Below are 72,089 nucleotides of genomic sequence, written 5' to 3' on the forward strand. Positions count from 1 at the left end.
AAGCTCTTATCCAACCCACAGAGCCACCAGCAAAGTCCACAGAGAAAAATGATCCCCACATTCACATCAACAACAAGGTGCTAGACTAGTGGCGGTGGTGTGTTTTGTGGTATGAACGGTGCTGGCCGTGTGCTCTGGTAGACAGGTCAAAGGGCATCAGGATTTCAGATTGGGCAAGGGTAACCAAGGTCTGGTGAGAAATGGAAAAATATGCAGGGCTCCTGCAACCAGTTGCTTTTGCATGCAGAAGCACCCCATTGTCGAGAAATTGCGGCTGCCGTTCGCAATAACACGAAAAGGAGCTGAATAAAAGTGCAAATGAGCTATCGTGACCACTTTCTGGTCCATTTTGGCGCCTGCGATTGTGAATGTCTCATCTTGCCGTGATCACACTGGCAGACAGAGAGACAGGTCAGCTCGACTAAGATGTGTGCCTGCCATTTATCTCAACGACGCCTCCCGCCAGCGCTCGCTCACTCCCCCCATTCATCTCCTGACTGGAGAACGAACGCGCCGAGGTGTTCTTCGTGCAGCAGCAAGAGAAGATCTCCAGAGGAACATTTCTAAACAAGTAGTCATTTGCATAATGATTGCACTTTGAATGGCGTTGCGGAGGCTCCGTGCACAAAGGACAATATGAAGCTGTTCATTTGACGCCCGTTGCGTTGAACAATCCCCAAAGGCACCCCCCCCCCCAATATTTTTTTTATATAAATGAATACATGAAACAACAACACCAATCTTTTCAGGTTTACACAGGTGCTTTCAGCAGGAAACAGATTACAGGGACACCGCAACTATTTATAGGTACATCTTCACAGAGAATGGAGGAGCAATGAATAGAATCTCTGTTCTGTTCTGTCGTGTAATAGGCCTACGGATAGCGCTTCCGAATCTTCCGAAAACGAGGACACCCCTTTTGTCAAATACATAATTGATATCCATGGCAACAGCTTGGCTTGGATTGTATCAAGACTGTTACAAAGCGCACAATATTAGAAGACGTTCACTCATGTGCGGTACACACTCGAGCTAAATGCTTGAAAACGCCTCAATGCAGTCCATACACAGAGTGCTCCCATGTGGTGTGACATTCTCAAGGAAAGGAACTGACAGTCACACCGGTTTTAAACGTTAGTAAAGGTGTCGTCCAGGTGTGACAAAGCCAATTAACGACAAACACGTCCCCCCGGGATTGGAGCTGTTGGGGGAATAACCTGAGTCATCGAGATACTAGTAGTCTGGCTGCTGCTAGGCTACCGGAAGAGTCTCTGACAGACTGTCACATCGCATCGTATATCGTATCACTGTGTGTCTGACCGAGATCTCGATCGTTTGCGACTCATCCCCAGGTGGAGGAAGACTCAGGTGCCATGTCCTTACCCCCCCTCTTTCAATGAGGTGCACTTGATAGAGCCACAGGGGACAGGGGGTTTTCATTGCCACTTGATTTGTGGGGGAAACCTCTTCAGAACCACTCTACTCCACTTGTTTCCAACGGTGCCAATCTACCCCCCCGCACACACACACACACACACCGGCCTCCAGATCGTGAGAGACAGGCCTCATCTGCTGGGCTCCATCTTGTCAGACAGGTTGTTTGTTTGTCCGTCCCCTATAGCACGACTCTGCTCAGTCACTTGCTGCCTCCCTGTTTCTCACAGCCTCTCCATGATGGGTGCATTTCCTGGCAAACATTTCGAAGCATATGATTGGTTCTGAGTGCATGTTTTCACCAATCATATGTCTGTGACTCTGTGAAGGATAATGCACAGGCACCTGCAGTATGTCATGCAGGTGCATCATCAAAGGTGCATCACGATAAAGACACGCAAAACAAAGATACGACTGGATTCTTCTTATTTTTATTATTCAAAGACTGAAAATGTCATTTTCTCTACAGTGTAAAAGGTCACAGAAAGAAGAAAGAACGAGAACATGGTAGAAAAAAACTCAGAAGCAGAAACTACAGTACCATCCAAAATGATTCACTAATGCAATAACACTCACACCAAAAGAATTGCATCCTAATCTTTTTCTTGCCTGTAAAACTTTAACAAGTTCTGAAAGACAACTGGTATGAAATACGTGTACATACCACCATCTGTTAATAATAATGACAAGAATAGGGTTGAATATTGACACTATTCACAAAACACAGTATAAAAACATAATTATGAGTAGGCTACCAAACAATAAGTGAAACAATGTGATCAAGAATGACAAGAAGCAATTATAGATTGAAATTACCATTTAACATGTAAACATTTTGTGAATAGGGGGACACACACAGCGCACAGCCATAAGAAAATAGACAGCAATGTCTGACGAAAGGATATCAACTCACTGTGTGTACACATATTTTACAGATACTTTTCTTCTTTTTTTTCCTCAGTTCATATGAATATAATACTGGAACAGATATGTCTTGCAATGCACATTTGGAGCTAATTTTACAAATCCTGAATATCGTGGATGCAGAATACTGATGTTTCTAAGGAGCAGTTGTAGCTTTACGGTTCAGCCATTTTTTGTTAGCGGCAATTCATATTTCTACCTGTTCTTATTTAAGTACTGCCATTCTTCAGTTTCAATGGAGGGGCCGTGACGATTATTTTAAGTGCTTTTAGTGATTTTTACAAAAATATAGATTTGAGGGGAGAAAACTGCATTTGGATGGTCTGTTTTTATAAACTCCGGGGACAGAAAATGATAAGTTATTGCTACTCAAGAGAAGGTTTTCACAAAGGCGTTAATAACTGGATCAATGATAAGAAGCCAGATGATATCACACTGATCACTCTACACTGCTCCTTCTGTGCATATTTCTTTTTTTCTCTCTCTCTCTCTGGGGAATAAACCTGTGATGTGGAGACACATACTGTAACATTGAGCCTCATCTTCTCTTCTAAAAACCACCAGACATAAAGAAAACTTTCAACCAAAAGATTTCCCAACCCCAATAACATTGAACTCTGAGACACCGTCACACTGCAGTCGATAGAGGCATCTCAGAATATCCTACGGATACATGAATCTCAATACTGGCCTGTGAGTCAGGGAGACAGTCTTCCGCCTGGGATTTCTGCCACACAAGTCAAATCATATTCAAATGAACAGTACCACAGTCAGCTCTATTTCACCGAATTAAAAGGTAAAAATGTGTCTATCGAGACTTTCTTATCCTATCAAAGAAGAAGAGGACAGAAACAATATCAAATGTTTCTTTTTTCCACGAGCGCGTGTCATGGGAAGCATTCACTCCTGGCCCCGGTGTCTATTTTCCACAACGCGACTGTGAAAGACCTGCTGAACAAACACCATATTTACATCTCGAGCCACAGTTATTACCCACGGGTCATCTGAAGACAGATATAGAGAGGGGGAATGGGAAATACAGTTGGGGAGAGGGAAACAGGAGGAAGGGATAGAGAGACAGAGAGAGAGATGGTGATTGTCTTGTGCAGCTTATCCACCCTTCACGGATTGGTGACTGTGGCAGACGGACGCACATAGCAGGAGGATATTGGGTTCCATTGGCTGGCTCAAGGCTTTAGCTCGCACACACATGCAACTAAACCCTCCTGGACCCCAATACAAGAATAGCATCAATCTGTCAATCTAGGAGTTAAATGGCGTCTACCTGAATATGGTTACGTTACCCTTTTTAATGTACCTGAATATATAAATTCAGCATTAATACAAAGTACATCACAAACAATAAAATGCACTTTCTTTCCCAGTTGTTTGGATGATTCTAGTTAAAAGGACATACAATGTACAATTTATAAAGTGAAACATAACATAAAGCAGAATAACTAAGATTGGTAACACTTTATATTTAGGTGATTGTAATAAATGTTAGTTAATAGGTAATAATGCCTTAGTAAGTTAGTAAGTCTTCTTAACACATATTAATGTTGATAAGCATTTTATAGGGACCTTATTAACGATTAACATTTCCCATCTCTTGATTACCCTAACCCTCACTAATATTATTAACACATATAATCTTAACTCATGTTAATAAGCAACTTACAAGGGCATCATTATCTATGAACTAACCCTTAAAACAAGCACTTGGATCTAAAGTGTTACCCATAGTTTTAACCAATAAGGAGTTGGGATCTCTTTTTCCAGCCAATGCCTTCTCTTCTTTACAACATGTCTGTTGGTGTGTGCTAAACATCAGTACTTAACATTTCAAGCTTCTTTTTTTTGTAGACATAAATTCAATAACATCAGGTCGGAAAAAGAAGTGCTGTAAAACCCAGGAAGTGCAAGCCTTTGTCCCCAAGCTGACAGGAAGTGGTTTTCTATAGGACAGCAGCCGTGGGGAGGGACACAGGAACTGGACGGACGAGCAACACGGACGAGACAGATAGACGGACGGGATGAGCTAGCGTTCGACTCTCTCTACCGCGACTGGACCGTGAAGAGCGTCGATGTCCAATGGGTCTGCCATACAGCCGACTCAAGGTCATGTGACGTCAGCGAAGGCGATGTGGTTCTACAGAGAAGAGGAGACAAAAAGGAAATCAGACAACTGGCAGTGAAACAATCTTTTAGGTGACGTTCCAACTGTATGATCTACAAATGCTTCAACTTCCAAACCAACTGTCAACATTTTCAAATTTAACTCGAAAGTAGTTTAGCAAAATGGTTACGGTTAGTTGACGGCAAGTCAGTTAGCAATATTGATCAACGGTTTGTGTTGGTTAAGCATTTGTAGGTCATTGATAAAGAAAGGCACCAAATGAACGACTAACAAAGGTATAGCAGAAGAAACAAGCTAACAAACTAAAAGCTGAGGAGAGGAGATGCTCTAAACACACCAAGAAGCAGGTGTTGCCGGCCCATGTTTCTCCTGTCTCCAATGCAGGCACAGGCAACAAACATGTCCTCAGCATGTAGATATCTCTCTAATGTGGCACACTAAGATAGATACTTCCCCCGTGGCTCCGAGTGCCCAGAGGGGGAAGTGGTCTAGTAGTAGCGGGGGAGAGCAGTTCAGATAGAGAGAGAGGATGGGGGGTGGGCGATTCCCAGAGACAGAAAGAGAGGGATTAACAGTGAAGCAGGGGGAAATAAGTGAAGAGAAGAGGGTGGACGTACATATTTTAGTGCTGTGTGTTTTTATTAGCAGTCCTGTGTTTTCGGAAAGGGGGCAAAAGCAGAGACTTGGATACGGAACGGCCTATTCTGCCGTGGGATGGGGGCGGGTTGGAATAATCCATTCGAACGTAGGATGGGTCAGACGGGGGGGATTGAGGGGAGGCAAGGGGGGTGGGGCAGGAGCCATGCACAGCAGTTGTAGGTGGGGCGGTTAGGGGTGGCGTTCTGGGGGGCGGATTGAGAGAATGAACTGTAGCTGGACGCTACAGTACCTTGGAAGTCTGCTTCAACAGCCATATAACCCCTGTCGGCTCCCCACATCTGAAACCAAACGAGGCTCGGTCACGTACACATACACACGCAGTCACGTATCGCTACATACGTCCAGTACAGGGAAGATAAAGCACCACTCGATGACGTCGGCGCTCGCACAAACACATATAGACACCTGCATCGGAAGCTGTTTATTAAGAGCTCTCTTATCATTTGTTTTAGTATGCCGGGCTGACAAGTATGTGCCTGTGGAGAACTAATGGCCAAGGGCACCTGACTCTCCTACCCACTCCAGGGAAATAATAAAGTGAGAGATCCCCAGGTCAATACTATGGCTGTGGCTGATAAGAGGAGAAGTATCCACAGCAAGAGTAAGGGAGAGAGCGAAACAGAGAGGCTGGAGAGGGAGAGAGAGAGAGATGGAGAGAGATGGGAGAGAGACAAAAAGTAAATTCAGTGTTTCCTGTGGAGAAAGTCATTGAGGAGCTATTAGACAAGGAGCAGCCTGGTTTATTGGATCCTGTGTGTTCACACTGGCTTCCATCCAAATGCACCCGCCACTTTTAAATGTGGGCGTGGGTCATTGAGAAGCCCAGAGTGAAATACAACAGGTACAAGACACAGTATATTGGCTACCTGTGAACGCACACATGTTCAGACACACACTTGCACGCACGCACACACATGCTCACATGCATAGAGCATCAAACGTATGGCTTTGTGCAAAGGAGTGGTGTGAAGTCAAAAGACAAATGTAATAAGATAGAGATCTCTTGGTTCCTTGAAACGGTGAAGTTTGAAAAGGAGAACATTTGCATTTTTATTGGAGGAAATATCTTTCGCATCTGAAGAATTTCCCCTCATGCATTTCCAAACAGCCAGCCCTAAACCTAAATCAAACCACGAACGTGATTTTAGTTTAGTTTTTAACGTGAACAAGTCCACTTTTCAATCTTCCCTCCAAGCAAATCTGCAAAGCAATCTGAGATTAAATGATTTTCACTTGTTTGTTTGACGTACTTGATGAATGGATACTTTCCAATTACAACTTCTTAAACTGCGTTCGGCGGGTGGGGTGAGTTGATGTTTATCTCAGTATGATTGGTGCTGCTCAGCTCTGATGTCAGAGCAAGAACATGAAATGGAGGAATTCATGTTTTCTTTTTGGTGATTTATTTATTTATTGCTTTGGCATCTGTGCTGTCTGCTTTTCACATGTCTATAGGGGTTATTTTTAGAACAGCAATTTGCCACAGAAGGTGCCATTGCCGGCAAGCTATTTCTGCTCTTTGTGACACCTAAAATTGAGTTTGGTAGGTTGTGAATTCAATCAACACCGTTTGACTTCTACAAGTGTGACTTTTTCAAGCGTGACTTTCAAGACTGTGAACTCTTTAGAAGTGATTCTTTTTTTTTTTGTTTATCAAAAAGGAAAGGAAAACAAAGCCAGTAGGTGTGAACTGCTCCAAAGTTTAAAAGTGAATACAGAAGAAAATCACTTCAAAGCCAACTTCGTGACCTCAAAACACTCTGGACCGTAAAACGTGGCTCAAAAATAACATGTGCTCCATGTTAAATCTGAACATATTGGATAGTTAATTGGTCAACTCTGACTGGCTGGTCTGTGTCTGTGTGGCCCCTCCCTCTGACAGCGGTCCAGAGCATTGGCAGGCTCAGAAAACACACACACACACACAGGCACATATGTTGAATTGCCTTGTTATGTGCAGCCGCTTGAACAGTCCCTGTAGCCAGACATACACGCTACGGAGAAAGCTCAGGATGTACTCGGTGATGGACCAAGGCTCCTCGTCGTCTGTCTCCTGTACAGATGTGTGTTTGTGCGTGTGTGTGCAATGTTGGAGAGTGAGTACCTCAAACTGCTCATTACCAGAGTACAGTAATTACTGCATCTTCCTCCATTCCTTTGAACATGATCACACATTAACACATGTTGTTTGTGCTATAGAACATCTGGGATATAATGTCATAATATCATGTGTATATACTGTATATAAATATGATTTGTTCATGTGTCTTGTAATTCATTCTTATGTTTTCCTACTGTGACCTATATTCTGTTCTGATCATCACGTGTCTATGATGTAATGAACAACTGAATAACAAACATGTTGGCTGTATGTTGTTATATCAGCTTTTCCCTTTCTACTTTAAATTCTGTCCTCCATACACCATTATGCCTCATAGAGACATTTGCTAGTACTGCTGTGTGCCTGAACTGGTCATGTTTATATTGGGGGTGTTTGTTAAACTCTCTCTCCATTCAGCGGGTTGTCTAAAACGATATAAACCCAGAACCTAAACGAACTTCCTTCCACAAGCAGAATCCTAGCAGAAAGATTCCGACCAAAGCAGTCCTTCCAGTGTGTTGGGTTTACAGGAGGCGGGCGTACCTGTGAAGCGATGTATTTCTCCAAGGGGCTTTCTACTCTACCAGGCATGTTCATCATGGCAGGGTTGGCCATGCTCTCCTGTGGGGGGTCTTCATTCAGCAACAGCTTCCCTTTGAAGTTATGCACCACACACACCACCTAGAACACAGCAGGGGAGGTCGTTAGACAGAGACCGGGGAGACAGAGAGTGTGTGTGTGTGTGGGTGGGTGCGCGCATGCATGCGTGCGTGCCTAGGCCGCATCTATACAAAACCCATCGCCGAGCAGTGATGCACAATGTGCAATGAAGGACAAATGTTCCCCTCACTCGCGATGGGGTGGCGTGGCTTAGCGAGCGAAAAGGAATCCCTTTAATCTGTCTGTGTGTTTACATGTACATGTGCACTCCTGAGTACAGTCAAACAGACAGATGCACGGGCGTGTGCGCGATGTCTGATGTGGAGATGCTAGTGAACAGCGTGTGTGGCCCGTGTTCTGGTCCTCTCCAAACGGTGGGTGTTAGCACTGGGGCTGTGACGAGACTTCCTAATACGGGACCAGAAACGAAGAAGTTCAACAAGAGGCGATCGATCTAAAGTTCGAGTCGTCAGACCCCAGGGGGAGAGGGGGGGCAGGGGCAGAGAGAAAGAGGAGAGGAGAGAGGGGAAGTGTGTGTGTGTCAGAGTACGCCGAAGCTTGTGTGTACGACGAGTATGCGAACGACCGCCCCCTCCCTCCCTCTTTCCGCTAAGCTGCATCCCTTTGCCCCGCGGCACAGCAGGATATAATACATATCCGAGCCTCTTTGTTGTCGTAAATTAGAGTCTCTCTATCTCTCTCTCTCCTCTTTTCTTTCTGCCACAGAAACCATTCTGTTACGCAATTCACTTTTGCCAAAGCCCTTTTACGGGGCTAAAGTCATGGCTTATTGCTCCTGATGCATTATCTTGCTTTCAGGACGTGAATACACTCCAAGATAACCGGGATGAGGAAGGCCGCACCTGCCGAGAGGTGAGTCTGGCGACAACCATTCTCTCCCGGTGAGATGGTGGCCTGACTTTGTTGACAGTTGGTGACGTCGCAGGCCAACGCTGGAATGTGCGATCAGTGAAAATGTACGCAAGCCGGTACTGGAATAGGATACAATTGCTCGAGAATGCTTTGATAGTGCCATTCATAAAATTCCCTGCAGTGTTTCCTGTTGTGTGTTTATATAACTGTGTACCCCAAGGCTTCCGTGAAGCCAAAATGAGTCGGCTTTCTCTTGAGCAGTAAAGCGTAACACATCTAATAGAAGTTCTGCCCTAGATTCATTGTTTAATCTGGCCTCATGATCACTGATCAACAGAACTGGTCCATGGCTCATTAGACAAGCCATAACCCCATTTTATGCTCATCAACCAAACTGCTGTCCTGACATGTTCAGCAAATCAACAAAGTTGGTTTGGTAGTTTGATAAAACTTGTCCATTTAGTGCAGCGGCAATAGCCTGAGCAAATCTCACTTTGCTTTCCACGCACTGTTAACCAAACGCATTCAGCATAAAATTGAACTAATTAAATATCCTAAACATTTTCTTCTTAAGTAAAAAATAATATAGAAACTCAGTTTACTGATTAAATTGTTTATTTTTATGTTGTATTATTATTTACTTGAGAGATTAGACTACTTAAATAATTTTATATCAGTTTCCACAAAAGCTTTCTTGGAAATGTCCAGTGTGTGTAATATGATTGTGTTGTGACCCTGTCCTCATCTCTTGTCCGAGGTGAATGGGATTTCTAAAGCTAATGGAGCTGACCCCTAGAGAAGGGATGCATGAGGGCAGCTCATCTCCCGTCACTGACAACGACCAGGTGTCCAAACTAGGATGCCGTTTCATGTATTTCCAGATAGCGAACTCGCTAATAGCACTCCCGATGGTTGGACCAAGGTTGGCTCTAATGGAGCCCTCTCTATAGAGACGGACACATACCACTCTCTCTTCTATAGATACTGTTATCCACAGTCCCTGATATGGGGGATGGAGGGAGAGGAGAAGAAAGCAGAGGAGAAGAGACACGGGGGGGAGGGGGCAGGGAGGGCACGGATAACTCCATCTCTCTGGATTCCAATCCATCTCCTTCATCCAGGACATCGCGTCTCAACGGCGTGGAGGGCTCGTCAGCGTCTCTGTCGCGGCGCTCGGCCGACACGCGAGGGCAGCGCGCGACGGCAACCGTGAGCAGCAACGCGCCTGCGGGTTCGCACGACGGCACGGCACACGCGTGAGAGACAACATGCTGTGCACACGGATTCGTCGAAAACAGCAGGCAGGCTGAAGGGACTTGAGAGGAACAGGAACATGTGGCCCAGGAGACTGGGCCCTGGTTGATCACTGTTTGTGCCCTCTTCATAGAGCTGGGACACGTCCACCTGGCACATTTACATTTAGTCATTTAGCAGACGCTCTTATCCAGAGCGACTTACAGTAAGTACAGGGACATTCCCCCCCGAGGCAAGTAGGGTGAAGTGCCTTGCCCAAGGACACAACGTCAGTTGGCATGACCGGGAATCGAACTGGCAACCTTCGGATTACTAGCCCAATTCCCTCACCGCTCAGCCACCTGACTCCCTACTCCCCACATGAAAGCAGGACCCACATGACATGTACATATTATATATACAAAACACACCCAAGCACATTACCCCACAGACACCGGGTCACTTTGTACAGTACTGTGTAGTTCAATTTGTTTATTTGAAGGAGAGTTTGTTTAAAGGAATTTGGAAGAAAAAAAAACGATCCCAGAGTAACTGATATAGAGGACAATGGTAGGAAGAGACGGTTGGTGTTGAGACCCAGAGGTAGAGCATGGCAAAACCATGGGCCAGTGGCTGGTGTCCCTGTATGAGCAGAACCATGGATGATATGATCCAGACATGTGGAACCCCCAAGGGGGTAAGGCTGCTCTCAAAGCCCAACACGATGAACCTCCACTGGAATACTTAGCTCAGGCACTGGCCTGGTTACTTCCAGAGAGAAAAAGCAAGACCTCCGGGAGAAAGATGACTGGATATCCATAGAGATGAACTGTTGGGTGACAGTAGAACTTCTGCCCCCAGTGTGAACGCTGTTGGCACTGTGTGTGTTTGTATGCGTTTGCATGTGTGTGCGTGCGTGCGTGTATTTGTGCTGTAAGTCACAAAAAAAGGTGCCTTTTCTGATCCTTTATCAGCCCTGCCACATTTCCATCTCAGTCAAGCCCTCTCTCTCTCACACACACACACACACACAAACACACACGCACACAGCCCTCTAATCCTCAACAGTGTGTGAGAATGTCTGCAAGCTCGGCTTTGCCTCCTGTCCGTGATGGATTCAGGCTGAGGAGAGAGTCTCCTTTATGAGGATTGGCGGCTTGAAAGACACAATTGGCCTTGCAGCATTTCAGAGGATGATACCCTGGTAAAGGGGTGGGGCTAAGCAGGGAAGGAGCTGGAGAGAAAATGGACCAGGGCCAAGAAGGTGGAGGAGAATAAGACGGAAAACTGAATTGGGCCCTGACAAACCGGGAGTTGATACTCCAAGCCATTCAGCAGACATGAAGGTATGCGCGTGTCTCTTTGCATACGTGTGTGCGTGAGACTGTCAAATGACATGATTATGTATGTTGCATGGCCGCCCACATTAAATGCATCCGCACGGAACACGCTACTGAAAACCTATCAGCTCTTCTTCGGTGGTTTCTGAGAACACACACGCTGAGGCTCCATTGAATGTACTTATGGACATCATGTCCATGCATTAGAAGAGTAGTCCGCCACGCTCAGGCACCCTTTACCCGTCCACTCAGAACGAGAGATGTGACGTTTATGGGTTGTAGCTACCGCCATTATCGGTGTTAGCCAATTAAGAGAGCTCTCGGTTTTATGACTTCCTGTTAAAGTGTCCATTAGACTCATGCAGCCTGAGAGCCGATGAGGGAGGCTATCTGAAATGTGTTCTGTTGGCTCCTATCATTTACACTGCATGTCAATATGTGGCACAGAGACACTGAGAGGGAGAGAGGACGAGAGAGAGAGACGATATATAAAGAGGGGAAAGATCGACAAAGATACTGTAGATGTAAAGTGTGTAAAGACAGAGAGATACAGGATGGATACAGAAAATGAGTTTGCCAGCCAGCCAGTCAACCAGCCAACCAGCCGGCCAGCCAGCCAGCCAGTCAACCAACCAGCCAGCCAGCCAGCCACTCAACCAGCCAGCCAGTCAACCAGCCAGTCAGCCAGTCAACCAGCCAGCCAGCCAGCCAGCCAGCCATTCAGCACACTATAACATCCGTTCTATTACCAGAAAGGCAGCTATTGACACTCCGATGATGAAGCCGGCGATGACGTCAGACCAGTGGTTCCGGTACTCGGCCACCCTGTTGAGGCCCGTGAGGAAGGCCAGACACATGAGACCCAGAGACAGGACGGGTTTGGCCAGGCGAGTCCCCTTGGCTCGCACAGTACACGTTATGTACATCTGCAGAGAGAGAGAGAGAGAGAGAGAGAGAGAGAGAGAGAGAGAGAGAGAGAGAGAGAGAGAGAGAGAGAGAGAGAGAGAGAGAGAGAGAGAGAGAGAGAGAGAGAGAGAGAGAGAGAGAGAGAGAGAGAGAGAGAGAGAGAGAGAGAGAGAGAGAGAGAGAGAGAGAGAGAGAGAGAGAGAGAGTGAGAGAGAGAGAGAGAGAGAGAGAGAGAGGGAGGGAGATGGAGAGGGGGATGGCGAGAGAGAGAGCACCACTTTAGTTATTATTCCTACTTGACTTTAGCAAGGAAGCCGCTCTCTCGGCCTGAGGCTGAAACTGTTGTTGTCTGAGTCTGAAAGAAAGAGAAAGAGAGATATACTGCGCTAAGCTGACAGAGAGGAAAGTGGGAAATAGTGGCGAGAGAGACAGAAAAAGCGACGAAGACAGAGTGGGAGGGAGAAAGAAAGAAATGAAGATAGAGAAACATAATGAAGCACGGCGAGAGAGAAAGAGAGAGAAAGACAGAGAGAGACCCACAGCTGGCCTCGCCTCAGTCCTAATGCAGCCAGCCAAAGTGAAAGAAGCAGGGAGGAACACCCTGAAGCACCCTGATCCTCCAGCCAGCTGAGACACACACACACACACATATACAGACAGATGGACACACACACCCCCACACATACCAGCTGAGACCCAGGTACAGGGGGACAGAGATAGACCAGCTTTGCGAGTAGGGCCCAGACACACCCTCACAATGACAAACACAGGCTCCTAAACCCAGCTCCTTCTTCCTCGGTTCCAACTCCGAACCAGAGGCAAGCGACGCACGCATTCTGCATCCCAAACCACCAGATGTTGAGAATACAATTGGAAAACGGAGGAGAGGATCCCTCACCAGACCCATAGACTGGCCTCAAGTCGTCCATTTTGGCTCCATCTCGCTCCATCGTCCTTAAATTGCATCCAAAGCTCAATTAACTGGGGAGAGAAGTGAAGCATGCAACTTTGTGCCAGTTAAGGGAGGGAAACCTTCACAGAGGAGAGGGAGAGGGAAGCGTGATGGAGCGTTTTGTTGTGCCTCATCGGGAGGCCGGGCCTTGTAACAAATCCCTCATGTCGCCACAGAAGAAGGACTTGAAGGAGATAATTGTATTTTTCATTCGAACCGAACGCCTCCTCTAAGGACATGTTATCTCACATCCCTATCCATCTTCCGATTATTTGCCGGCTCTTTTCTCTGCTCCACCTCACCTTCCCCTGTCTCTCTCGCTCTGTCTCTCTCTGTCTCTCATCCCCCTCTCTCTTTTTCGAGCTCTTTCTCTCTCCCTTCCTCCCGCGAAAGGTTGTTACTGTTATGAACTCAAAGGTCGGCTGCACTCTGACCCAATTTTCTTTCTCCTCTGGGGGCATAAACAGATAAACCATATTTTATTTTTGTTCTCTCTCTCTCTCTCTCACTCTCTCATTCTCTCCCTCCATCTCTGGCCATGTGTTCAAGGAGGATTGCAGTGTTTATACATCCTCAAACCCACAAACTCACAGACTCTTCAGCGAAAACCTTTTCCTGGTACAGACCATGGGAAGGCATTCCATATAGATTTCCAAAAGTATTATAAATTGATATAGTGAACCATCATGGCTAATGACCCATTTATCCTCATGGAAGCTTTAACAAGGATAACAATAACAAGGCATGATCAATTCCACCGGTCTCTGCCTCTGCACCTGTTAGTACGATGGAAGGATCTGTTTCAAACATTTAGCTTAAATATCAAATATAGTTTGGTCTCTGTTTGACCTTCACCCGCCATCCTTTAACTCCCCTGTGGCCTGCAGCAAGTGGTCTGTTCCGCAACTACCTCTCACACTGTCTCACTCATTAACCTTACCCTTTGGTAAATGGTCTCTTCCATCATTTGGTCGATGATTCACCTCACCGGATGCACGCTTCGAGAATCTGTGTGCGTGCCTGTGAGAATGGGTGTTTACGAGTGCGCATGGGTATGTGTCAAATGTTCCCTTTTCAGGTCAAGGGCAACCCTGCTAGTCCTTCTGGGGGCAGTAAGTTGTGAGTTGTCAAAAATCTATCAGTTTTACACTTGGATGAACATCCCCCCCACCCCCAAACCATCTCACAAAAAGTCCTTGCAATCTACCAAGAGTGGCTGAACTTGATTCCAAGCATTTAATAGTCTTGCAGAAGAACGTTTCACAGATGGGTGGAGGCTAGAGTCCACATTTTCATCTTAACGTCAAGCATTAGAAGTAAGACTTGTATTTATATAGCACATTTCATACAATAATTGTAGATCAATTGCTTTACATAAAATCAATAAAAACAATAATACAAGTGATAAAAGTAATAATTAAAAAAGCAAATCAATAAAAACAATAATGTAAATAATAAAAGTAGTAAAACCCTTCTGAGATAAAATTACTTAAATGCTTCGGTAAAAGGTAGGTTTTAAGCTGTCTTTTAAAAATGTCTAGCGTGTTTGCTTCCCTAATATTTATGGGTAATTTGTTCCATAGTTTTGGGGCGTAATTGACAAAGGCCGAATCACCAATCTTCTTATGACTGCTTCTGGTGACCTCTAATAGGCCAGCATTTGATGATCGCAGTGTTCTAGCTGGTGTGTAGTTTATAAGGGAGTTAGCAATGTAGCTAGGTCCTTGTCCGTGTAGAGCTTTGTATGTGAGGAAAAGGACCTTAAAGTCAATTCTGAAGGTAACAGGGAGCCAGTGTAAAGTAGCTAGGACAGGACTAATGTGTTCTCTCCTTTTAGTTTTGGTTAATAATCTAGCTGCAGAATTTTGAATGAGCTGTCGTCTTTCAGTGGTTTTCTTGGGAAGACCAGTGAAAAGTGCGTTACAGTAGTCCAGCCGGCTGGATATAAAAGCATGAATTAACTTCTCTGCATCATTTTGGTTTATGAATGGTCGTACCTTTGCTATATTCCTCAGGTGAAAGAAAGCTGTTTTGGTCACTTTATTAATGCGAGAGTTGAAATTCAAATCTGAGTCCAGGATTACACCGAGACTCGTCACCTCTGGTTTAAGACAGGGGGTTAAGCCTCTTAGATTCTTAGTAAGCATCTCTCTTTTGGATTTGGGGCCACATAGTAGGACTTCGGTTTTGTCTTCATTTAATTTAAGAAAGTTATCATTCATCCATTTGTTTATTGCTATTAGAAGACGTTTGCAGCGTCCCTATATCAAGGCGTGTCAGCGAAATGAGCCAGTGACACTATAAATCCAATCCGCTGAAAACCAATAAGAGGGCCAGGGCCGTTTATCAACGCTATATTCAACATCAGTCTCTGTCCCAGCGTAAGTTCTGATGACGTCACCCAGGATGCTCTCCTGTCTCTCTAAATTTAGGAAGTCAAACAGTCAAACAGCGCTGCAGAGAAGACAAACATTCAGTCAAGCGCTCCATAAAAAGCTGCACTGGAGCAGAGTGTAGCAGAGGTGGCTCAGTTAACCAAGCTGGCAGAATGATGTCAGAAGCCTCCAAACCAAACCAAAAGATTCCATGTCTGAAGGAAGACAAAGTCTGGGGACAACATGACCCGGGTTCAAAACAAATGTCTCTTTGAGAAAGTACTGGAAGTGGTTCAGTAATCATGTGTGATGAGCCAAGAGAAACTTTGTTTCGTCCACTGTGTTATTGACAGAGCCCTATCTATGCTGCTTCAGCACACTGCTAGCCGCTGAAAAATGGCTCCGTTAACTGACCTAGATTAACTCACATAGCCAATCTGCTGTGTAGACTGCGGGGGAATGGTACCCAAGTATACGCATAACGACAGCCATTAGCCTACAGTTAGCAGCTGATAGAGGAATTAAGAGATGAACCGCAGAGACACGGGAGGGGAAACAGAGGTCACTCTTAGCCTAAATGCAGTCTCTGTTGTCGACTAACCGTCTCTCTCCTTAGAGACATTGTTGAATAAACTTTAAGCAGACACCGACGATAACATCTGACTAAGCTGTAAACAGTGGGGACTCCTCTTTGATTTCCCCGGAAAATGCTGGAAGGGAGGACCTTTATTTGTGTCCTTCCCCTAAACCTTCCCTTTCAACGTGCTGAGGAGAAGGAGGAGGCAAGGACAGAGGACCAGCAGGGCAAGGAACTTCTGAGATACGCCCGAAAGAACCTCGTGAGAGCCATCAGCCTGTCTGAATCTGGCTGTGTTCCCCGTGTTCCTAACAGACGTGTGTTCCCTAACAGGGATGGGAGTGAGGAGTACCGCCGGGGGTCACTTCAGAGAGGGAGAGAAGAGGTCGGCATGAACGACATCGACTCTCACAAATTGATTTGAAAGATATTTTCTCTCACAGAGAGAATGATAGATCACGTAATCCTATTCCGTAAACCCCTAAATTAATTTGAACGCTAAATAAGATAATTGTGCTAGACAGAGACGAGACAAAATCACACTCGATGCACCAATGACTCATTGCTGAATAAACCAAACAAGATTTATGTGGACTGTTAATTGAAATTGGCAGCACATGTATGGCGGAAAGGTATTTAGTGCCTAACCATGCTTTTAACCAACATGTGCTTCTGCAACACGTGTAAACAGCTTGTGAGAAAACACATCCGTAAAAACAGCATGATCTCACTTGAGCTTATCTCAGCGTTGAATCATACAACCACCAAGCTTTTCAGGAAGGGATGCGAATCATCTGGATAATCTTAAAATAAAGTAGCAGGCTTATTAGACGAGCAGGAGGAGGAGGAGGATTTGCAAAGCTACATTAACCTATTTCTCACATCTACAGCCAGCCAAACAGACGGGTTTTGGCTAAAGCTTTGCTCATGAAAGCCAAGAAGAGAAATCCCCCCGAATCAGCCAAGACTGTTTAGACAAACAGGCAAAAAACGAACAGAGTGGAATAGAAGAGATTCTACAGCACTTGTGCAGACACACACAGACAAACTCACACACACGTACACACACACACAAACACACACACATTACAATCGGTCTCAGAGGTGCTGTGGACTTGACCGCATGGACCCGAGGGCCGGCTAGCTACCTAGCTGCAACGCATCTCTCAGCCCTGTCTGCCTGCAGTGTGTCTGCAGGCTGATGGAGCCGGCTGGATGCTAATGAGAGAGCTGAAAACCCGCCTTGGTTGCTGTGCTTGGGTCTCAGCTTGCCTGAAGATCTGCATTTCCACAGCCTCCAGCAGTGATGTCATCCCTACCGAGGGGCCAGACGGATGAGCATCGTCCAATAGCAGAGCACGGAGGGACTCGGGGACGACGATTTGCTCGCGTGTCGGATTCAGGGAAGGAGAGCACATCGACACCAACACGGCAAGACTAACAGTGGAGAGATGGGGATCATCTGCATGAGGAATGAAGGACGGATTGAATAGACTCTGTGTAACGTCGAATTAGAGAAGCTGTTAGCACCAGCTGGAGGACCAGACTTACCCATCACGTACCTCCGGACACTCCCCCGTCATCATCATCATCATTACCATCATCGTCAACATCCCCACCATCATTGTCCTCATGAACTCTGTCGCCGCCGTTCTCGTTGCTGTCGCCATGGCTTCCATGATTAGAACCCTACGTTTATGGTGTCTGTCTGTGTGTGTCGTCTACCGTCTCGCTTGTCTCTACAATGTGCGTCACGACAGACGACTCATCGTGCCGCAAAACCAAATCTACCGTCGAGCGCAAACGAAAGACCCTGAACCATCATTTTCAACACCATCACCATCATTTTCATCACCATCATTTTCAACACCATCATTTTCATCACCATCATTTTCAACACCATCACCATCATTTTCATCACCATCATTTTCAACACCACCATCATTTTCATCACCATCATTTTCAACACCATCATTTTCAACACCATCACCATCATTTTCATCACCATCATTTTCATCACTATCATCACTATCATCACCACCACCATCATCCCAATTATCACTATCACCACCATCACCATCATCATCACCACTCACCGCCAGGTACAGCGCCGCGTACACGCTGAGCGCCGCCTCTTTGGAGGGGAAGGTCTTGCGGGCGCGCAGGATGTCCTCCTTGTCGCCTGTGCACGCCTCCTGGTGGCTGATGTAGCGCAGCGCCTGCTGGCAGCCCAGCGCCGTGTAGTTGGGCTTGCACACCGTCAGGAAGTAGGGCGCCAGGTTCCCCGTCACCACCTGGCCCGCGTTGACGAAGATGTCCACGGTGAAAAGGCCGAACGTGTAAACACCTGAGGGGGAGGGGGAGGGGGGGAGGCCAGCATTAGTAGGGAGTCCCGCGGAACGCGTGGAGAGGGAGGAAGTCTTTGCGTGCGTTCGGCCGTCGAATTCTCCTGCCCAAGCGTGAGCTGGATTGTGTTTCTTTCGCCGCTGATAGGCTGGGTCAAACTTCAGGGAAGCCTCAGCTTAGAGCCTTGGGGAAGGAAGCGGGAGGGGAGTCAGAGCTTATACCCAAGTTATGGTTAGCCACCCACACACACACCACACACACCCACATGTAATAGGCCTCGAGAAGATAGGTGTGTCTGTCTCCATAAGTTTACAACAGCGCAGACAAGAGCACACACACACACTTGTTGTGGTGTTGTGATAGAGAGGCCTTATCAAAAATGATTGGTTTCCCCTGAGGAGGAGGTCTGGCCTTGTCACACTAAATCTCCAAACAAGCCTTTGGCAGACACAGATGCGCACACACACACACAGGACAGCCAGAACGCATTATTTGTTGGAGCAACAATGGGAGCTTTAGCAATCACTGTCAAGAGTTTGTGTCCCTGCATCCTAATATGGCTCTGGCTTTGAAGTCCATTTGGCTGAGAGACATTGACAAAAATAGGAACCAAGGCGCTGTTACAGACAGCCTGTATGGATATGCACTTGTGTGTCTCTGTGTGTGTGTGTGTGTGTCTGTGTTTTACATCCTTCCCTCCTTGTCTCAAAATGTCACTTTCCAAACCAGTGCGTCTTCCTTTATTATTCTTGCCTAAAAAAACTCAAAACTGGGGTGAGCCAGAGGCTGCTGTCGGTTAGGTTTTAACGGCCGTCAAACGCATTCTGTCAAGAGTGAGTCACACAACAAGTCTCTGGCACGAGCATCCACAGCCCGCTGGTCTGACCAAAATACGCTGGACGATGCTGTGGGAAACTGTGCTGATGGTTCTAGAGACGGAGGATCTAGGCTAGGTGGAAGGTTCTAGGTTAGGTTGGGGGTTCTAGGCTGGGTTTAAGGTTGTAGGCCCGGTTGGTGGTTTGAGGTAAGATGAGTGGTTCTAGGTTAGTATGGTGGTTCTAGGCTAGGATGGTGGTTCTAGGTTAGTATGGTGGTTCTAGGCTAGGATGGTGGTTCTAGGCTAGAATGGTAGTTCTAAGTTAGTATGGTGGTTCTAGGTTAGAATGGTGGTTCTAGACTAGTATGGTGGTTCTAGGTTAGTATGGTGGTTCTAGGCTAGGATGGTGGTTCTAGGCTAGGATGGTGGTTCTAGGCTAGGATTGTGGTTCTAGGTTAGGATGGTGGTTCTAGGTTAGTATGGTGGTTCTATAGAATGGTGGTTCTAGGCTAGGATGGTAGTTCTAGGTTAGTATGGTGGTTCTAGGCTAGGATGGTGGTTCTAGGCTAGGATTGTGGTTCTAGGTTAGGATGGTGGTTCTAGGTTAGTATGGTGGTTCTATAGAATGGTGGTTCTAGGCTAGGATAGTGGTTCTAGGTTAGTATGGTGGTTCTAGGCTCGGATGGTGGTTCTAGGCTAGGATGGTGGTTCTAGGCTAGGATGGTGGTTCTGGGTTAGTATGGTGGTTCTAGGCTAGGATGGTGGTTCTAGGCTAGGATGCTGGTTCTAGGCTAGGATGCTGGTTCTACGCTAGGATGGTGGTTCTAGGCTAGGATGGTGGTTCTAGGCTAGGATGGTGGTTCTGGGTTAGTATGGTGGTTCTAGGCTAGGATGGTGGTTCTAGGCTAGGATGCTGGTTCTAGGCTAGGATGCTGGTTCTACGCTAGGATGGTGGTTCTAGGCTAGGATGGTTCTGGCTAGAGAGAGTATCCACTCCGGCTTCCGCAGTGAGGGGAGGGGAATGTTTTACTTGGGCATACAAATGTAATTCAATTAGCCTTGGTTGAGAATCGTCAGGGGAACTTCAAAGGCTATCTCTTTCAATGAGCATTGATCACATTTCTTGTGTCATCTGGGGAATGTGTGTGTTTCTGTGTGCGCGTGTGTGTGTATGTGTGTGTGTGTGTGTGTGTGTGTGTGTGTGTGTGTGCTGGGGCAGCCGGGGTGGCCTTGATAAGTTGAATGCTGACTGGGTCTACTCTGCATTTGACTACAGAAAAGAGAAGCTCTGGCACTGGATCAAAGGTTCAGTAGCAATGATACACACACATACACACACACACACAAACACACACACACAGGCACACGCACACGCACAGACCAGACAGGGATGCTGTGGATTAGTCTTACAAAAGGACTGGTCTCTAGGGTTGAACTTGAGGACACACGCACTGACCAGACAGGTGTGCTGTGGATTAGTCCCACTTTAGAACTGGTCTTCAGGGTTGAACTTGGACACACACACACGCAAACACACACACACACACGAGCATGAATGCTGGTAGACCCAAGGGCAGAATAAGCTCACACAGACATAGGACCGAGCAGGATACTCATTCTGACTGTGATAGGAAGAGACTGGGATCTCACAGTAGAATCACGGTTCAGGTTAAAAAGGGTTGCCATGTGTGTCCTGCAGTAGATCTTATAGGGCTGGTGAGTGTGTGTGTGTGTGTGTGTGTATGTGCCTGTCATGCCCCCATTTGTAATCTGATCGATGAGGTCAGAATCATGATTGGAAAAGTCAAATGTTTAGAACTGGGACTGGAACAAAGCTAAAACTTCCATTCGCTCTAAGGACCCAATGTGCCTTTCCATTTGGAACTGCAGAAAAATAACCAAAGCAAAGACAGTTCAAATGATTCAACATACACGCCTATTAAAAGGAGGGGATGCTTGAGACTGTCATAACTTTCAAGATACATGCACGTGGAATGATTTCCTTTTTGTGACTTGAAGGAGGCTTCTGACAAGTGCACGTCATTGCTTCTCTTTCAACCTTTGAGAAACCAGCTCATAAACAGCACTCTCTCACTCTCCGCCATGCCTTTTATCTCTCTGAGAATTTATTTGTAACACCTTCATTTACCTCCTTACTCAGGGGTGTGTGTTAGAGCAACTGTCTTCAAATCAAGGACCAAGAGAGGGTGGCTGTTAAGCAGAGAAAGGCCCCTCAGACAAACGGAACTTTCCCAGAGTTAATTTGAGTGTTTAAATTCACAACACAGGCAAAGTGAACATGACGTGTGTAATTGCATCTGCATCTGGAGTCAGATGGCTGAGCGGTTAGGGAATCGGGCTATTACAGTTTTTTACAGTCGCTAGGACACATTTCTCAATACTTAAGTCACATTTTCAAAACTCTTCACACAGTGAGCACAACAGAAGTATATGTGGGCTACAATGCATTCAATGACTACATCTTTCAAATTACATTCATTCTTTTCTCACTTCGACACAACAACTGCCAAAACTCTATGTACCTAGAGGCCAATTTGCACATGCTAACATACTGTTTTCAAAACTGTTAAACTTCAGTTCAAAACAATAACATAATACAAAACTGAATAAGACATAAATTTGCTACATTTCTACAATAACATTGTAATGAAATATATTTTGAATAAATAAATAAAATGCTATAAAATTATCTCTACGGAAGGGTTGTGCTAGGTGAGGAAAGGGATGCAGAGAGAAGAAATCAGCCAACATTTGTATGGGACAATGTGGCATTTCACCACTCCCGTGCAGTCACCGAGTGGTTTGCAGCCCTTCCCAGAATGGTGTCACTTTTCTTCCCACCTTACTCTCCATTCCTCAACCCCGTAGAATAATTATTTTCCTCATGGAGGTGGAAGGTTTACTGTATGACCACCATCCACATGATCAAATGTACTTCCTGGACGCTGGAATTACTGGAATGAATGCTGGATGCCTGGACATTGCCAGGAATGGATCAGGCATGCCAGAAGATTCCTTCCTAGGTGTATTGCCCTAGATGACATAAGGACACAACGCAAATTGCGTTGTGTCCTTGGGCAAGGCACTTCACCCTACTTGCTTCGGGGGAATGTCCCTGTACTTACTGTAAGTCGCTCTGGATAAGAGTGTCTGCAAAAAAAAATCTGCTTGTGTGTGGCTTAACATACTAACAGACTTGCAGTGTGCTGGAGTCATGCTCCTTGGTCAAAGGTGAAAAGTCAGCTAATCCCACTGACTCTAATCAATGGCTAATGTCTTGAAATCCCTGTACCGCTGATCCTCTCCTGTGGCGAACTCTGGTTCCCACTAGCACTGGTGGGCAGGTTAGCGACCACTGAGCCTGTCAACACAACCATAACTAGAGAGGGTACAATTTCTGGGGAAATTGTAGGGTGTGCTTGCTTGCGTTGGTTGCACAGGGGTCCGTTTTTGGATGACATTTTTACAACTGATATTTCTGTATATTTTATATAAAAATGCATACTTATTATTCATAAAGATTACATAGATTTAAAAGATTTTTTTTGCTGCTCATTTACAACTGAAAATACGAGTGAAGTGTAGAATGAAATAGATGTCTTCTCATTTCCCCTGCAAGAGGCAGCCTCATCGTTGAATCAAAACGAATAAATTTGGCAGACCGGTGTAAAAATTGACCTAATCTCTATGACTTAAATGTCCTTTTAAGTTTTTCCCTTCTCGTGATATTTTAAGGCATTTACCCTACTCATATTGCATTCATTCATAAATAAAGAACCCCCTTTGAAGATTATTCTACGACGTTACCGGCAGTAGAAGATGGAATCGCGATTCAAACAGTACCATCTGCTAACTGAAAATATGCCCCCAAAAATGTAAATAAGCTTGACATTTATTTAGTGGAAAATCGCTTTCATAAAAAGCTCACTGGTAGCGATCATTGTCAGTAACAACGCCAAGTGCGATATAGCCCTGTGTGGAGAAGCTGCCCCGGTAAATTGTACAGTACAGTACACTACTGCTGTGTTCGTCTTGGTAGCGATTGCGTTGGTTGAATTTGATTTAACGTTCCGTTGTACGGTTTAGGCTGAAATTAATTATTTTCATGAACAGATTGACAAAGTTTAGGCTGTGGCAATGAAGTTAAGGTTAGTAGTTAGACAGACTTTTGATTTAAGTAAGGGGAGTGCCGAACATTTTCTGTCGCCGTTTGACTTCCTACAGCTGTGTAATTTTTTTGTAGTGTCTCGCGTAGGCTACAGTGTTGCAGTGAGCAACACTGGTTTGAAACCACATGTAATGATAATTTCACCCACAAATCATTTACTTGTAATGTAATGTCATAATAAATCCTACAATGAAAATGTATTTGTGAGGAATGTTTATTTTAACGATTGAAAACAGATGCATCATAGACCACTGTAGTATGTGTTGCCCGGCCAACAGAGGCTAATGTCATGATGCTAATACTTCAGTGACATAGTAGACTACTGTTTCCGAAAGTAGATGTATTTCCTTAATAAAATCAGCTTATATTGTACATTACACGTCACAATTGTGTGTCATATCACAAAGTAAAATTAGTAAATAGTTATCACCCTGGCCTCTTTGCTTGTGGCGTTTCTGCAGCTCCCTTGCAGTAAAGCAGTTAGCTTAGCTATCTCCCAGAAGTTAACGAGCTGCTAAACTAATGTTCTGCTAGAGGTAGTCACGCGAGTTTTCGTGACGTTAGTGACGTAAGTAGCGTCATTGACTGTGGCTAGCAAGTTAGCCACCCTTAGCTTCACTTTTCGCCACAAAAACGTAATTTCCACTTAAACCATGCAACGGAACGTAAATCCCAATAGAAGCAACTCAATCGCTACCAAGACTAAACTTTTGACACCTAGGTTGTCTATGTAGGCCAAATATTGACTGAGTTTTAGGGGGGCAAAAAGAAATAATAATAATATATATGTGAGAGAACAAAGGTTGTGCCCTTGCCGAAGGCAAAGCACACCCAATGATTAAGCAACACCAAATAGCTAATCAAATATTTCCCAGCGATGGATCAGTTGAATTGTAAGGCCACGTCGCTGCCAAGTCATCCCACCTGCTGGAGCACTAGCAGGATGAGTGGAGGGGCAGAGGTGTGTGTGTGTGCGCGGGGTCTCAAGGTCGAGCAGCATGCAGCGAGCCTACAAAAGCGGCTACGTAAACAGGGTTTCTGAGCGCGAATGGCGGCCGTTGAATGTGTGAAGGGCGGGGTTGGGAGCGGTTGGGGGATGGTGAAGGTGGAGGCGGGTCGACTCCTGGGGATCAAGGTGCTAATCCTCCCGCTTAGCGCCCTCTCATCGTGGCTCTGAGGGGGTGCGAGGGGTGGGGTGGGGGGGGGGGGGGCTGTTGTAATCGGGTCTATGTACATGCCATTAGGGCCCATAGGGGTTGCGTTAGGGGACCTGTGTGTCGCTGAACAAGGGATGACAGCGAACATACGGGGATAATAGGTGATAAACCGTAGCTTAGGTTTCTGGGATATGAATACTCTGGACGTTGGTTATCTGACCATTAGAACCTTCTGAATGTGGGGACGGACAACATCCGTCGCCTGGGGAACGGGATAACCATAGTAACGTGGGTCCAGGTGACGTACCGAGGAAGCGGAAGGTGCGTCGGACCAGAGGGTTGAGGTAGCAGCAGTCTCCCGTCTGCACGGTCTTCTCCGAGCGGTCGAACTCCTTGGACGTGTACTGCACCAGAAACAGCACGGTCTCGGTCACAGTGATCTGGAGGGGGGGAGAGACAGAGAAAAAGAGACAGACAGACAGAGGGAAAGAAAAGAAGAAAAGGACAAATCAAAAAATTAAACCATAAATATTATTCCTGATTATTCCTGATATTCCTGATAGATATTAATCCTGAATAGTCCTATCTAAGATGCACTGGTTGGCCCAGATATTTCCCATTTCTAATGAAGAAACTTAGCACCACTGACCGTGGTGCTGAATTGTTCGTATGGTAAAGAAAACACCTGATCAGGGACACTCACAGTACATCAGTGATTGACACCAGTGACAGAAACAGAAACACTTTGATTTTCAAAGTGGCTTTAAAGGGAACATGAAACATTCGGATGGGAATATAAACGTCTCAGGCTGTTCAGAGGCATAACAAGGTGTCTCTAGCCTCCCATTCCCCCTGGTTAAGGCAGTTTCGATCCCATCCCAGCTGAGTGCGGTCCTCAGACTTTAACTAGAAGCGTCTCTGGGGGGATTCGGACCCTCCGACCCTCTGGAGCACGTGACCACCCAGAAGAGCGTGTTCCGAGCTGTGTCTGGACTGGGGTAGGCTGTGGGCTCGAAGCCGCAGACCAGGAACGCAACACGCCGGTTCCTCAGCACACAGGTGCTGCCTTGTTCATTTATTTAACACTGCTGGTGGAAAGGGGAGAGGGTAAGATGGAGAGAGAGAGGGGGGGAGAGATACAGAGAGAGGGAGAGAGAGAGAGAGAGAGAGAGAGAGAGAGAGAGAGAGAGAGAGAGAGAGAGAGAGAGAGAGAGAGAGAGCGCAGAGGAGGATATGAAAAACGTTAAGTTCTGTTCGTTAGGGGCCCAGCTGAGGCTACAGGACACGTATGATAAAAAGCTTCCTCCCTCGTCTCCTCCTCTCTCCCTCTCGTATGGCTCTAGTAGAGGGCTGAAGGATATCTTAGGGCATTGCAGGGGCTCACAGACCCAGAATCTAGGTTACACAGATGAAGCCAATCCCACCTCAGCAAAAATAGTGAACAACTTTCTCTTTTCAGTGTTTCATGTTCACTTCAAAAGACATCCTCGGGGGGGAGTGAATTGTACCGTCGATCCCTTCATTAAGATGCACAGCAGCATACTGTAGATACAGCAGACATTGTAAGACACCAATGCGCTTGAATTTCGGCGTTACGTAATTGGGGTGTATGATAGATTTATTGGAGGCTGGTCAGGGTGACTATCTGTGGAGACCAAGAGATTGTGAGGGATTCCGGGTAACCTGGTCTCACCTGGCTGAATGTATCGACCCCAGAAAGAACAATGGACCCCCCTGGCACAAGGCCTGATTCTTTACAAAGACAATAAAGTGTCTCAAATCCATCATACTGTAGCCAAGGCTTCATGAACCTATAATCTAACACACAATAAACCAAGAAGACACACACACACACGCACAAGGCTACATCTGTGCTATGCATAAAGCTTAGTTTGACCCTCATAGTTAATACTTATGTGCTGTGAACCTCTGGCTGTAACACGCTTCCTTGGGTGCGAGAGTGACAGGGAAGGTCAGTAAGCAGATTAGAAAAATCTGCATCAAATCTGCATTACTATGAGCAGGATCATTTTGAAGGCGAAAAGACTGGATTAAAGGCAGGCTATGCATTCAGTATGGCAGAGTATTTAATGCAAGCCGAAGGGTTGAACAAAAGGAAGGATTTACTGCAACGGCATTAATGTGTATCGGTCCGGTGAAATATGGCATTTGGTGCCAAGGGAGCTAGACAACCAATTACGGTGTCATGGTGACAGTGTCCATTATCTCCCAGCGAGCAATCCAGGGTCACGTTTTAAGCTCAGGCCAAGTGGAAACCCCTTCATCTTGAGGAGGGTTTATTTTGACAGAGCTCTCTATAGCTGCCGTAGTGTCCTCTTCTCCCATTCATGTTCGAGAGATCATCGTTTGTCAACAGATCACGACTGAAACCACACGTGAGCAACACTTCGCTCACCGCGATTCACAGAGGTTGTTAAACCGAACGAGGCATCAGAGGAAAGCACAACTAACGACATAGGACCGGGCCTCACAATCTCCTGACACACACACACATAAACAAACACTCTATGGATGAGTGGCCCTTGTCGGTGCATCTGCTAGGATTGAAATTATTGGGATGTTTTACGGCTCTGTGCTAACTTAGCATTTTCTCTTCTGCTGATGTAACCCAGTAGGAATAATGTTAGCCTTGCAGTCTGTCTGAACCTGCCTCTGCTTCAGAGGAAGTGGAGTGGAGACAATAGACCTGCCACAAGTCTGCTCTAGGTCTAGATCAAGACATATCGACGTAGGTCCCGTTGTTTACAGAATACTTGACCAAACGTGTTGTTCTGCTGGCATGCTGCCAGGATGACTAGAGACAGTGTCTCTACTGTTCTCCTTCTCATAGCTCTGTGTTAGGCTACTACCTCACTTGTCTGCCTGCATTTATCAACTTGGATGTGCATGTGTGTGTGCAAGCATGTGTGTGTGTGTGTGTGATCCCAGGCCACAGAGAACATCAACCTGTTGTATAACTCCACTCAAATATGATTGCATAGGCTGTAATCATTTGGAAAGGGCAGGACCAGACTCTAGTACTGGGCATATTAGGAAGACTCTGCTTGGAGCGTCAAATAATCCTTTTCGGAATTCTAATCCCGGGGAAATTGGACTAGCCAGCTAGCCACAGGCTACTGTTGGGAGCCTCTGCTTGCTTGACTCCTGTAGGCTAAGTCTCCCTCATGACTTTTTAAGCACACTACTACCGTCACCAGAATAACCTATTATCTCAGAAAGCCTTTCACAGTTGTGTGCTGCAGAATGCTAATCATTTAAGACGTCAAACACGAAGATGGCCATTTGCATGCACGGTCATAAATAAATGATCGTGGTCGTGATTGAGTAGTTTGAGTTATTAAAACCGCCGCCCAACCTCACAGGCTGGCGAGAAATCGAAGCAGAACTACTACTGACTGGGCTGAAAATGGAAACAAGTCGTGTTTTGCGATGCATAATTACATAGGCTGCTGCATTCAGGTAATGACGAATTACAACTGCAGTAACTAACAACTGGCTGATTCGTTTCAAACCATGCAATGTCATGAAACGAATGGTTATCACGCTGAATAACCCTGTTCACACGTGGACTAAATCTACCCCCTCTGTCTCATTCAGATTGGGCGCCAACACAGAATGTCTAATTGTAACCTTTCCCTTGAAGGTGCCAATGGTAATTGCTCCCGCAATAGTATTCTCCCCTTAAAAGAACAGAATTACCACCGTTCAGTTGAGGAAGCCTTTTCTTTGCGCGTGGTTTTAAATGTGTGCCGAAAGCAATCGTAACCAAGGAATTAACGTACACAGCCTTTACTGTACATTATTCATAGAGTCTTTCAGCATGGTGTGTCAAGACACAAGCGAAGCATTAAAAGCCTACAGCCCAGCTGTAGAGGAGCACTGTGTGTCTCTCCACAGTGGCCACATCCTCCATGCAGTCATCCATGCAGTCATCCATGCAGTCATCCACTGGAATCTACCGGGGCTCCGAGGAAAGAAGTCTTCTATTGGTTTCTGCTCCTTCAGACTTGATCAATTGACAGCGGTGTGAAACATAACTCAATCATTCTGATCTCACATTCCCTACTGAGTCTCCCTGCTTGAACAGAGGCAGTGTGTGTTTTTATGTGTGTGTGTGTGTGTGTGTGTGTGTGCGTGCATCTGATTGTCTGTGTGTTTACCATTTGTAATCCATAGCAGACAGACACACACACCCACGAACAAGCACAGGCACGGCACGCACACACTCCACAAACACCAGTTTTCACATCTCTAATCCTGTGTAAAGTTTATCACCAGACAGCTATTACACATGATAAGCCTTTAACAGGGGGATACTGGTAGATGATCCAAACAATGCTCTAATCCAAAACACAGGGAGCATTCACTACCCAATGCGGTTTACATTGCGGGCATACATCTCACCATTAAGAAGCAAATGGACCAGATAAATGCTTTCATAGAGTTGTCAGTCTTGAACATCTTGAAAAAAGGGTCATTTTGCAGGCGGTCTGTTACTGTGTTACATATGCATCAAAATTAGGGGTGTAACGATACCCTCAGCTCACGATACAATACGTATCACGATGCCGGGTGTACGAGACAATATGCATCACGATATTTTGAACAACATTTTAAATGAAACTGAAGTTCAATTAACAGATTTTTTTTTCCAAAACATTAAACATTTGCAATAATTTTCAGTTCAAGCGATTTCTGTGAATGCACTCATGACGCAGGTGCAGAGTAGGTCGCGCGCTGGTAGCTCAACCTATAGGATCTAGGATCAAACGGACGTCATATTGTAAAAATATTGCCATAACTGTACGATACATATTGTAAAATCTTTGTATTGCGATATATTTTTCCACAATATATTGTTACACCCCTAATATAATTATTAGCTAGTGCTGTGGAAGCTCAAGTCTTATTTTTAAGTTAGCTGTACTGTGTGTTGTTACTGTTTATAGTGCTCTAATGTGTTGTCTGTGAGTTTTATGTTTTACAGTAACGTGTCTAGTAAACCTGAGCATGATATAATGAAATGATAAACCACCATTTATAGCACACTGGCTAACTCTATTTAGACACTGGCATTGTGACGCACGTATAATCTCTGTTCAGCACATACCAGACAGAGAGAGAGACAGAGACAGAGAGACAGAGACAGAGACAGAGAGAGAGAGAGAGAGAGAGAGAGAGAGAGAGAGAGAGAGAGAGAGAGAGAGAGAGAGAGAGAGAGAGAGAGAGAGAGAGAGAGAGAGAGAGAGAGAGAGAGAGAGAGAGAGAGAGAGAGAGAGAGAGAGAGAGAGAGAGAGAGAGAGAGAGAAACTATGGAGAGATAGAAAAAGAGAAAAAAGAGAGAGAACAAGGAAGAGAGAGAGTGGTAAAGTGGCAGCCAGTGGTTTTCAAACAGACTGTAATGAATTTAATGTGCACCGCTCAGATTATCATCCATCTCTCAGACACTTTCAGCAGGTGAAAAAAGAGGACACTTTCTTGGGAAAATGTAGCCATGTTTAACCACAAAAATCAATACTCTCTGTCAGGGTTGTCTCCTGTAAGTCGATAGAAAAGATAGTTTTCAAGTCTATACTTGGACAAAAAAAACTGCATAGCTGTCAAGTTCTGATAAGAGTCCCACATCCAATTCTGTAAAATTGAGTTTGTCAGTCAAAAGTCTGACATTCAAAAGAATTTATACTAAATCAACCGTCTGTTGTGTACCCTTCTGGATGTCCTATCTTCACACAATTCAGACAGCTACACTCAAATTCTGACATGAAACAACTAGTAATCCAGACGAAGTATACATGTATAAATTCACAGTGCATCTTATACTTTTTTTAATGCAAGTCAATAAATCCATATTTATGATTTGCACGGTGTAATCGTGACCTTGCAGCTCACACTTTGTTCAAATAAGCACACCACCTCCACTTTCACAAAGTTATTTTGTCGACACATGCCCAAAGAGAATCAAATGACATGACGGGCAAGGTCAGATAAACACAATTGATCTCCAGCTTTCATACCTGCCGGGACAAACTGGCAAACAGCTTCTAACAGAACTACACATCAAATCTATATAGTCTGGCATCTGCTTTCATGTCTGGAAGTGTTCTGTGTTCTGGTAGCTCTGAGCTACCAGAACACAGAACACTTCTGACTCGAGGGAAGCACTCCCCTGAATTCACGCCGATCTTTAATATGCTTCTAAATCTAACACACACTTTGTCATGCAGAAACAGCGGGATTCTACGGTAGCGTTTCATGATGAGTGACACTGCCTGCTGCCTGAGGACTCACCGTGCTTTAACCCCCCCCCAGGCTTTAGCTCCACAGACTAACACAATGCACCAGACTTAGCCTTGATACCAGCTTCACTGAGATCATGCACTTCTTATACCTGATCGTCTTATATACCATCCCTGTTTCAAAGTCTGCAGTATCATTTTTATCCAGCGAGGGATCATATGAATGCATGTATGGCAGGATTGTGTGGGCTGTGTGGGTGCTGCTTTTTGTTTAGGAGCTGCTAGACTGGTGCTCTGGGTTATCTGTGAGGTCGACAGTCAGTAGTAAAAAAACACAAACAAAAACCAGACCAGAGCTGCCATCGATTCATATTCTACCATTGACTGTTCTGTCATGTGAAGGCATAACCGTTTGCCTGTATTTCTCTCTATGTAGGCTACAGACTGGATGTTGGGCCAGTACACAGCTCAAATGAGAACGTCCCACAGTTAATAATATAATACATCAAAAACGGACCCCTGCTCCGAAAAGAAGACTTCCATCAGACAGTCCCGCCATGGTGGACTAGAGGGAGGACGTTTTAATATGTGGTTCAATCTGTAAGTAATCGCTTTAAGTCTAGCATCACTATTTTGGCAGGGGTTTGTAAGACGCGCACGCGTACATGCGCGCAAGGGCACACACACACACACACACTTTGGAAATCTCTCCTCATTCACTTTACTCTCAAAATGCAATGAGCTGAACAGACAGTGAATCCAAGTTACATGTGGTTCTGGTAATTGATTGCTATGGCAACATTAGAGAGGAATCAATTGCAGCCACGGCCGGAGCACTTTATATTCTAAGCGCACTGTTTTTGCATTGATTGATTTTTGGCAGTCCGTTTCCAATCACCATTTAATTGTCAGGCTAATGAAACAATTGAAACACATTCAACAATCGACCACAGTTTACAGTTTATTGAGAATGAACACTTGCGGTCTAATCCAACCACACACATGGGTCAAGCAATATTCCGTACAAACTCACCACTAATGTCGGGACCCCTGCCACCACCGCGTACAGTATAACCGGCGGTATCACGCTGGTCTCCTCCGGTCCTAGGTAGGGCTTCGTGTAGGCATTGTCATAGCAGAAAAACCCTTGGACGTGCACGTTGAATGTGTCCGTGTACTCGAAGTAGTATGCCAGCATGACAGTCCCCGCCATGATCACCAGCTGAAAATAAAGCATGTTCGAAAAGGTTTGAGGAATGAACATCTAACAATCCGCTTCGCTGAGGATAGGGAGACCCGCCGCCTCTGTCTCCACCGTATTCCTTCAACCCTCTCTCCCTAACGCTGCCGAGCCATAGCCCCTTTCAGTGCCTCATCTCTCCCGGTACTAATGCTCGTTAAAGCGCATGGCTCGGTGGTGATGCGCGAGGAGCCGCTCTCTGACATGGCACTCCTCTCCTCCGACGCTTGAGCTGCAATAAACGAGACAGAAATGGAAACGTGGGGAGGGGACAGAGCGCGCGCGTGGGTGTGTGCGACGCGTCCGGATATAGTTGGCGAGTAGCGACTGACTACGTTCGTGCAGTCGCTATTTGCAGCCGGGGCATGTGATGGACAGATAACTTAAAAAGACCGGAGGGAAGAGAATTGAGTGTCAGAACAACTTGTTGGAGCCCGTGATCAGTCCGTCAGCCTTAACCCCCTCGTCCCTCAATACAGTATGCGTTCACCTAAATCCCTTAGGTGTGTTAACCAATGCCTATGCAAACATACCATTTTAAACAGCAACTGCCCTGTCATGTTCAACAAACAAGGAAAGATGCTTGTAGGACGACTAATCCAGGACTGTTCTTCGCTTTTTGACACCATCTGTACCTTGTCTCCTTGGCTCGTTTGACATTAGTATTAACAAGTGCAAAGTGCCTGTGATGCAGTTGGTGCTTAGGATGTCAGTGAAACACAAATAAGCCTACAGATTACATGAACTATAGATAGTGCACAGTGGCCGTGATCAAAGTGGTCACACACACACAAACCCCACAGATTCCTGGAATTATAGATAGGGCACAGTGCCTGTGATGATGTCAGTGACACACACAGATTTCTGGAATTATAGATAGTGCAGTGCCCGTGATGCAGCTGGTGATGACAGTTCTTCTCAGTGGTTTTGGTACCTATATTTCTCAGATCACAATTGAAATTATCTGTCATATCTGAACTACTTGTTCAACCTCATCTGTAAACAATTTATCATTATTTTAAACAAATTGCCAATGCTCTAGTATATTTATGCAGATGGTATCCTAATGTAGTAAGTTATAGATTACGGGGTGTTTGCTATGTTTACATAAACGTTTGTATTTTTTCCTTTTTGCTATGCAATTCTGTAATAGTCTTGTATTTTCTGTATTGCATTTGCATAAATAAGACACGACAACTGACTGAGGAGATGACATTTGTACAAATATTTTTCCTGTCGTGTGCCAGTTTGTAGATTTCTATATCCATGCCTAAAGAAAATGTGCCCATGTCCATGATGCAGCTGGTGATTATGATGTTGTAGCACATTTGCAATGTTCAGGCAGTTTTGACATCAGTAAACACATTAATTTACGTAACAAAATTCAGTGATCTATACTGAAAGTATCCACTTTATATTGTCTTTCTGTTAGCTAGCCAGCATTTCATCCATAAAGAAAACCCTATGAAAGCATATGATTTATATGCCAGCAGTCAGCACTGCTAAGCTGGCCATATTGTTTATAAAAGATCATTCACTTCTAAATAACAGAAGGCTATAGGGTACCCCAAATTTATTTGTGAATTGCCAATTGAAAGGTTGTCCAGCAAGTGATGATTCCGAAAGCAATGAATGTCAAATCCCTGTTGTCTTTCCAGGCTAAACCGATGTGACTCCGCGAAGTCCAGCCACAGAGTATTGGTCTACACAACAACAATTGTAGCTAATAACCTTCCAGCTACACCTACTGAAATAAACCACCCCCTGTAAATATAGAATTTTTCTTAGCTAGGTAACCAATATTTCATCAGTAAAATAGTCTTAGAGTTTCTGTTTCGCACTGACATAAATAATGTTGTTCATGTCTTATACCAATTTTCGGCACAATATCCATATATCGATTATGCTTGCGAGAGCTAGCTTAGTGCAGCTTAGTCAACTCAAGATGGCTGAGTCCAGAGAGAAAAGAGCAAGCCAAAGAGGCGGCAACAAATAAATCAAGTTATTTTATGTCTAAATGCTTATCCAAACAACGTCAATCGTGGCACTGCACTCCATTGCTTTATAAAAAAGAACACCTGCAAAATATGAACTTTGCAGAGTGCCTGGTTCTTGAGATGATCATGGGAAACTAAACCCATTGCTTTGTACACACGCACGCACCGATTCCTGGCATTATAAGAGAGATACATGCTGAAAAGCTGTCCTTGCTGTGTACAGTCAGTCAGGCAGACGTGCAGATCTAGCTGTCAGGAATCTTGATTAATGGGCTGATGCGTTGACGTGTCATTATTGCAACGGGTGGAAATCTCTATGGACTCTGCCTTTGGGACCAACCCCCTCAGTACGCACAGGAGCACACACACACCCATGCACACACACACACATACACGCAAACGCACACACCCGTGCAAGCACATACCACACAACCACACACAAACACTCACCCTAAACCCCTCAAATCTCCACACTAGCCCATTAATACGAATGCAGAATGGTCATTACAGGTCAGAGGCCTTTTAGCTCCGAATCTCTGCGGGGGAACCAGACAGTCAGAGCCTCTCCTGGATCCAGTCATGCAGAAGGATTCACACATCCATCTAAGTTCCGTACATAGTGGACCGTAGAGGCTTGGTGTTCATATGAATGAGGCCTGAGGGCGGATGGGGGGCAGATGGTAAAAGTGGGTCTGGCTAGTGATAAGAATATCCTGATACGTAAGCAGGGGCGTCGTTAGACCCTTTTTACTGGGGCACGTGCCCCAGTATAAATCTGCTGTGCCCCAGTCAAATCTAAAGTCTGAGTTTTAACAATGAACTTTATTAGTCAGTGCATTCATTTAGATTGATAATCCCAGAAAGAATTTAAGCAGTATCCCAATCAACGCTTGTAAAAGTGTTTAACCGAAAACACAAACCTATATGAGCGTGACTTGCAGTAAATGACCTTCTCGTTTTCCCGGTACAAGGGATTTGAAATTGTGTTCAAATGTAGACGTTGCTGTCTTGTAAAACCCTAAAACCCTAAAAAAAATTCGGGCAAGGTCTTTGATAACAACGCAGACAGTTCTGGAAAGGAGATGAGAGAGTTGCAGAGAGGAGAAGAGAATGAAGAGAGGCGATTGGAGGAAACAAGCCCAGCATCTGGGAACATCTGTGTCTGTCTGTGAACTCCAACAGAGCTCCTTAAGTCAACAGGGAAGACTGTGGTTCACAGAACGATATCTGCTTACTGCAAGTCTGATTCAGAGCCACAGCTGCCAGATAGAAAATCCATAAGAGATTGATGTCTGAGGTGAGGGACAAGAGGTTCTAAAAATGTTGGGGAGCTCACGCTGTTGCGATGAAAACCAGGCCCTCATGTCAACTTAATGAATGTCAACTTAAGATTTGCTTTGGATAAAAACGTCGGCTAAATGAATGAAATGTAAATGTATTTTGAGCTGAAGCTTCCATAATCAACTTTTTATTGACTGGTACTGTATATCTCTGATAGACAGGTTCATAGAATGTTCTGGGACTGTATGATCTGACTCAACAGACCGTTAGTTACACATATCCATCTGGAAAGTTGTCCTTGGAAACTGTTTGGAAAAGGTCAAGCGATTTAAAAGAAATGCTTGGCAGGTGAGTGGATGAAACATCTGCCTATCACCACCTATATCACAGGCTAACGTCAATCACACCTGTAGCTGCCAGTAGTTCCTCATTGGACGCTGATTGGTCTGAACCTATGGTTCGGGAACAAAACGATGTTGGAACTTGTCAAGATGGATTTGAGTCGTGGTCGTGATCTCCCAAATCCAGCTGTCCTGCAAGGTTAGGGAATCTAATAGTGAAAACATAAATAATAATAAACACTTTCCGTCAACAAGTAAAAGCAGCCATTTCTGACTGTCTGATAAGGAACCAAGATGATGGAAAGGGACTATGATGAAAACATGTTGATTTGGATATCAAAGAGAAGATTTATATGCTGTAGGCATCTTTCTGTCAGGAGGGAGAGGAGGGGGGGGGGCTATCAGGGAATCTGCTCTACCCTAAGTGGCAGATATTGAGTTTTCTGTTTTGCCAAAGAATCAATGTTACATAAACCTCCCCACCTGACACCAGTCTGTGGTGACAACATTGACACATGAAAAGAAACTCAAGAATCATGGAGCGAATGTAAAAGTCTGACTTTTTCAGACTAACAGTTGATCAAGTTTTGCTTCAATCAAATTGATTATTTGTTGATAGTATTTTTTTCACCTGTAGCATTGAGATCATAGGCCTGGGCGTAGTTTAGTTCCATGAGACAGTCTGGAGAGAGTCAGGCGACTTGAAGGACATGATGAGATATGATATTGTCATGGTACACCCTACAAAGCCATGACAGTATGTCAAACCATGAACACCTCATGCTGTGCCCTATAATGGAGAGAATCATATGGAAACTATATTTGTGCTTGTTTACCGGGTCAGAGAGACTCTGCAACCTCCTTTTCTCATTAGGACCAGGACTCATTAGGATTGAATGGTTTAATGATCTGAGCTCGTACTAATAAACCTCTTGGTCTTTGTTTTTCCTTGGTCATTGATTCTTTCCCATTGTACATCATCACAACACTTGTTTACAGCAAAACTGCCTTTGTAATGTCAAATCAGTGGACGTAAATGAGGTTATTAGTCTCACATACGATATGTTGCGTACGAATGAAATCTATTGTTCTATAAATAAAGGTTTTGTATATGAGTCATGAAAAGTGCTTTTACTTTGTTTTACTGACTTCTGTGCCTTAAGCTAAATTCTGACCTAGATTGAGTCACTAAATCACAAAACCCAGCACACAAAGCAAGCAGTATGAGTTACATCAAGAGGAACTGTAGATGTACCTTTCAAATGTATACCGTCTCAGATATGCATACCAATTATGTTTCAAACTGTTCTTTGAGGAGTTATTAAAATAAATTGTTAATAATCAAACCAATGAAAAAATACCTTCAGATATCGGGGAAAGCAGTCCTTTGTTCTGTATGTATTTGATTTCATCATTATATCTGAATAAACAGTATTTATTAGCAGGCTTGTGCAACAGGGACAGAGAAAGAGAGAGAGAAATATGAACGAGAAACTTCAAAGTAGCACGCTTCAAGCAGCCCAAGCTTATCTGGTGTGCCACGCTTCATAAGAAATTTATGCACTGTCTTCAGCGCATACAGCTAGACTTGAAGGAATCCTGTTCAGCCTTTTCCTTGAATGAAACTGTTTGTGGCAATCTGAGCGAGCAGACCAAGAGGCAGTAAAGAGAGGAAACTGCCAACCGCAGCTCTCAGAGAGAGAGAGAGAGAGAGAGAGAGAGAGAGAGAGAGAGAGAGAGAGAGAGAGAGAGAGAGAGAGAGAGAGAGAGAGGAAGAAGAGGAAGAAAAAAAGAGACAGACCTTCATACCTGTGGGATGTAATTTGTGTCCGTAGTGTGTCTGTCAATTATCCACATTATTGAATGTAAACTAGCCTAAACAGAATATGAAGCCAGTTGTGGCTATAACATCATTCTACTACTGCAGAAAGCAGTGGTAGAATGATAATATGACTACATGACATTGACACACGTCATGAAAGATGAATTGAGGCCAATCAAAGTTAAATGAAAGGCACATCAATAAATGACTAAAAACAATGTCGGTGCTGTTCATTCCTTACAACTGTCCTGGAACATAGATAGGATAACTAGGACAAGTGTTCAGCCTGCCAGAATGTCGATGAACAGGTACTGCATCCTTGTTCCTGCCGTCTCGATCCCCCTTTCACTCCGCCTCTATCTCTTTCTCTTTTCCTTTGTGTTCCTTCTCATTCTCTTCGGCTCTCCCTCTTTCTCTGTCTTCCTCTGTGTCTCTCTCTCCTTCCACCCCCCACCCCCCCCCCCCCCCCCCCCCCTTCGTGGCAGGAACTTGTCCCAGCTGAGTGATGAGGAGATAATTACAAACTAGATCAACCTCATCAAGCATATCCCCGGGGTCGTAATACTTTCAATTATTAATACATGCAAATATGTTGAATGCTGTGCTACAGATTATTCTTTGACTGTCTACTTTACACTCTCAGCTCAGAGACACATCAGCACAAGCATACGGTGAACATGAAAAGGTTGAGAAAAGGATTTTGAACGTTTCCCTAATCTAGATCAATCCTTATCCAATATGTTTAACACCTTCTTTCTCCTTTCTGGAAGTGATTTGAGCCCCAGAATTAGGAAGTACGAAGTGTCATGAAAACCAAGCCATAAAACTAAATGTTGAATTCAGATTGATCATAAAGAGATAGATCGGACCATCTGCATCAATGCTTGTCATATTCTGTAATAAGCAGACCAATGATCAAAATCACAACACTATATTGATTCACATTTCACGTTTCTGTGTCGGTGTGTCTCTGTCTGTGTGTGTGTGTGTGTGTGGGGGGGGGGGGGGGGGGGGGTATGCATACGTGTGGGTGTGTGTGTGTGTCAACACAACACCAACTTTACAGTGTGCTGGGGTCCCAGCTACACCAGAGCGACACTCTCTGATCACAACAAACAATTTGTAATGATAAACATCCCGACACACGCTCATTGATTCCTTCAACCCTCCGATGGACTGGAAGTCATTTGTTGTTAACCCAGTCAACCTGGGGGGAGAACATAATTAAGGGTAGGACACCGCAGGGAACACGTAAAGAAGCATCTAAGCTCTTTGCTGTGTTACGCAACATACACTATGACTGCTTGCTTCATGACAGACAGGCACAGGAGCTAACTCGGAAAAGGGCTTATGCTCTGCTCACCGTGAATGCAGGTTAGACAACACGGAACCGGCAGGCTAGAGGGAAGCTGTTATTCTGCCCCTCGGAGGACCATGCGCGGGAAATGAAGTCAAGTCTCATGAAGTCACAGGGATCATCTAAGGACTTGCGAACGTTTTGTACCTCACAACCTTTTCATATCAGGACTAATACACAGACGTTATACTTAGTTAGGTTGAGGTTAAAAAGGTGAGATAACATTTGAAATTAGGGTTACGGTGGTTATAGGACTAAGCAGTTCAAGGGGAAGTAAAGACAATATGTTTATCAGGGGTAAGTGATATTTCACTGATTTGTTTATGAGTGAAAAGGAACAATCTGCCATCTAGTGGATGAGTATAGTAGTGCACTCAAAATCACTGGTAGATTGAGTCAGTGCAAACATTAACATATCTCTGGGGAATGTTCTTCACTAATCATACACTAATCAACAAAAAATACACGAATCAAGAATATTTTGAAACGCCTGCACTTGGAAATTCCCCTAATGAATTCATGAGTGTGTTTTGGACAGCAGCCACACAGCAAAGACTAAAGGGGATGAGTTTCGATGTCAGACTTGACATGACTTGGCCAAAACTCATTCTCATTGAACACTCTCTTCATCAGAGTTCCACTGGGGCACAGACTGGTGGTTTCGGTAATGATGATGATCAACACTTGGCTGGAGTTCCTCAGTACATCCATGTACTCACGCGCGCACACACACACACACACACAGACAGAGACACACAGACACAAAAACATGTACACACGTACACACACGCGCATACCGTCAACTAGCGTCCCTGTAATAACGAACCGCTGTGTCATTCCAGCAGACCTGGGTTGGAGCTGCCATCACTGGCACAGACAAATGAGAATGGAGAGTGTCCAAATGTGTGTGTGTGTGTTAAAAAGAGGGAGCCAGAGAGCGAGAGAAAATGAGGGTGAGATAACGAGACAGAGTCAGAAAGATGAAGAGAGTGAGAGAATAGAGAGTCGCTTCGGGAGAGCCCTTTAGAATCTTCTGGAACATTGTGTCCTATGATTGAAGTGCTGACCAGGAGGTATGGTGGACGTGGCCAGTAAATGAAGTCGGTTCTTCGACTCTGACCACCGAAATACTGTAGAGCACTTCTGATCCTTAATCTTGTGTATTTTATGTACCTCTTGTGACATCCTCAAACAGCTAACCCTTGAACCCCTTATTGACTCATAAAACCCCTGAATTGCTAACAAATAACAAAGGTTGGTGTGTGAGGGAGTACCTTCATCATTTGTTTTTCAAATGATCAATCTTAAATTCAACATTTCAAAGTATTAATTTAACACCAGGAGTGTTGCTGATGATGAGAGTGGACCTATTTGAACACTCAATTAATCAAATAAACACTCCTGCTGTTAAATGATCACTTTGTACATTGCTGTGTAAACTCCTTCATATTCATCACCATATCTAAAAGTCCTTTAGTGCCACCGTAAAATAAGCTTCATTCGACAGTCACATCAAGCAAATGGCATAAACTTGCTTCTGCCAAGTGGAGCGCTGGTAAAAGATAATTCCAGTAAATTGAGAGGGGGGAGATGGGAATGCCGTGTGATTAGTCTGAATGGTTTCTGTGCATCGACCAATTACTGTGATGGCGATGTATGCTCTTCCAAGCTCTGTAGTAATGGACTACAGATTAAACAGCCTTCACAGGTGAACATTTCAGCTTCAATAGGCTGCTTGCTTAATACACCGTAACATTCTCACATAATGCCCCCCCCCCCCTCTCTCTCTCCCTCTCTCTCTCTCTCTCTCCCTCCCATTTTCTAAATTAAGCTTAGTTAATAATATGCCATGTTCAAGAGCGGAACAGGAAATGAAAAGGATGACTTTTCTAAAGTTTACATACGCTGGAATGAATATTAACTGGAGAAGGTCCTTGGTTAACCTTTCACATGAATCAAGAGAGAAAATGCCACGGCAGATAAGAAAATATACCATGAAAGTATAAAGAAAATGTGAATAAAAAATTAAATGCTTACCTCAGCAAACAATGACTTGGACTTCCAGAACTTCTTGTGACCTTTGTGCTGCTGTCTCTCTGGGGGCATGTTTCCATAGGCCTAGCGTTTACATGAACTGTCATATGGGAGAAAAATTAATTAACCAACCACAGCCATATCCAGTCCAGTCTTACATACATGCCTAAGACTGTGACTCAAACTCTCACACTGTCGTTGTTTCTATTTTCAACCACTAGGTGGAGACTGTGTGGAAATATGTGCTTCCTGTGCTCATGTGCAGTGGGTTTACCAGAGTTCCACGTTATGTCAGACTGCTAGCATTACCACTAGATGTCACTACCAGCATAGAAAACAAGTATCACTCAGTATCTAGTAATACAGTTAACATGTTTCAGACTTTGCTGAGGTAATTGTTGGTTCCACAGTTTGAATTACACATAGCCAGGCTGAGAGGCTTAGAGAATAACGTTTATTTTGTAAATCCTCTATAAACTATAAACAAACTTCAAATGTTACCCTGTTTTAATACTATGTGTCCAAGTATCTTCTTCAAAGAAAAATGTCATGATACACATTCCAGTAAATCTTACCCTTTTCGGTACATAACCACTAAAATAAAACTTTTGTACACTCTTACAATTGTGAATGTCTTTCCAAAATGCTACAAAACTCTCCACTGCCACAGTATGCCTTAAACTGCTCCCTTTTGACATTTTGCCTTTCTAGCTTAGTACACAGCAGGCATTCTCCGGTGCCCCAACCAGTCTGACGCTTCGCATACTAAACAGGCAGCTCCAGCAACAACTCTGCACAGACCACTAGCTGCCTGGAGAGGGACATTATTCTAATTCCTCTAAGCAGAGGATGATATGACGTGAGCCGACACAGCTCGTTAAAACCAAGCGCAGACAGGGACTCGTTGGGATTCATGCTATTCTTGGACCCTTCTCTAAAGATGCTGCTCTGGTCAAACGTTGCCTGGGCCTCATGTTTAAAACATGCCTCTGCGATTCCATATGGGGGCCACATACTCCTGCTTTCTTTGAAGAGGAGAGGGTTTTGACTTTTACCTCCACAAATACTCTGCTTAAGGCAACTTGTATCGATTTGTTTAGTGCTCTGAATACCCACCTAGCTTTCTGTCTAGTCATTTCTCAGCCATTAGATTTGCGACATTTCCCCAAAATAGTTTTGAGATCTACAAAGTGAACACAGCATGGTCTTCACCATCCCCATCAGTTACACAATTTTCTCCAAGTGTCACATAAGATACCATAAGGAATGTCAACTACTGACTCAAGGAAACTTGACAAAGACTGCACTGAATACGCCACCGGCAAAATAAGTACTTATTGTGTTAACAAGGTAGGCTACTGTAAATGTATAATACAGCATATAAGTGTGGCAAGAAGCGAAGATGTTTGATATGGCATTCGTCCAACACAGAAATCCGAAAACAATTAGAAGTGCACTTTATGGTCTGAATGAACCTGATTGTGAACAATGTCGTTTCATCTCACTACTTCTTATACGACTGCAGAATGATTCCTCTGGTCGTTGAATGCATATAGTTAGCAAGAAATGTAAAGGACTCGTTGTCATAAGTATTGTAGTGCACCCCAGTTTCCTATCTCTCTGCGAGATTGGTAATGCCAAGCTGTCACGGTTTGAGAGACTGTGCTAAAATGGTGACTATCACTAAATGCTTTTATTGTAGCATAAGAGTGGATAAGTCCTACCTTGGGCAGCTCAAGGAGTTTTAGCGACTCAACATCACAAGAACAGTAGCCAGAATCAGGAACAAACACACCTGTAAATCTACTGGATCTCGCTATTAACATCCAACGATATACATTTCGTTACAAAATACGTTTTGCGGTGTATTTATACGGAATAAAGTCATTCCATCGATACTTTCTGTGTCTGTTTTGTTAATTACCTTGCAGCATGAAGCTCAGTCGCCAGTGCGCAGGCGCGATTCGGGTCACTCATTTGCTGAATTTGACCGGTCCTGGAAAGGAAGGGAAGCCGGTTGCGTCTCCAGATCATTTTCTACCACCACATCCTTCATGACTTTTAGAACTTGCCCTCCCCCCCGAGTAACTGGTCTCCTGCTTGGGTAACCTACAAATTTAGAATGCACGGCGGTGTTCGCTTTCTAGGCTTCTGGTGAACCTGCTGAAATTGTGTCTTAGATATAGTGGGCCAGAACTCTAGTCTGCAGTCTGCATTCTTCATTAACTTGAATTTACATTAAAGTCGCATACATAGTGAATATAAAATCTAACTATATGAACACAATGAAAGATTGTGTGGGGATTGGCGGAAGGCAGAAAAAGTGATCTGCTAAATAATTAGAATATAGGCCTGCTGTCAAGTTCAGCACCACGGACAGCGAGGTATATCACTTAACTCCAGACACCTTCTTGTCATGAGCTGTCTTTGGTTCTAAAACATTATTACTCGTTAAACGACCACGCATTACTCTTTCTGGTGTTGATTTTGTCAGATAAATAAATGTGTCTGAAGCTATATGAAGCTCTAATATATCTACTCTAACTTCAGCAGTAGTGTTTGCCCAATCTGTGAATCAAAAGGATTAATTTGTGCAATGTAGGCTACTTGGTTTTTGACAGATTTTAGCGATTAAATGTATTTTCTGCTTCATTGTCAAATGCCTTCTGAGTTTAAGCGTCCTATAGTGCGCCTGCGCCTTTTTTTGCACGCACCGTGGAGCCCCTCTACAAATGAAATGTAGCCGAGATTCTACACGCTCTGGTCCCAGCAATGCAACTGTCTGTGAAGTCATATGAAAAGATGAAGGGACGGCGATTTTCTTCTCACGATAACACCGAATGAGATTTTGAAAATTTTGTGTCGCTGGCAGAATATTGTCTTGTCCGGTCGGTGCATTTGAATTAAACCCCGGCGACAATCCAGAATGGAGCAAGCGGCAGCCGCGCGCATATGATCTTGGCACACTAGACGTGACAGCGGCCGACATTATAGCATCCCCCCAACAGGTTAAGGCTGTTTCATTTTCGAGAGACGAGAGACGACCGTGCAGCCATAACCATGTCCTCGAGAGAAAGACCAAAAGGAATTATGACCAAAGACAGTGTTAGCTTGTTGCCTTGCTTCTATTTCGTGGAGGTAAGTTATGATCTCAATGAAGTGCCGCTGAAATCACTTGAGGTTTCCCTGATAGTTTGCATGTTATATTTGACCTGAACTACTATGTATATTTAATCGATTATGCAACATGCTGTAATCCAAACGAATCCCCTGACAAAAGATCAGATGTCTGAAATTCTCAGATGTGTTAGTTGTCATTCATTGTTGTTGTCTCTATGTTAGTGTTGTGAGTAAAACAATCGTTCTCTCCTATAGCATAACATTGAGTTTATAAACCAATAATTGCATTTCAACGGACTGGTTTGCGTTTATGGCATTCATTCATGAATGCTATGTTTATGAGTTGTTGGAGGATACGGCGCGTTCAGTGTCAAGCTCTGCTCTGCTCTGCTCAGCCGGTCTCTGCCAAACATCATCTGCCCCATGTAACCATCACATTAGATGGGGTTGAGAGATCAGAGTGGGTCGCCTCAGTCTGTCCTCCATGGCTGTGTACCAGAGGTAGTTGGATAACCACGCTAGCGTGATGAGCAGAGTGCTGTCTGGAGACTGCTTCAGGCTCAAAGACTGTCATTGGCTCCCTGAGCCAAACGGGTCTTGCTTGTCAAGTTTGCTCAAATGTCCATGTGAGCGACGCACGTGTAATTCCTACCTCAGTCAAGTCTACTGAAGTACTGAAAGTCCTCTACAGTCCTTCCAAACACAACTCGTGATCATTTTCGGACTTACTCTTCAAGAGCCAAAACGTTTTCATTATGGTTTTATGACTCAACCACAGGATCATTAAATCACCATATTTCTGCTAAATTGCTCGCCAATACTGCAACAACAAACGACTTGCCTGAGGTCTAATTTTCCTAGTGTGGAACTAATCGAAGCATGAAGCTTACAGTTAGTAATGTGAGATAACATCGCCAAGAACTTTACACTTGGTAGATTAAATCAAAAGCAACACAGAGAAATCTACTCTTTACTGATTAAATTCTTAGATCTTATTGTTCTAACACTTGTCCACTAGCTTCACTAAAACCCCTAACCTAACCTTAAATGAGTAACGCTAGGTGGGCGTAACAGTACATTTATATTGGCATGAAAGTTTATTCATTTAGCAGACACTCATCGAAAACCACAACTTGTGTAAATAACAGAAGTGCAGAGTTGTAAAAGTATGTCTAGGTAATAAAAAATTAAAAAAACGTTACAATGCTTTCAGACTGAGGGAAGACCTGTCCTACAATTCCCTTGATGGGCAGGGAGCTGAAGCATATGTAGGGCAATGGGGCACAGCTTCAGTGGAGACTGGGACAAGTGGAACTGCCACGCTGGAATCAAGTATACACTCTAAAGAAGTCTGGGTTCAGAATACTGTCTGTACAGTAGACGCTGTTACAGCAAACTGAGGGAGGCTAGGAGAAATCCCATTAGCTGAGTCCCAGATCCCTTCATTCATGTGTTTATTTTTTCATTCATTCATTCACCCTTTGTGTGAATCAATCACCCCCCCCCCCCCCCCCCAAAAAAAAAGACAAACTCAGCTTCTGTGTATTGTCTCAGTCTCTCTCCATCCCTATCTCTTTCTCTCCTTACCTCCCCCTCCCCCCCCCCCTCTCTCTCTCTCTCTCTCTCTCGCTTATTCGCTTATTTCTCTTTTTGTCTGTCTCAGTAGGGGGCCTGTGAGTTTCCACGTGTATCATTGGGGTTTAATGAGAGTGTTAACAGGTCTCCGGGAGTGCGAGACACCCAGTAAACGTCAAACAGCAACGGGGTACTTCCAGCTCCAGTGTGTTGGTACAGAGCATCCCCTCCATCCATACTGCCGCTGGAACTCTAAAAATAGCCGCCGGCCCACCAAGCCTTAGCCCTAGTTTCCATTTGTATACATCCATTATTCAAACGTCACTGTCACTCCGCTTCTCTCTCATTTTCTATAATCACACCGGGTATGGGTCCTTCCCCAGGGAGATTGGAGGCCCTCCTTCCCCTTGGCTCTGTGTGATGAGGGCCGAAGGATGACTCGGGGATTTCGATTACACGGCACACCTGGGGATCTGAGGAAACGGATCAGAAAGCTCATCACTCCCCTTGTGTTTTTAATGACCGGGGCAACGTTGCAAATATCCCTCGCTGTGTACACTTTCATAGCTGGTGAAAGTTGATTCGAATCCTTCCTGTCGTTTAAACCAGATCATCCTTTTGTGTTTTTTTCTCTCTCGATCCTTTAGTATTTTGATAAGACTTTGGACCTTTCGAAAGAGGTATGTTCACGCACAGTACAGAAGTGCTGCCTCTCATCTCCCTATAAGACTGGGCGGCGTGTGTGTTTCTCTCCCCCCCCCCCCTGAGCTGAGAGCTAGGCACAGCAGGGAGGAGAGGGGAGGTATGGACCGGGAGGGGAGGAGGGGAAGGGAGAGGACTTGCTGAGAGGAGAGGAGAGAGAGGAGTATCTGAGTGGAGAAGATAGGAAAGAAGTGGTTGAGCACTGAGCCGAATCGAGAGGGAGGAGAGGAGAGGGGAGGAGAGGGAGAGGGAACAGAGGGAAAGGAGAGGACACGAGCGGAGACGAGGAAGATGAAAGGAGAGGAGCGGAGGGAACAAAAGTAGTATGCAAGAAGAAGAGATCGGGGGGAGGCAGGGTAGGGGATGGAAGGGTTAAGGGAGTGTAATCTGTTGAACCATTTTAAAACGCCATTATGCACACAAATAAACATTCTCATCATAGTCATAAGTGGGTTTTGACTGAATTCAGTGATTATGAAACATTTCCCTTTCTATCAATGTAATGGGCTAACAAGCTGCAAGATATACGTCATGAATATTAAACATCACTGGACGAGAATTATTGCTGGCTAAGTGCTTTTTGATCTACAGTATGTGCTACACTGCAGGGGTGTGTTAGGTGAGGGATAAATAGATAAATAGATGGATGGAGATATGGAGAGACCTTCTATTCACACATAACTGGGGTTTCAATATCCCATCCCCATCACAGCAGGAACGTATTTAGAAACCGCTGGCATCACAAATTACATCAATTCACAGCTAATAACATTGTATTTGTGTAGCCCCTGTTACAAGCACTGTTATAGAGGGCTTCACATACTGTATGGCCACAGACTGGCACCTACATGTAACCAACTTAAACCCTGAAGGAATACAAGGACAAACTCAAAAGAAATAATGGAAAAATAGTGGAAAGAATTGATCTACTCCTCCATAGATGGTTGGTGATACAGAAAAATACAGTTGATATAAAGTGAAGTGCCCTTCCAAGTTTTGAATTTGTACAGCATCAGTTTGGGGCAACATTCAAAACTATTGGGACCGTACAATGTGGATTTCTCAAGTGGATTTAATATCAACCGTATTCTGTACATGTTTTATAAACGTAGTTATGAATCTGGAAAAGCAGCATGGATGTTTGCCCGGGGCTGAGCACAGACCCCAAGGTGCATTGCAGCCCACATTCGATACCGCGCCACCCTACGTTTACTTCCACAATTTATTTTGCTGACACATTCAGTTCTATCAAAGTTCAGACCTATATAGATTTCTTTCACTTTCAGGTACAGTACAAACATAACCTTGATTATTCTTACATTTTATAGATACTTTCATTTGATACATTTCATGTCAAGCCAATTTACCATGAGACCAAAAGGACACTTTATGGCAGAGCTATACACACATTGTAAACCAGACCAACTCTGTAACATTTTAAAATAGGTTTTATTGTTCAAGTTAAGAAATAAAATAGAATTTGGGTCCTGATTTGAATCCAACTTTGTCCTAATCATTGGTTGTGCCTCTTCATCATTGGTGATGGTGTTATCTGAAGTGTCTGCCCAGTGTGATGGAATATCCTGTTTGGGCCCAACCCACAGGAGAGATCTTATAGAGAATGGCTGAGCTGAGCAGGAAAACTCTGTGACAGGGCTCTGTAAAGCCTCCCCTGTCAGAGCCAGGGAAATCACTTTCCCAAAGTTCTCGTAAAGCTCTATTTATAATGCATGTGTTGTGACACGGCTTATATCTCCTCAGTAGACCTGCAGAGAGTTTACATGTTGAAACAGAGCCATTGGTTTTACTGTGTTTCATTTCTTGGTTCCGTTTGATATTACAGCCGATTATGCCGTGAGAGTATTTCTGTCTGTTTTCATTTGTAACAAATTAACCGAGAATCGAGTGTTGCTCTCGTTCTTAAGAGGCGGATCTTTGTGGGTATCCAGCGCCTCAAGCTCTTGACACCCCGAGTGTTATTGTAGAGACATTCAGATTGAGCAGATGAACCTTTCTTCCCTAGGGACACACGCTTCCACAACAAAAGCAGCTCTATCTGGTACAATAACCCAGGCACTCACTGTTTCCTCTTGTCTTTCTGTTTTCCGTGTTGTTTATTTGTTGGTTTGTCGACGTCGTCGAGCTCCCCATCCTGGTGTCGTCGGTGGTGAGCCTCTACTTTGTGGAGCTGACGGACATTTTCAAGCCCGTGCGCTCAGGGTACATCTGCAACGACCGGAGTCTGAGCCTGCCCTACATCGACCCTACCCACGAGGTCATCCCTCTCCTCATGCTGCTCTCTCTGGCCTTCTCCGGACCCGCCATCACGGTCAGACACTGGACATTGCACCCTAAACACACACACACACACACCATGACCTCGGTGAGGGAGTCATGCGGTTAAGAAGCGGTCACAAGGACAGAGGGTTAGGAGGTGACTCACCCAGGGGCGTCCTTTAGGGCTGGTTCGTTGTCGATATCCAGTTCACGGTCACATGCTCATCCTCGGGGTTGGGGTCAAGTGCTAGTGGGCCGACAAAGTGCAGGCCGTTCTATCTCATCATGACCAGCAGGGCCTTCTCTGAGCGCCTGGTCGCTTTCTTCCATCAATGTAAAAAAATGTTTATAGGAGTGGATGGATCATGAAACTGCTTCCGGTGAAAGACAAGCCCACACAAGCCGAAGCCTATCATTGTACCACTTCTGTTAGGTTTAGACTGCAGTCCTCGGCATAACTAAAATGTTGGAAACACATTATCCCACAACCTCAAGCACACTGGGTCGGCTATATATTTATCCGCAAATGCTCAAATTGTCACTGGGAATAGGAAGGATTGCACAGTGGAAAACAATCTGTGGTTAGGAGGTTCCACCTATATTCCTTGTTATCCTGTCACTCTACTCGCCACCAACATCATACTCACATTCATCCAGTAAGGGATGTATAGTATTCAAATGTTTTTCAGTGGAAGTCATTCTTTTTTTTGAAGAAGGCTGGCTCTGAGATCTCCTAGCAACCAACAGCGAGGGGATCTGGGGGTTTCCAGGCTTGTCTTGTCAGAACCGTTCTCCATGGCGCGTACGCTCCGGCACTGCAACTGTCAGCCACCGTAAGGCCACCGCCCACCCCCAGGCATCTTGGGAACACGAGTCCTAAAGTTGATGGCCGTCTTGTATAGGGTACCGTACCCTCTCACGGTTCCAGTCAGAAATGCACTCAGCATTTCCCCATGTCCCCTTCCTCTTAAAGGAAGATTTAGTGCGGTCCTCATAGACATGACAGATGAGAGTGCCCGTGTTGACACCAATCCCCGTGCGCTCGGATCGACGTGGGGGAGGTGGACAAGCGATGATGCACTGCAAGGCAAGAACGTCAGCTGCAGCTCTAGGGTGAACGAGCATCTGTTTGTGGCATGAAGTCGTCGGTGTTCAGGTGAACGGCGTGATGGGAAATCTACTGTAGTCGGGTTGGTGTGGTAGAACTGTGGTTGTGGGGGTGGAAGAGGATGAGGATGAGAGGGAGAAGGAGGAAGGATGTGTTTGTGTGAGTGCGTGCGTGTGTGTTGGCAACCTGCTCATGCAGAAATGTGTTGATTGCTTCACACTCCGATAGTCCTTCAGTACTGGAGGCAGAGTTCCTCTGTTGTAAAAGTGTCAGGATGACTGAGATGTGCTTGTGTGTTATGCTCTCTGAACTAAACCAAAATTACATATATATCAAATTAAACTAAAAACTGGGCCCTTTAAATGTTTCTGAGAAAGGTGCATCTGAGGTGGCACCTTGTGATGATTTTAAATCTAGAACTGTCCAACTGTCAAACAGTCACATACATCAAAACTTCAGCGATCTTCTCTCTGAATAAATCATCTATTCTAGTCAAGCTTTCTGAAGCTGGGATTTAATATTGGTCTCACTCTAGATTCCTTCCCAGATCCAACCAATACCTATCTATCAACTTCTTCTAGCTGTCAGACTTAACGGGATTTATAAACCAGCTGATAATGAAGCTTAATTGGATAAATGAGAAAAAGAAAGCAAATGAACATAAAGCTTTCGCGATGGGATTGCATATAAACGCGATAATCATTGGATATTCCCTTTGCGATCCCCATGCAGACAGCTAGGTGAAATCTGAAGATATAAATGATAATTGATCAGCATTCCAGGTATTGCTCGTTCAAATCCCTCTTTTACTATGCCCCTTTCTGGTCTATAATGGATTCCGTTTTTGTGTGCGTGTGTCTGTGTGTGTGTGTCTGGGTGTGTGTCTGTCTGTGTGTGTATCTGTGTGTGCAGGTAGCCAGGTCTCCAACAACTCAGCCAGTTTTCCCAACTCAAAGACTCGGAAGTCGGTCCTCGATTCCTTCATTCCTGGTGTTCTTTGTCCAAGCGTCTTCCTCTAAAGGCCCCAGAGTCTGACCTCATCAAGTGTACTTTGAGAAGAGGGAAGAGGAGGTGAAACCAGGAACAAATAGGAGACACATTTCATGTCTGTGTTATTGGATCAATAAGCCAGTCAGATGGTGAGCGGGTGCTGCCATGGCGATAGCAGTGTGATATCTTGGAACAGGCTAGCATCACAGTGTGAAGGCAGGCTTCAATAAGGTCTTAGCGACTATCCATAATACCTTGCCATCCAGGCCAGGGAGCCGATCCCCGCTGACATCAAACAGGCTGTCCCACTGGAAAAGAAAACTCCTCTAGCACAACATGCAGTGCAGTAGGTTGGATAGGGTGTGGTGTGCTTAACCCAAGAATTAAAATGTTGTCTTGACAGACCTAGGAAGATGACAAAATGATGAGTGTCATATTCAAATCAAAAGAGCTATTTGCATAGTATTTTTGTTTACAATTGTTGCAACAGATGACTTCACAGATGACTTTAGACCAGCACATAACACCATTATAAAACTCTAGGAAGTCAGGGAAAATCGATGTTTTCATTGTTTTCACGTTGTGTCTGTAGTGCAGGATTGCATGTCCACCATGACAGGGATGGAGCGTGATGGATCAAGTTGTCTTAGCTCCTCTAACTGAGATTCGTATTGACTGACAGACACAGCAGGAGAGTGTGTAGGTGTGGTCAGACAAGGGAGGGTGTGTGTGTATATGTGTGTGTGTGTGTGGACACCGCAGAGCTTGCCAGGATCCTGTGGGAGTGCCTGACACGGTGGAAAAAGTCTGCTGTCACAACATTTCTCACAGCCCATTGTTTTCCATGGTGCAATTTGAGCCCTGGAACACATCCATCAACTGTGTTTACATAACGGCGGCCATATCTCCAAATTCCAGCAGCTGTTCCCATCACCGTTATGATCTTGTTGCTGAAAAGTGATACGAGTCTAGCTTTAGGAGAGGTTGCTAGCCTGCTGCAGTTCTGAGCTAGCCTGCTGTGTTCATCCCGGTGGTAAAGCTAGGGATCTATCTAGCAAGCTGGGGTATTCGTTATGTGAGCACACAGAGCTGCAACAGTATCTTGTCCTCCCCCTAACCTCCCAGCTGAGGTAGTGAGATCCACCCCCCCCCCCTCCTCCCCCCACAAAGAGAGATAGGGGAGCAGAGCTGGAGAGATCAGTCTGAAGCAGGAGAGGGGGAAAGGAGGGGTGGAATCTGATCTCTTTGGCCCTTTCTGTGTCTGTGGTATCTCTGACACGGCCGCGCGCTTGTCTCTCTTCGTCAGATAATGATCGGAGAGGGGATTCTGTTCTGCTGTCTCTCCCGGAGGAAGAACGGGGTCGGGGCCGAGGCCGATATCAACGCCGCCGGATGTAACTTCAACTCCTTCATACGACGAGTAGTCCGGTTTGTCGGTAGGTTTTTCAGTCCTTCTCTCTCCATCAGCCAGCCAACAAGCACCTCAGAGGTGTGATAGTGTCGGTTATACATGATTAAACACGTACGAAATGAGGTGGGACTAGCACCGAAGACAAGATGGTGCTGTATGTTTGTGTTGCTGGTGGGGATACACACGTATTTACGTGTGCCTGCGTGCGCGTTTGTGCGCTGTGCACGTGTTGTGCGTGCGTGCGTGCGTGGTGTGTGTCTGTGGGGTGTGTGTCTACGCGTGTTTGTTTGTGACATCTAGGGGTGCACGTGTTCGGCCTGTGTGCCACAGCTCTCATCACTGACATCATCCAGCTGGCCACAGGCTACCATGCGCCCTACTTCCTGACCGTGTGTAAGCCCAACTACACCACCCTGAACCTCACCTGCGACCAGAACTCCTACATCCTGGACGACATCTGCTCCGGAGCCGACCTCACCATCATCAACCAGGGAAGGTGGGACACTGTGACCTTTCAACTTTGACCTGTGATCTCCCGTTTGTCACTTTTTTCGTGTTCTTAAAGAAGAACTTGAGGTGGTTAAGGTTACTGGGAACATTGTGAGAGGAGAATACTCAAGGGGTCTATTTTGAACAGTGAGTTTTACCAAGTTTGACGAATTTAGCTTCAGCAAAATAGGGTCTGTATCCTTGCTGTCTTTTATCTGCAGCCAATTCAGGTCTTGGTGCTGCATGTGAGTGAAATTCTTCCAATTACTGGGCCTTTTTTAGCAGGTTTCCAGAGCAGCAGCGGAATGGCAAATTAACCAGGTTTTTAGGGTGGTTTGTTTATGAGGAATTTAGCTCAATGTCAGTTCTAGTTTCTCAGTTCTATTTTCATACTGAAACACGCAGGACTTGACAAGTCTATTTTAGTATCTAACAGAGGGTACGGGGAAGAAGAGGAGCCCTTTTGCTGTTCATAATGAGGTCTCTTTCAAAGAGAAATATGCTGAAGCACATCAGTAAATAGCTCCTCACCCTCGATAATCTTAGTTTAGGAAACCAACGGCCCAAATGAGCTTCCATCAATATTTACAAAGCCCGTGGAATTCTTGGGAGAAGAAATGAATTGGCCTTTTGGAAAAGATACTATCTGTGTTCAAACGTTAAAGTCTCCCGTTTCAAGCCTAGTATTTGTGTGAAGTGAACACCAGACATCAGCCTGTCTTGCTGAAGAATAGCTCGAGCCTACTACCGTAGTTTAGACCGGATCATCTATCGTAGGATATTGTCCATCTTAATGCATGCTTTGTCACTTTAGAATCATCCAGAATAAATCGATTCATCCTTCTTTCCCTTGCCGTGGAAGACAAAATGCCAAGTTGTCCCGCTGATTCATGCATCTCACCTGTGTGCGAAACCACTCCGACCCGCTTTGTCATTCTGCCGACGGATGCACACCGTCAAGTGTCGCATCCATCCTCGGTACAGACGGAGAACGGCGAGACAGACCATTAAATTCCTCCTGAACCTTTTCAACCCTCGGCGCAAGCTGCAGCTAGAGGCGTAAACACGCTGTGCTCTTCTATGTGGCTACGCTAATTAACCACAGGCCCCGATAGAGACATGCCAGCGTGGAACAGTGGAATTGTCTTTCACGTTGGAGGGTTGCACATAGATAATGCGTCAGTGAAGATGTAAGACTGTGTGGTGTTCATTTAGCTAAGTCAATCATACAGACACGGCCTTATTGTTCTAATGACATATTCTCAGAGATCTCTTGTGTGGTTGTGGTGAAAGTTAATGATTAACGAGGGTTCTGTGAGATGTATTTTGATCTTTCGACCAAATGATGCTGTGTACACTATCAGTGGGAGAGACAAAACAATAACAGGGTCAGATCTTGGGAGAAGTACGCTATTAAAGTGTAGCTCAGTGAAAAATTGGGGCTCCAGTTCAATTACATTATCAACGGTGTTATGTAGCTTTTGGTAATGCTTCAGATAAGCTCTTCACAGCATGCAGTCATCTATGATGCAAGCACTGCATTCAATATGAATCTAGAGCACTTTCATAATGATGTGTTATGTGTGTGTGCTTACCTGTCTCCATATGTGTGCCTGGCTGTCTAGTTGACTTTACTACATGTACGTATGTGTGTGTGTGTGTGTGTGTGTGTGTGTCAGTATGTGTGAGTGTGTTTGTGTTCTGGTCTGTTCCACTGTGTGTGTGTGTGTCTCTGTGAGTCTGTGTGTCCTCGGATGTTGCTTGGAGATAGCATCTCATTCGGTTGGTGTGAGGGTGATGTTTATGTTTCCAACGACTCGCGCGCCAAATGAGAGCTGAGGCGACAACGTTGTTATTTCTTCCAGGAAAACCTTCCCCTCACAGCACGCCACCCTGGCATCCTTCGCTGCCGTCTACGTCTCGGTGAGTTATCCGTCGCACCCACACCACAGTCCTCCCCGCTCGCCGTCTCAAAACCTCTCCGGATTGGCTGGTGCACTTGGCGGACGACTCAAGCAAGCCTTTATGTGGAATATTCAATCAACCATTGTACCTGGGTGTGTTGCGGATTCAATCGCCTGGGGTATAAATAGAGCAGCCCGCCTACAAAATCAGTCCTGTCTCCCATTGTTGCTTGTTTTCCTAGCCAGGTTCATCATCCTCATTTCCTGAAGCGAGATTAACCTCCCAGGTTAGTCCAGCAGCAGCCACTTCCTGCGTGGGCTGCTGGGTGATTGAGTCCATGCTGATAGATACTAAAGAACAAACCCCTGAAGCTGGGAGATTGGTGGCACGAGGCACGTTACCCAGAATCCCGAGTACTGCTGTGTCCACAGTGAGGGCTAGAAGCCATAAATCTACGATAATATAGTACCGCCATGGGGGAGAGTGCTGACTCATGTGTTGTGAAATATAAACAACACTCTGCTACACTGTGACCTCTTCACAAAAGAGAGGACACAGAGGGAGGGAGATATATATATATATATATATATATATATATAGAGAGAGAGAGAGAATAAGAAAGAAAGAAATAAAGCGAGCGAGAGAGAGAGAGAGAGAGAGAGAGAGAGAGAGAGAGAGAGAGAGAGAGAGAGAGAGAGAGAGAGAGAGAGAGAGAGGAGAAGTACTGTAGAGGGAGCGAGAGAAACAGAGAGAAAGAGGCAGAGAAAGAGAAAGAGAGAGACAGTATCACCCCAACCCTATATAAATGCACCACAGGGTGACCAGTGACAAACACCTCGCGTTCAAACGATAACCTGACCTACAACTTCTCTCCACCCCGGCCCAGCGTGTGCAGATGGAGCCGTGCCGGGCGTGCTAACCCCCCCCCCCCTCTCTCTCTCTCTGTGTGCGCTTCAGATGTACTTCAACAGCACGCTGACAGACTCCTCCAAGCTGCTGAAGCCCTTGCTGGTCTTCTCCTTCATCATGTGTGGCATCATCTGCGGCCTGACCAGGATCATCCAGTACAAGAACCACGCCATCGACGTCTACCTGGGCTTCCTGCTCGGTGGAGGCATCGCCGTCTACCTGGTAGGAATCTGAAACCCGGGCACTTCTCATGTGACTGATGTTGCTGCCCTTCTGGCCGAATCAGCCTCACCCTTGTTTGATCCTATTGTTTGACCGTGATCCTATTGAGTATGGAACGTAGGGGGTGCGTTTAATTTGAACCCCCTCTCACCCCTCCAGGGACTGTATGCCGTGGGGAACTTCCAGCCCAACGAGGAGATCTGCTGCCCGCCTCCCCCGCCTCCCCAGCGTCCCACCTGCACCCTCCCCCACATCAGCCAGGAGGCCGGGCGCCACCTGCAGGCCAAGGGCTGCGGCGGCGACCGAGGCTTGTCCGCCTCCCACTCGGAGGGCGTCCTGCACCGCAACCTCCGCCACTGCCCCAACGACCCGGCGGGCAGCCTGAAGAGGTCGAGCGCCGACGCGGAGGCCGTCTCTCCCCGCGGCCCCCCGTGTCACGACAGCCTGGTGACCTTCAGCCACACCCTGCCGCGGGCGCACACGCCGGCGACGCTGGAGGAGGCGGCCCGGCGCGGCGCCACCGTCCACGCCACCATGGACTCCAGCCGCTCCAAGCAGCTGCTGTCCCAGTGGAAGAGCAAGAACGAGGGGCGCAAGTCGTCCCTGCAGAGCCCCCACACCTCCGACTCCTGCTCCTCCTCGGAGATGGGGGGCCAGCTCCCGCCCCCTCACCTCTACCACCACGGCAGCATGGAGCTCCGCTCCTGCCCCGACCCCTCGGCCATGGGCCTGGGCCTGGGCATGAACGGAGGAGACCACCTGTACCCGCACCCCTACCTGGCGGCAGGCTCCAGCAACACCCTGCCCAGCAACTGCAGCGGGCTGACGGGGGGAGCTCGGATGTCCATGCAGTCCAGACCCGGCTCCTCCCAGCTGGTTCACATCCCCGAGGAGACCCACGAGAACTTCAACAGCTCCTCCCCCAGGTCCGCCAGCACCACGGGGGAGGACGTCGCGGCCAACGGCTCCGCCCGCGACAACTGGATGAAGGCGGCTGAGAAGAGCGGCGCCCCCTCGAGGGCGAACGGAGGAGGGCCGGGCCAGCCTCGGATCATGCAGGTCATCGCCATGTCCAAACAGCAGGGGCTCCTCCACTCCAAGAGCCTGGACGAGAGCAGCATCGGCTGTGAAGGGACTTGCCAGGCTGGGTCCGGCCCGGGTCGGTATCGCTCCCTGACCGACCAGGACCCTCCCAGCGCTCCGGGCAGCACGCTGGGCAGCACGGTGGGGAGCATCTCTGGAAGCACCGGGGCAATCGTGAGGGTGGAAGCCCACCCCGAGAACCACCTACCCCTGGTCCAGGCTCCGTCCGTGGACGGGAGCGGCTCGTGGAGGTGGAGGTCCCAGGATGGAGGGGGTGGTGGAGGTGGAGGAGGAGGAGGAGGAGGGTGTAGTGTCCGTCAGTCCTTCGAACTCAATGACCTCAACAGAGACTCGGAGAGTTCCGAGTCGGCCAGGGACGGCACCATGGAAAGGAAGAGAGTGACGGTCCAAAACCCCCACAACCCCCACGGCGCTAACAGCACCCCAGTCGCCACCCAGAGTCAACACCCAGGGGACCCGCGCCTCCAGACCCAGCCCATCACCACCATAAGGGTCACCCCTGTAGAGGGGAGTGGGGTTGGGGGCGGGGGCGGGGGCGGATACGCTGCTTCGGACTCGGCTCCTTCAGTGGCGTCCAGTCGGGACTCAACTCTCCGGAGGAAAGGGAATAACATCATTCTGATCCCAGAGAGGGGAACCAGCCCAGATACGACCCGGAATATCTTCTACAAGGGGACATCATCCACCCCTGCTTTTAAGGAATGATTTCTTAAAGACACACTACACTGGATATTAGTGACGTCGATATAAACGCGAGAGCATTCGTTACGGTCTCTGACTATAGTATGTTTACAGCCACCCTCAGTCAGTGATTTGAGTCGGTTTGTCGCGATATCCAGATGTATTTGATGGACCAAACAGGCATGTGTTTCGCTCACACTTAAGCACAAATCCTTTTAGTGTTCTATAGGTTTGCCTTTTCTTCGTTACTTATGCTGTCACTGACACATGATAGGAATGGTGTAGCATTGATATTGTGCCAGTGTCATTTTAAAACTATAGTTTGAGTTGAATAAGTGTTTATATTCAACATGTTTACCTTTTCACATAAAATAGCTATTATGTAAAGATATAGTGAAATATTAGACTTGTGCACCATAACTGTGGAAACAAACTTTTCTTTTTGCACTTTTCTCCTAATGTAAATATTGTATTTTTACTTGGTGCTAAACCACTCGCACTATTTAGATTAATTGCATAATCTAACAAAAAAATTACATTATTTTGCAAAGATTGATGGTTACTATCTTCATAACAGAAAGACAAATACCTTTTGTATGATACTTTCTGGTATACAAATTCCATATAACCTAGAGAAAACTGTGTTGATGACCAAAAGTGCTTGGTATACTTACTGTAGCTATGACTTCAATATGCTGTGAAATGCACTGATGTTTATTTTTTACTCTAGTGTCCTTTACAATGACATTGTTGTGTTCCCTTTATAGAAATATCCTACCCATGGCACACAGTACAGACATCAGGTATATATATATACACGTATGTCCAAATGTCACACTCAGATGACAAGGATGGCCCTTCTTTGATACTTGGGTGGGTGTGTGAGACCCAGGTTGACTCTTAACTGTGACGGTTGGTTAGGGTTCAACAGAGATCTCACAAAGCAACGCTGCATTTGAGTCCATTTTCATTTTCTCTCCATGTAAAGCACTGTTCTCACCTAATGAAATATATATAATCTAAGTTAGACTGTAGCATAGGACAGATATATCCTCTGTTCGATCCTCCTTGTAAGTTTACCAGTTGAGTAGACACCGTCAAGTAGAGTGGATATTCTACTGTGTTATTGTTCGACCAGAGCACTCTATGTCATATATTTCTGCTGCAGACTGTGAGTTGTTTTGGGCAAGATAAAAATAGAAAAGTATTTTTTTCCCCACAAAGACCTTGACACTGTTTCCTGGCTAATGTTAGCTATCAGAAGTGACTAACCCTTAGAAGTGTGTTACGAATCATGTGCATATCAGTGACAAATAATTGAATTAATAAATAGTTAATTCATTTTCATTTCAGCGCCCCATGATGAGTCAACATATGTTATGTAATTATGAAGGAACTTTATGAATTCATTTTCCACCTAGGACTTTGAAGTGAATAACAACACAATATATGCCAAAGGGTATTTTTTAAGTAAATGCAATTACAACTTGGTTCTTTTTTGTGTCATATAGTTCTGTACTATAAACAGTAGTAGGCCCTGTAGCTATGATTAACCCTGTGTTGTCCTGACCAGTCTTTTTATGGGGAAGATTATATTATTTCAGATCCAGTGTCTCTCTGCTCATCCCATAGCACATTTAGCTGGACTCACTCTATGAACTGACTTCAGATCATTAACGTGACTGTGAAACCAGAGAATCAATGTACTGGAGTGACTGAAAACGAAATGGTGATCAATAATCTTCTCCTGTCATACCGAACATCCAACGCACGTTTATCAGGGTAGATGGCAAACTGTGTGTTGTCTAAGTATTGGAATAAATGTTTGCAATTTATATTGATGAAATCATTTCAACTGGAGTAGACTTGATATCATTTATCTATTTAATTCTTCTATCAGCTCTTCCTCAATTGTTTCCTCTATCAGGCTATCACTTTAGATTCAGTTTTTAGGAGAGTGCTTGAACTGAAGAAGCTCTGGGCATCTGCCTCAAGAGAACTGTGGAGATGTCTGATCTCTGTGTTGGACCTCATGAAAGGCTAGCTTCGTGTCTCGTTCCAAAAGAAGACACTCCCAGGCGCGTCACAGAGATCCCTGTTTTTATGGTTATTACAGAACCAATACAATCAAGCTGTCTCGTTCTCTCCTAAGAAATGCAAAGCTGCCCTTTTTATCAAAGTTCAAAAGAGCAATAATAATTTCACAGTTTGATGCGGCTCTCTTTCTCTCTCCCCCCGTCTCCAATCTTCCTCAGATGTTCTAACCTCTCTCTCTCTCTCTCTCTGTTTCTCTCTCTCTGTCTCTCCCTCCTCTTTTCTCTCTCTCCCTCTCTCTGAACCGAACCACCCACTGCTTTCACTCACTATGTATAAGAAGGCGTACTTGTAAGCATTGCCATGTATAATCACCATCATTGGCTCCTAAGTAGGTCAGTGAATTGACCTAAATGGAAGGTTCCAGCACTCACAGGGAAAGCTTATCTTGGTAAGGATGAGGAGGAGAAAACCAACACAGCACACAATCAACTGTATGGTTTCTGCCAACCGAGCCATGTGTAAACTAATCAAGCATCACACCACTCACAAACACATAGAAGGGCACACTTCTCTCTCTCGCGCTCTCTCTCTCTCTCTCTCTCTCTCTCTCTCTCTCTCTCTCTCTCTCTCTGTCTCTCTCTCTCTCACACACACACACACACTACCTATCTAACACACAGGCACTCTCTCTCATACACACACACACAATCACACATACTCTCTCACACAAACACACACTCTCTCCCACACACAGGTGCACACACACACACACAGGTGAGCACTCTCTCACACACACACACACACACACACATACGAGACAAGGAATCACCATCAGAAACACCTTGGCTGTGTCTGGTTAGAGCGGCAGCCGTGTTCGGGTCACAGTGCCATCCCCCATGTTAGCTAACGCTGAGGAGAAGTGTCCAGGGTTGGTGATGTAAGAACAGTTGGTCTTTCTGGGTCTTCTGCAGTGAGGCATGCCTGTCAGGGTCAGTTCAGCCGAGTGGAAAGTGGATACCTGGGTGCTGGCTGGGAGGGAACTGTAACAGGAGTGGTGTGGTGTGAAAGACAACACCTGACCCGGCAAGGCCAAGGATGTCATCTCAGCTTGAGTCTCTGTGATGAGAGAAAACCCAGGCATGAACTCATTGGACGCATCTGGCAATGGTATACTTGGCAGCTGGAGTAGGGGTTCATTTCTGAAAACAGTTATGTACTGTATAATCGTTTTATAAATACTTGAGATTGTGTTAGTAAGACTTTCATGATTGGATTAGGAAGGGTTTATCATATATTTAACATATGTCACCATAAGCCTTTTGGTCTATACCAGTCTTGAGGTTTTAGCAATGCAAACTGATCTATGTTTTATTTGATGCTTACCTTCATGGTTGGTTTATTGATGCTCGTAGCAACAGTGTTACAGTAAATCTTCTGCAACACCCACCCCCTCAGTTCAATGTAGGTCAAAGAGAAAGAGGGTAATGCACATTTAAATAATTTGTCCAGTTTCTCCATCTTTATGAATGAGATAGCTTGCTTGGTATTTTGAATATGTACTCTTGAATTATGAATTCAAACATTTTAAATAATTTACCCTTCACTCCGTTAAGAGTAGACCGTAGAAATGCTGGTAATAGTATAAATATTGGCTTTGAACTGCTCCAATGTTATGTTACCACCTAATTATTTTCTAGAATTATCAGGGCATGTGATCTAAGAAAAAAAAACATCACTAAGCAGTTTGTGCAAAGACAAGAACGGTCTCAACAATCTATTCAAATCACAGTGGATAGCAGAGTATTAGTGACTTGTTCAGTTGAACTCCTTCACACACATCCCTCTTGTCGCTCTGACAGTGTTTACAGTAGCCTACAGTACAGTGTAGCTCAACCCAGGGATGAGCAACACATTAGCAGCCAACAGAGCCTCGTGTTACCGTCGTGACAAGGTTGTCACAGCAATTAGAACTCTGCCTGGAGGCCGGATGTCTTCCTGAGGACGGGCCATCTCTTGCAAAGGTGCCTCCACACGAAAAAACGACCACATCTATGACGCAAGCACCTTTGTTTTCCAGTCAACGGACAGCCAATTAGGCTGGGTGTGTTCTAGACAAGGCTCAAGGGGGGCCTCGGGAGAACGTAAAAAAGAACATCTTCAAAGCTGTCGACGACTCACAACCTCTGCGCTCCTTTAGAGTCAAGGTGAGGATACTGTTAGTGAGGTAACCAAGGGAAGAGCGAACAGGGACAGCGGTAAAACGACGGTCTCATACAGACTGCAGTTAAAGTCAGACAGCGGCACCTCTCAGTCTCCTTCACGCATTATCGGATGACCTTCTTGGGCCGTCTAATGGAACGCCTCAATTACAGTATACGGCGCAGTCCTCTCTGGTCAGTGTCACATATTGTGATTTAAAATAAGGCTGCCGATTTTCACGGCGCCTAAATGGCTGCTGTCGACGGGGAAAAGGGCAAGGCACATTTTGACCCTCTGACATGTCTGGGACTCAACGGCCCATTAAAAACAAGAATGAGTTGACCGAAGGTTCCAACTGAATCACACGAAACAAAAAAAAACACACAAAAAAACAGGAAGATGATATCTGTCTACCCCAGTATCCCATTACAGTACAGAAAAGTGCAAAGCGGTACGGTGTAGGTTAGGAATAGCTATGGACAGATGGCTTCTTCACAGTGGGCTTGTCTAAGGGTCTCCCCGAGCTTCGGCATTGGTGCCCGCTGAACCATCAACGCTGGGCTAATGCATCCGACGCCAAATGTTTCCATCGAAGGAAATGATTTGCCCTTTGAACTGCATTTACTGTACTGTGCGTACAATTACACTCTCCGCTTCAGCAACTTTCAGCTCTTGTACGGCTGGGCGGACTGTGTTGTTTACTGGGGTTGAATGAAGGATTGGACACTTTCAGCGCCCTCTCTAAGCTATGAACACACCACTCTGACACTGAGCACCCGATCTACATATTGTGTTCCCCGTCTGTTCCAACGCAGCCTGTTCAAGTGTGTGCAGCTCCTTCAACGGGACACGACTGTAATGGTGCACATGATGTGATGAACAGTGGGATCACAGAGATAGATACAGTGAGATTTTTACACAGAGAACAGACCGTGCACAGATCATACTTATTGTTTTGTCTTTTGTTAGTTTTTTTTATGCTGTGATGTCATTATAAGGCTGTGCCTGATCAGATGGGACAGGGACCAGGCACAAGGGAGGGGGGCTAGGAGGATGAACAGGTTGACGGAAGGCTATTCTTATTACCCGTCATATCAATGTGGAGCCATGGCTAACGTGAGACTGCCCTTTGAGACGCCCAGATGCAGTGCATCCACTTGAGTTCATCAGACTGTTGACCCGTTCGTGCGTCAGGTGGTGGACAGGGTTTGGATATTCGTTGTTTTCTAATGGTTTCTAAAGTCAAACGGAAACGTCCGAAGACTGTATAGCCTACTTCAGTGTTTCTCAAATGGGGGTGCTTGTGCCCGTAGGGGTACGCAGAGGTACTACATAGGGTACTTGAGAGAAAGTGGAAAATAAAATAACACAGGAATAAATCATGAAAATATTGGTGTAAATGTTGTTTTTATACAATATAAAAATGGGTACACAGGGTTCTTGGATTCAGAAATAAGGATAAGGGGGGTACTGGCAGAAAAGTTTGAGGACCACTGGCAGACCCTATGTTTTGAAATCATTGCAGCCGTGAAGAGCTGATGTTTTCGGAACAAGTCTGCCTGTCCTCTGGAGGGGTACTTTGCCAAACACTGACATCCGCATTTTCTTTTTCAATTATCACCATCATCCACTCTCCAGAACTTCTAGAAGAAGATAAAGCCTTGAATGTGTCCATGGCAACAGTAGAATTGCCACTCTGAAGACTAGGGTTGGTCTATCAACAACTGACAAGCCCTTAACCTTCTGACCATGGTGGGTATGAATTTTAGGCGTACACCACAGTACATTTTCGACACAAGTTCAATCATCTCAAATTCGAGCTTGTCCGAATGATGTTAATTCATTATTGTTTAATGTTGTTTGCTGAACTGGTGAACTCTAACACTGTTTTCAAGATGATAGACGAAGATAAATAATATAGAAGTTAACACGCACGATTGTGATTTAGTTCAGTGAATAGAAAGGCTTTCCTCTCATGTTCTACTCCTGTAGACATCCAAGCAGCTGTGTGTGCCCTACTTTTGTGACCAACACCTTCAAAGAAGAATTAAGTGGGGGTGTAGTGTGCCCATGTGTGGGAGGACGATTATCCTAATTACTAACTGTCAGTGAGTTAACTTCCTGTATTTGCAACCCAACATGCATAAACTGTACTGCACAGACATTCAGAGGAAACTAGCCTGATAGCAAGGCTAAATCATCGAATCGCAATTTCAAAGGTTACATTTGACAATTCCAGGATTCACCGCATGTGTGTTTCCCTTTTTTTAATTTCTCTCTCACACTCTCTTCCTCTCTGTCATTCAGAAGAACCCCCCCACCCCCACCCCCTTACTGAGTGGCCTAGTTTTACAGCACCAGGGTGAATGGCTGGTTAGTGTCTCCCCAGAGTTCTTCCCGGCACAGTTTCATTAACATGTATGGGAGCTTTAAGAACTCCTGAAACCTCCTCGGGAACAGCAGACTCATTCATGGAATATTCAGCACAGTTTGGAGAGGCTCTGTCAGTGAGAAGTTCCTCCTGTAGCAGTACAAGTGGAGGCTTGCAGTAGGACTAGGTAGAACCTTGCTACACTCCTGTGTGTGTGTGTGCGTGTGTGTGTGTGTGTTTGTGTGTGCGTGTGAGTGTGTGTGCGTGCGTGCGTGCGTGTGTGTGTGTGTGTGTGTGTGTGAGAGTGGAGGCTTGCAGTAGGACTAGGTAGCAGAAGTCTTCTAACTTTTGTCTGATATCTCGGCTCCACAAAATATATTATGGATATTCACTTTAGCTTTAGCAGTGAAAAACACATTCCAGAATCCATTTATTTATTCATAAATTAATGTATGTATTTATTTATTTATTTATTTGCTAACCAGAAACACAGAATATGCATATTTCATAATGGTCCCCAGCACATTGTCGAGAGTATAAGCGAACCGCTTTTGAAACGATTGAAAAAGGGGACTGAAAAGGGAAGAAGGAACACAGTACAATGCTAACATGGTTGTTTCACATGCTTTCGAATGAGAGAAGACATCGTTAAAACATTAAACACGCTTTCGCCTCCAGTGGTTTGTTGTGCTTCGCGGGTGAAGGAATCCCCAGCCATTTCAACTTTTGGAGTTGTTGTGTTGTCCTTGTACTTTTTGTTTTTGAAAGTGTCGTTTTTGACTCTCACTCTAACCCAGTTTGTCAGCCAACTGGAATGGTATAAATTTCAAAGAAAACATTTATGTGAAGTTTTTGCTTCTGTTCCCAAGACGTCGATAGCTTTGAGGCAGGTTTGTGTGTACGCGAGTGTGTGTGTGTGTTTTGGGAGAGGGGGCATTATTTTACATACATCTTTTTTGAGGACGCTTTGGGGATGTGATATTTCAGCTGTAGAACCCACCTACATTTACATTTAGTCATTTAGCAGACGCTCTGATCCAGAGCGACTTACAGTAAGTACAGGAACATTCTCCCCGAGGTAAGTAGGGTGAAGTTCCTCGCCCAAGGACACAGCGTCATTTGACACGGCCGGGATTCGAACTGGCAACCTTCAGATTACAAGGCCGATTCCCTTACCGCTCAGCCACCTGACTCTGTTGTGACTGTTCACCTTTATCTTCATCCATACCTACCAAAGCATGACACGGCAAGCATGTCCGTCATCAGCAGCAGTGGACGACTACTACTAGACAACACCGATCACAGTGTCACACGTATTCCAGGAAAAGTGTCTCCTGAGCAACCATGAGTATTTTATGAATGGCTGCCTAGATAAAGGTTAGCGGGCAAGTCGCATCCTCTACAATTACGCTCCCGGCGCTTCCCAGAAAACCCAAAATAGCCCATCAAGCTGAAGAACCGAAGTTCACACGTTTGACAAGTGACCCCGGTGACCTGTCCCACACGCCGCACACACACACACACACACACACACACACATTCACACACACCTTCTGTATTAAACTAGTGTTCACACAATTGCCGTGAAAGCCATTTTCGGACAAAGTCTTCCTAGCATCCAAAGAGCCCTTTATGTGTCCCTCCGCCCCTCTTACAGAGACCCCCACCCTGACAGACAACGTATATCAAAATGATTGCCAAGTCAAGCTGCAAGACACTTGGAAATGTATAAAAAGCTGTGATCACATTTATTTTCCTGAAGTCAATATGGAGGCACAACGTGACATTTAAATCACCTCAAGGTACAGATGCCACTGTGAGCCTTCAGTAAATCAAAGTGACACTTTCAGATGTGCACTCGCGTGAGTGCCTCTAGTTTACATGCAGCATATAGAATATGTATGGGGGGGGCAAGCAGTGTGTGTGTTTGTGTGTGTTTGTGTGTGTGTGTGTGTGAAAGAGAGAGAGAGAGAGAGAGAGAGAGAGAGAGAGAGAGAGAGAGAGAGAGAGAGAGAGAGAGAGAGAGAGAGAGAGAGAGAGAGAGAGAGAGAAAGAAATACCAGACAGCCTTTCTTTAATAAATTTGAAACCCTTGTACCATCGTTCACCACACTGTCTGATGATGAAAAGATGAAAGTACTCTTAGGGGAGGGACACACAGTCTCCCTATCTGGACGATCTCTTAAAGAGTGCCATGAAATGAGGGAAAACCTGAGTGTACCGTAACCAGCCTTAACATTTTACCTTCTATTTATTATATGTATTGTCCATTTCACTATTTACGATTCACTTTAGTTATCTTTGTTTTGATTTTGTTTTGATCTAGTTTTGATTTTGTTGTCACTGTGTCTTACAAATGATTATTTGTTGATGTATAGTTATCTGTTATTGTGCCTCTAGCTTTGGAAATACGGTTGTAGTGACTGTCATGCTAATAGCTGAATTGAATTGAAAGAGAGAGAGAGAAAGAGAGAGACAGAGGGAGAGGAGAAAGAGAGAGATAGAAGAGAAAGAGAGATGGCGATGGTGGACACTGCCTTTCATCGGCGGGCGTGAATAATCACCATGACAACCACACCTGCTGAATAACGTCCAAAGTGCTGCTAAGTGCAGCTGTCAGTTTTGCTCCCTCACTCAACCTGCTCTCTCCCTCAGCCTGGATCCTGAAAGCAGGCGCTCTCAGCTTAGCTGCTCTACACGAGGACATCAAGACGATTCTGTGGAAGTGTCTGAATGTTTATGTGTATAATATGAATGAGTGGGTGTGTCTGTGCGTATGTGTGTGTGTGTGTGTGTGTGTGTGTATAGGCACGCAGGCTTGTGTGCGTGCGTGTGTGCCTCCAGATTTGCAATTCTCAGACGTGCTGTATAGGCAATACCGATGATCAAATTGAACAGTGTCTCCTAACACAGCAATAGAAGGGACTGGAAAGCTACCATACATAGAATATTCAATATTCCAGGGGTAGACATTCGCGCACACATACACACACACACACACACACGTACACACACAATGTACACAAACACAGACGTTTCATTGTCAAAGAAATACCTAGAGTATAGGGCAAGCTAAGTCTTCAAGCTGACTTGGTGAGTTATTGCTTTTGACAGGGATCTACTGAAGACCTTGAAGGATTTCAAGACTGAGTTCACAACATGTTGTTCTTCACAGACTTCTACTAGATTTCCATTCTTCAAAGACCTCCAGTAAAATGATGAAAGGGCCTTCTGACAATTGTCGCTCTGAGAAATGCACGCAGACTCAAATACACAGACACGTACAGAAATACACATGTACACACTCGCACGTGCACACTCACACGCACACACGCGCGTGTCTTATTAAAGTTAGACGCAGCAGGAGGTAAGAGAAATGGTCTGACTCGGCATTTGGTTCTGATGCACCAGGCTGGAGACATCTCTCTCTCTCTCTCTCTCTCTCTCTCTCTCTCTCTCTCTCTCTCTCTCTCTCTCTCTCTCTCTCTCCTCTCTCTCTCTCTCTCTCTCTCTCTCTCTCTCTGTGTCTCTCTCACTATCTCTTTCTCTCTCTCTCTCTCTCTCTCTTTACCCCATCTCTCTTTCCCTCTCTTTCTGTGGATCTCTTTAATGCTTATTCTCTCCCTCTCTCTCTCTCTCTCTCTCTCTCTCTCTCTCTCTCTCTCTCTTCTTTCCATTCTCTCACGTTCTCTCTCTCTCTCCCCAATTCAGCTTCGTCAGTCACTCTACAAGGGTGTGACTCACAGTTCACTTGACAGTATTCTATATCTACTACGACAACGTAACTTGATCTGTGTCCCTCTTCTCTCCTCGCTGTGGCTTTGGGATATGAGCAGCTGCATCCGTTTGGATTTACTGCCATCTGTCGGACGCAAAGGGCCACCGCGGCGCCACTAGGCTCTTTCCCGTCAAACGGCATTCCTTGTCCTCTCGGCTTCAACCTTTCAGTTCCTTTTTTTGTCGGATGAACGTAAACAACAGCTTTGCTTTGAGTATATTTACGGAGGCGGGGGGGAGGGTTAAGGGGGGGGGGGGTCATCCTGGACTGCTGAGATGGAGGACGGAGCTACACACACATCCCAGCCAAGGAATTCTTTAGAGGGGTTGCCAGCGAGCCAGTCCCCTTCCACCCAGCCACAATGATTAGTCTGTGGCCAGGACTGGATTCCTCCACACACGCACACAGTCCCACACACACGCCCACCGCCATGCACACACTCACACACACACGCACACACACCTACACACAGACACCTATGTATACATAAACACTTAACACACACACACACACACACACACACTGACACATCTCCCCTCTCATCTCTCAGTGTGATAAAACCTGATGATTAAAAAAGGCTCAAGGCAGATCTTTGACCGGTATTAAACAATGATTAAACCATGATGAAGTTCGCTTACAGTGCAACACACGTCACATCTTTAAGGCTGGGGGATTTCCAGTTGCAGAGTTAGCCTTTTATCCACCTTATCTCTCTCTGGGACATTGAGAGACTTATTTGGCTCCACCCAGTCCCATTGACGCCACCGGATCAGTCACCTAGGAGCTCACCGCAACACGAATCAAACACACTGGAATGACAATCGAACACTGATCCGTACAGCTGTCCTAGATCTGCGCCACGTAACGGCGGACCGAGGTCACTGCACCGCACTTCCCAAACGGCTCCTCTCCCGCCGCTTTGGAGCCGCTGCCATAGCAACAGGGCATGAGCTAATCCCGGCCGATGACGTGGCTCGTCCTGTTTTGTCTGCGACGGACAACTTTAGGTCCAGCGTCGCACACCATAAACCTAAACCCCCCCCGCCCCCCCACCCCCCAGTCTCCACTCCCCCTCTCATCACACCTGCCCCCCCAACCAGGGTGCCTCTGAATCTGCCAACTCCAGCTTGGGTCGCCCATCTTTTCCTCGCTACCCTGGGACAGCGTTAGAAGGCTCTCTGCCATCCATCGCATGGATTCTTCTATTGACCGTTGTACTGTGACAAACGATCTCGATGAGCCCCTAGACGGTGTGATTGCGTAATGAAACTTCCCGTCCGACATCCACGTTCTTCTGCGTGACGGGGATGTGGGAAGGTGGGGGGTGAACTTCCTGGTTTGTGAACCAGGAAGTCAGAGGATCCTACCTTTCAGATGAAGGATGTGGAACTAGCAGGGCAATAAGAGGACGTAGCAGGACAGTTACTGACAACGGAGACTGTGACACACACACGCACACATACACCCAACCACAGGTACGGTGTGTGAAACGGGGTGAGAAACGTGTTTTTCTGTGAACACACTGATGCTGCAGTGACAGTGTTGGGGAAACAGCCACTAGTCACATTGTGCCTGGCTCCACATTCTTCTCTATGTAGGTCAAGTGAGCTGACTGCTAACTTCACTTGCACGTTGGTGGAGGAGGACGTCACGGCGTGATTATAATCCGTATTTACAGGTCAATGTGTTTGCAGCATTTCTGCCCCGCAGGGATGTTCCACGGAATGATGTTGCGCTTTGAAATTTGACAGGAGTTATAGTAGAGACATAACTCATTTAGTCATTTAGCAGACGCTCTTATCCAGAGCGACTGCTACTCGTTGTTGAATTGCACAGTTGTGTGTAATGACAAAGTATGACCCATTGTGGGCGCCGTTGAGCCTGTTTCCCAGTGAGCCGTCTCTCTGTGGCTACACGGTGGAGGAAAACAGAGCCACACTACGTAATAACACTGAAGAGCTCACAGGAGAACACCTCTGTCAAGAACCTTACTACACTCGTGTGTGTGTGTGTGTGTGTGTGTGCGTGTGTGTGTGCGTGCGTGTGTGTGTGCGTGTGTGTGTGTGTGCGTGTGTGTGTGAGAGTGGGGGCTGCATGTGGGTGGCAATTTAAGCCTGTGTGCATGTGTGTTTGCAGTTGTTTGTGTATGCGCGTGTGTGTGTGTGTGTGTGTGTGTGGACATGTTACGTGGGAGGGAATGTGAGCCAGAGTGCGTGTGTGTGCATGTATGCATTTGTGTGCGTGTGTGTGTGCGTGCGTGTGTTAGTGGGGGGCTGCATGTGGGAGGGAATGTTAGGCTGTGTTCATGTGTGCGTGTGGGTTGGAGATTGGATTGGCATTTGGGGCTATGGAGACCAAACCTGGATGTTGTTGTGATACCAAACATCAACACAAACAGAAAGGTCTTCTGTGCATGTCTCAACTATGGTTATAATTAGGGTTATTTTTCTGCCTCCATTTCTGCTCAGGTGTATTTTTGTACCGTAAAAGACATGATCTTTATAGAATTGGATTAACCTGGTTGACCAGAATCCAGCTATCTGAAGTACAGTAACAAAGTCCAATACAACAAGCGACAAGAGTGCGGACCAGAATGGGAGGATGAATATGAAGAACGAAAGGAAACAGAAGAGAGAAAAATAGCAGAGCAGAATGAAGTCAGTGTGACTTGGCTGTGTCTGGTGTGTGTGTGTATGTGTGTGTGTGTGTGTGTGTGTTTCACAGTTGGTCCAGTTGTCAGCTGCCCCTCTCTGTGTGTTCCTGTAGAGGAAGTGGCAGACCAATACACAGATGACCAATCTGGACCTCCTGTCGCTCCCACCAGACCAGCTCTGGTGTCCCCAGGCTGCTGCACACCACAACCCCCAGTTATCTCTCTCTCTCTCTCTCTCTCTCTCTCTCTCTCTCTCTCTCTCATCTCTCTCTCTCTCTCTCTCTCTCTCTCTCTCTGTCTGTCTCGATCTGTCCGTCTCTCTCTCTCTCTATCTGTCTCGATCTGTCTCTCTCTCTCCCTCTCTCTCATTCTCACTCTGTCTCTCTCTGTTTCATCACCTGCACCTCCCATCAGTTCATTTTAGTGTCCGCTTTCTTTTCACAGGGCAACAGTCACGTGCTCCCTCCAATTGAAAGTAGTCGGGCCTTGAATGCTTACTCCTTGTTCTCTTTGAATAGGACACGTGTTTCCTTGAGACGGAATGTATTACACGAAAGCTATTTCAGTCAGCTGATGTTAACTGGCTATCTATGTGGTTGAAGTCAGCACAGCGCGCTAGCGCAGCAGCAAATCAAAACCACAGCAGGACGAGGCATGTTGTGGCTCGTGGCCACAACAGGTGGGTGACAAACAATCCCAATCTTCCTGTCAGACGCGACCTTGAGGCATTTTCCTCAAAAGATTCTTCCTGGACTTTTCCAAAAACAGGAAATGATGTCAGCTCACTACACGGCACACAGACGTGATGAAAAAAATGGAAGTAAAAACTATTGGACTAAATCTTTTGCTACAGTCCCTCCTTCCATTCCAAGTTTATAACATTGCAGTAAAACTGTGCACTGGTTGGCTGAGTTGTAACCAGGGGTGATTCTCTCTCTCTCTCCACTCTCTTTCTCTCTATCCCTCCCTCTCTCCCTCTCTCTCTCCGCAACAGAATGTGAGTGGGAAGCTCCAAACGAGCCCGCAGCCCTCCTCAGTGGGTCCAGGCTGAGCAGAGATGAGCTCACCACAGATTCCGCATCCATTTCCATTCATTAGCGAGCTGATAGGGAATGGGGAGCGCTGGTGAGGGAGGGAGGGAGGGAGGGAGAGTGGGGGGGGGGGGATTGACAGTTTGGGGAGTTGAGCAGGCGGAGGAGGAGGAGCGGAGCGAGCTGTGGGACGGCCTCTGTTCCCGTCTCCTTGCCTTTAGCCGTCTCTCTGCTGTCGGCCTAATGACCGGGCTGTCTGTCTGCCTGCTGTCCTCCCAGCCTGTGTACCTGCGCACCTGTCTGCCCATCTGTCAGCCAGCCGGTCTATCTGTCTGTCTTCCTGACGGCCTGTCTTTCTGCCTTCCTTTACCTCCCTCCCTCCCTCCCTGCCTGCCTGTCTGCCTGCCTGCCTGCCTGCCTGTCTTTCTGTCTGTCTGTCTGTCTGTCTGTCTGTCTGTCTGCCTGTCTGCCTGTCTCTCTATCCCCCTGGTTGGATGAAGCAAACTATCAGAGT

The 72,089-nt window shown here is 45.6% G+C and overlaps 2 protein-coding genes across 3 annotated transcripts; one reads left to right on the plus strand and one right to left on the minus strand.

Moving 5' to 3' along the window:
- Window positions 1–4,314: 4,314 nt before the first annotated feature.
- Window positions 4,315–32,205, minus strand: LOC136957722 (phospholipid phosphatase-related protein type 5-like). The gene is made up of 6 exons (XM_067251866.1): window positions 31,975–32,205; window positions 24,992–25,124; window positions 18,272–18,522; window positions 12,115–12,291; window positions 7,803–7,940; window positions 4,315–4,510 (listed from the first exon to the last, which is right to left on the minus strand). Exons 1-6 carry the CDS (start codon window positions 32,203–32,205, stop codon window positions 4,481–4,483), a joined length of 960 nt encoding a protein of 319 aa, XP_067107967.1. The 3' UTR covers window positions 4,315–4,480.
- Window positions 32,206–44,073: 11,868 nt separating this feature from the next.
- LOC136957806 (phospholipid phosphatase-related protein type 4-like) lies at window positions 44,074–57,530 on the plus strand. 2 transcript variants are annotated; one of them, XM_067251999.1, is made up of 8 exons: window positions 44,074–44,151; window positions 48,554–48,739; window positions 52,092–52,221; window positions 52,497–52,692; window positions 54,551–54,608; window positions 55,548–55,721; window positions 55,881–57,251; window positions 57,300–57,530. In XM_067251999.1, exons 1-8 carry the CDS (start codon window positions 44,074–44,076, stop codon window positions 57,528–57,530), a joined length of 2,424 nt encoding a protein of 807 aa, XP_067108100.1. The 2 variants fall into 2 exon arrangements, with proteins under 2 accessions (XP_067108100.1, XP_067108101.1); XM_067252000.1 differs by lacking the exon at window positions 55,548–55,721.
- The last annotated feature ends 14,559 nt before the right edge of the window (window positions 57,531–72,089 follow it).

The sequence above is a fragment of the Osmerus mordax genome, chromosome 15 (genome assembly GCF_038355195.1).
Source record: "Osmerus mordax isolate fOsmMor3 chromosome 15, fOsmMor3.pri, whole genome shotgun sequence".
In the NCBI taxonomy this organism is placed as follows: domain Eukaryota; kingdom Metazoa; phylum Chordata; class Actinopteri; order Osmeriformes; family Osmeridae; genus Osmerus; species Osmerus mordax.

Coding starts and splice junctions, on each gene's coding strand:
- LOC136957722 (XM_067251866.1), bottom strand. CDS start 32,205: ATGTTCATTCCTCAAACCTTTTCGAACATGCTTTATTTTCAGCTGGTG. Junction 18,523..24,991: donor ACGCACCTTCCGCTTCCTCG/GTACGTCACCTG, acceptor CCTCCCCCTCAG/GTGTTTACACGTTCGGCCTT. Junction 4,511..7,802: donor AGAAATACATCGCTTCACAG/GTACGCCCGCCT, acceptor TCTTCTCTGTAG/AACCACATCGCCTTCGCTGA.
- LOC136957806 (XM_067251999.1), top strand. CDS start 44,074: ATGTCCTCGAGAGAAAGACCAAAAGGAATTATGACCAAAGACAGTGTT. Junction 48,740..52,091: donor TCTCCGGACCCGCCATCACG/GTCAGACACTGG, acceptor TCTCTTCGTCAG/ATAATGATCGGAGAGGGGAT. Junction 54,609..55,547: donor TCGCTGCCGTCTACGTCTCG/GTGAGTTATCCG, acceptor TGTGCGCTTCAG/ATGTACTTCAACAGCACGCT.